The sequence below is a fragment of the Chroicocephalus ridibundus genome, chromosome 9, assembly GCF_963924245.1.
Source record: "Chroicocephalus ridibundus chromosome 9, bChrRid1.1, whole genome shotgun sequence".
In the NCBI taxonomy this organism is placed as follows: domain Eukaryota; kingdom Metazoa; phylum Chordata; class Aves; order Charadriiformes; family Laridae; genus Chroicocephalus; species Chroicocephalus ridibundus.
In genome coordinates, this window is record NC_086292.1 from 48088130 (window position 1) to 48157932 (window position 69803).

A 69803-nucleotide genomic window follows, 5' to 3' on the forward strand; every position below is an offset into this window, starting at 1 on the left:
GTGAGGCCGCTCTGTTCCCGGTGGGGATGTGGGCGAAAGCCTCCTGGGTGCCTGCCATCCCGGCCAGCCACCAGGCAGCCCGTCCGGCGGCCGCGGTGCGTTGTCACGCACACAGGGGGGTTGCCTCCAGCGGGGTCAGGGGCTGATGGTGCGATGCTGCGGCGTGCGTCCAGGCTGCCTGCAAGCGGGACGTGTGAGCCCGCGTTCCGGGCGGGATGTCGGCAGGCCGGGAGCCGTGCTGCCCGCAGGCCAATCCACCGCACACAATTCAGAGCAGTCTGCGCAAACCACAGGCCTCAGGCTATCTCGGAGCCATCTGCAAACCGCATTTATCGCCGACTGGAAAACGCACCAAGGTAACAAATCCCAGGTCCCAACTTGGTGTTCGGTGGTGGGAAACAACCCATGAGTTCCCCTGATGCATGTCCCAGGAGCGGTGGCAAAGGACGGCAACAATTCGAGCCCGGAGGAGCCAAAATGGGCTTCACGGTGGCTACAGCCCGCCCGGGATGGGGACACGGGCCGGGGTGGTGGGGTGAGATCACACTCTCCACATGAAGGGTTTCAAGATGCCGAGGTCTGGGAGCATGGAGTCCAGTGGTTGTGAAATTCTCCATAAAGGAAAATTCTTCAAACTTTTTTTTTTTCTTTCTTTTTTTTTAACTTTGGATTTATCAAAATGCCTTGTTCTGATTTTAGCTTTTTCCATTCTTGAAGACGGTCCAAAGTCCTATCACAGTGTGTTACTGCACAGAATATAACAGTTGCAAGAATGAAATGAAAAGTTGGTTTGAGCTGGAAAATCACGGCCATGTCATTAAAACAAATGAAACGGGACATTCTGATGTTATCAAAACTTTTTTTTTCTCTGGTTCCTTTCAAAATCAGCTTCCAGCAAAACCAGGCTGATTTTATGAGGCATTTGAATTTTTGGCAGAGCCCCTCGCTCTGGCGCAGCAGTTCTGCCGTGGTTTCTCTGGCCGGGCTCACAGGCTCTGTGCCCCCCGTTCCCGGGCGGTGAAATGGGGGGTGCAGTGTGTCCCCCACCCTTCGCTGCCCCTCGGCATCGAGTCAGCGCGGTCCCCGTCTCAACCCTACATTCAAAGCGTTAAAATAATCTACAAACTGAGCTGTTAAAACATTATTTAAACGGCAATTATTACTTTAGTGTTTTAACCTCTGCATCCTTCTCTTTGACCGGCAACATACAAAATCCTAGAGATAACAAAAAAGCAGAAAATTACGAGATTATTCTTCCTTACTGGAAACGCGGAGCGCAGCAGTGCGTGCCTGCAGGCTTGGGCTCTGCTGATGCCTTGGACCGCGCTGGCATCAGCAGAGGGGACGCAATGGCAGCGCTGGCCCCTCTCCCCTCTCTGCCCCCACCCCGGCTGCAGTTTGGCTTTGGGAAGAGGTTGGTGCCGGTGCCCTCTCGGCCACCCACAGCCACCCACCGTCCTCCTGGGCCCACGAGGATTTGGCTTTCTATAGTACCTGGGAGATCCATGTCAGATAAGCCTGGCAGGCTTTCAAAAGCTTCTCTCCAGCTTTTGTGCCAAGACCTATAGGATGCGTTCCAGAGCATGTCCCAGGAATGTTTGTTATTATGACAGACAAAAAAAAAAAAAAAGGAGAGGGGGGAAAAGAGGCAGTGAAAGAGCACATTGCTGTTAATTACTAGAAATCCTTTAATAACCAACATTACTATAAATTACATGTGCATTATGACAAGTACAATTGAGTGCCCTGTTTTTCTTGCCCACGTTAGAGCAGGGAACAATGTCCTCTTGTTGCAGGAGCTGAAGGGGATGGCACTCGGGGCGCAATCAGGGCTTCTCCATCACATACCTGTGCCCGCAGAGAGGGGCGGCCGCCCGGGGCCCCATGAAAGCTTCATTGTTCGTTGTGCCATACTGCGCCCACCATGATTATATAGCCTTGGATACGCAGTAATGTGTTGCTTGCTGAAATAATAACCTATCCTTAGTTTAAACAGCGCTATGTTTAAGATTTATATATATTTAAATGTTGGTAATTGCACACTTGTGACATATTATAATTTGGATGACAGTTTGTAAATACGATAGTGGAAAGAAAAACATCAGCTGCATTTGGGGAGGTAAATCTTGGGGTCGTACAGGACAGGTCAATCAATGTGGATTTCAAACAAGTGTTGGAACCTCTCGGGAGCAGCCTGGGGATGGGCAGGGATCCTGCCTGGGTCCGAGAGTCAGGAAATTCCAATTCCTGCTTCCATGTCTGAAGCTGAATCTTTTTTTGCAGCCCTTCCCTGCCTTTTAACTTGTCTTTAGTCCCTAAAGTGAAGAAAGGCTGATAGCATTTTCCTACCGCAGAGGGATGTTGTCCGACTGCTGTAAATAGCTGTAAACCGTGATACAGGTGTAAAACGTCACTGCTCTGCAGGCCGGTGAGAGCGCTGGGTTTTAGTGTGGCCGTCACGGGACGTTATTTCCACCCAAAGCGAGTCAGTACCTAAATAACATCATCTGGTTTTACTCCCAGTTTGGTTTCTACGTAGGGAGGCAGCCGATCGGGGGGGGGGACAGCGCTGCACCATCAATCCCCAGTGCGTGCTGGTCAGAAAACCCAACGGCAGACGCAGCGGGCCCCTTACAGGATTGATACGATTTTCTTTTACATTGCATTTTTGACAAGGCAAACCACACATTCCCTAAAACCCACCCAAAAAGGGCAGCGAAAAAGGAGCTTTGCCCCTGGTCCTACAGGTCAGTAGGGGCAGAAGTAACCCCAAAGTCAAAAGACCTAATCACGTATTATGATTATGTTGGTGCCAACCTCAGTGGCAAACACGTATCCATTTTAAATGGAGCATTTCGGAATCCCTTAGGTTCAGCTGAGACACGCAAATTGACTTTGCCATAAAAAAATCGAACTGACTTTAACCGAGTGTATTTAAATCGTATTCTTGGGCGTATTAGCGCAGGTTTGGGGAAATGCGGACACAAGTCAGTTATGGCAGGAGCCACTCAAAGATGCCAAGAGAAAAACTATGAACATTCCGGTTGCCAACAATTTGTTGGTTAAAATACTTTTATTGTTTTATTTTGGGGTTTTTTTGTTTTTTTTGTTGTTTTTTTTTCCCCTAGCTGGTCAACTGCTGGCAAATAAATTGCCAAGAATTATTTTTGCTCCTTAGTGAAGCTCCCCAGTGGGTTCACAGGCTGATCTCCCTCCGGCGAAGCTCCTTTACGTTCTGCTCTCCACGGCAGGTTCCCGTGATTCCCACCAAACCGCTGCCCACGCGTGGGGGCAAAGGCCCTGCTCACACGGGGCTGAGCGGAGCCCCCCCGCCCGGGGCCGCCCCCTCCGGAGCGTGTCCCGGCCACGGCCGAGGTGCCCGTGGAATCTCCACGCGGGGAAGCGGGGCCGCCTGAATTCCAGCTGCGGGCTCAGCGAGAAGAATCACCAATTTAGCGGGGTTTATTTATTTTTTTTTTAATTATTTTTTTTGGGGGGAGGGGGGAGGGGGGGGTGTCCCATCCCCACGCGCGGTTCCCCAGTGCCCGCCGCCGTTCCCACCCGGCCCACCCCCGCCGCCGGCGGCGCCCGCCCGCCTCCCCCGCGGGGCCGCGGCCGGGGCACGCCGCCCCCCGCCGGCGGCCGCTCCCCGCCGCACCGGGCCCCCGCGGCGGCGGCGGTGGCGGGCGCAGGGACCCGGGGCGGCGCGGGCCGCGGAATGTCTTTCATTCACGGGCACGCCGCGCCGCGCGGGGCGGGGGGGCGGGGGGGCGGGGGGGCGGTGCGGGCGCGGCGTGCGGACCAATGGGAGTCGGCGTGGACCTCGCGTCACGCGGCGGCGGGCCAATGAGAGCACGCCGGGCCTGAACTTTTGCCACGGCGGACAAGTTGATACATCGCGGGGGTGTGTCCCGCCGCGGCGGCTCCGGCGGGGGGGGAGCGGCCTTAACCCCTGCGCCGCCGCCGCCGCGCCGTGACCTACTTTTCCCCCGGGTGGCCGCGGCGGGGTAGCCCCCACCCCCCGCAGCCCCTTCCCGGTGCCCGCGGGGCAGCCCGCCGCTGGAGGCGCGGGGAGTGGCGGGGGTGGTGGCGGGGGGGGTTCTCCCCGCGTTGTGGCGGGTGGTCGGGGCGAGGGGGGGGTGGCGCGTGTCCCTTTAAGAGTTCGGAAACTTGAGCCGGTGTTTGCGCAACGCCCCGGTGCCGCGCGGAGCCGCCAAAGTGTCTAGACTGGCACATGATGGGCGGCAGCCAATCGCGCCGCCGCTCGCGAGGGGCCCTGCGCGCGCGCCCCGGCCACACAAAAGCCAGCGGAGGGCGGGCGGGCGCGAGCGGGCGCGCAGGCGGTGGCGGCCCCGGCAGCCGCGCGCGCGGGGACCCGCCGGCAGCGCGAGCGGCGGCAGCGGCAGCGCGAGCGGCTGCGCCCGGACCGGTGGCGGCCGCGCCTCTGGGATACGTACAACTCACGTGCTGACACCGGCCTTCGCCCTGGGTTCTGCTGCTGGTTTTGGGCTTTTTTTTCGATATTTTGTTTTTATAATTTTTTGATTTTTTTTTTTTTTTTTTAATTTTTGGCCGAAGGGAATCGACACCTCCGGCGCGCGGACCCGGCGCCACTTCCCCGCCGCCGGGGCGCCCACCCCAGCCCCTCACCACCGCCGCCCCGCTGTACGGTGGATCCCTCCGGGCTGCCCCCCGGCCCCGTCCCGCGCCCCCGCCGGCCGCCCCCGCCGCTCCCCGCCTGGCCCCGCGTTGGCAGCCGATGTAGGGCACGGCGCGGCGCGCCCGAGCCCCAGCGCCGCCACGGGAGCGGCCCCGCACCGCCGCGGGCGTCGGCGCAGCCCCCGCGGCGCCGTCTATGCCCGCGCCGCGCTCCCCTCCCCGCCGCCGCCTCCCCCATGGTGCGGCCCCCGCCGCGGGCCGTCGGCGATTCGCTGGGCAGGGCCGCGGGGAAACGGCACCGCCGCGCCCGGGTGCTGCGGGCAGGCTGCGAGGGCGGCGGGTCTGAGATGAGATAAAGCCGGCGGCGGAGCGAGGAGCCCGGCGGAGGAGGAGGGGGCGCCGGGGGGGCGGGGGGTGGCGGCGGCGGAGAGCGACGCGCGACCCCCGGCCGCCGGCGTGTCGTATGTTCAGGTCCAAACGCTCAGGGCTGGTGCGGCGACTTTGGAGGAGCCGCGTCATTCCGGACAGGGACGGCGGAGATGGGAGCGCCAGGAGCGGCCACGACCCGGCAGCCGGCGGTAGCTTCAAGATCGCGGAGAAAAACCCCTCCTCGGCGGAGATCCGCGCGGTAGCGCGCAGCCTGCTGCGGGAGGCGGAGGAGCGGCGCGGCGGGGCGGCGGGCGAGGCGGCGGCGCCCCGCCGGGACCCCATGGCGGAGCGGCGCGGGGCCCGGCTCCGCGCCCCGCCGCGGCGGGAGGGCGCCGAGGGGGCGAGCCCGCGGCGGGCGCAGGAGAGCGACGGCCGGACGGTGACTTGCTGCCTCTTCAAGGAGCGGGAGCCGGGCGGCCCCCAGCCGGCCCCCCCCGCAGCCGCCGCCGCCGACCCCCCCAGCCCCGACGGCGCGACCGACGGCGGCTCCCCGGAGCGGCGGGGCCGGGAGGCGCGGTCGCGGCTGCTGCTGCTGGAGCAGGAGCTGAAGGCCGTCACCTACTCGCTGCTGAAGCGGCTGAAGGAGCGCTCGCTGGACAGCCTGCTGGAGGCGGTGGAGTCCCGCGGGGGCATGCCCAGCGGCTGCGTGCTGGTTGCCCGCACCGAGGTGCGGCTGGGGGGCCAGGCGGCGCCCCCCCACCTGCTGCTGGGCAAACTCTTCCGCTGGCCCGACCTGCAGCACCCCGCCGAGCTGAAGCCCCTCTGCGAGTGCCAGAGCTTCGGCGTCGCCGACGGACCCACCGTCTGCTGCAACCCCTACCACTTCAGCCGCCTCTGTGGGCCAGGTGAGGAGCGGGGGGGGGCTGTGGGGGGGTGTGTCGGGGTCCGTCCCCCACCGACTTGGGGAGGGGGGGACGGCTGTGGGGCTTCGGGCCCTTTCCTCGGCTTATTTGAACCCTCGCGGGCCGCGGGGATGCCCGGCCGGGATGCGCCCGGCCCGGGGTCCCCCGGGTTCCCACATCCCTCCCCTCGCCGCCCCCCAGCCCAGCCCGGTTCCCCGTTAGTGTTTAAAAAGCCCTTTTATTCCGCCGCCCCCCCCCCCGCCCCCCTTCCCGCGGAGGTCCCCCTGCTATTTAGGTGCAGAAGGGGCGATAATATGCAGTTTGCGTACTGCTGGCGCCAGCCTGGCTCGCTGTTTATCGGAGCGGCCGGGGAGCCGGGCAATTACCGCCGCCGGCTTAAAGCCGCAGGGCCCCGCCGGCGGCCCGGGGGGGCGGAGGGAGGGATGCCCGGAGCCGCGGGGGAACGCCGGGCACGCGTGGGACCGGGGGGAGGGCGGGTGGGCTGGAGCTCATGCATTTCTCGGGGGCTTTTTTTTTTTTTTTTTTTTTTTTTTTACCGTGGGCAAAGGGATCCTGGAGGACGCCAGCCTCCTGCTGCCGGTCCCTTTCTTGGCAAGACTTTTGATATTTTTTTTTTTTTTTTTTTTTTTTTTTAAATTTATTTTGCAATCCGGGATCCTGCCTGGCTTTGCATCGCCTGTTTGAAAGAAACTTCGGTGCTGGGCGTCCTTCCCCCTCCCCGCCTCCCCCGCGGGTCGCTAGAGGCTTTTTGCTTCGGTTTGGAGAAGCGGCTTTTTCCCTCGGCCCGCAGTAGATGTGCGCTTGGAGGAATTGGGCAAAGTTTCCAGGTGGCCTTCCTGCAGCCCTGGCTGTTTGCCAGCGGTGCGTGGCTGCTGTGGGCAGTACTGGAGAGCGGAGCTGTTATCGGGTGGCTCCTTATCGTTTCGATAGCGGGTGTCTGTGCCAGGGCTCCACCTGCTGCGCCGGGGCGCTGGGGACGGTGACGGGAGCCCGGCAAAGGCCCTGATGCCCTTTTCCACAAGTGTCTTCCTGCAGAGACCGCCCGGGCTCCTCTTTGTCCCCCACGTCACTGCGGGGTGACAAACGCCTGAGCGGTGTGGGAGCAGCATCTGGCAGCAGGTCTGGTGTTACCATGGGACCAGCCCACTGGGTGCGCGTCGGGCCTTTACATCCATACCGGGACATTGGCACCGTTATTTTTTTGACTTTGAGGCTGCTTCTGTGAGAAGAGCATCCTGCCGCTGGGCACCTTGCTGGGTTAGGGGAGGTGAGGGACCTTTTCTTGGAAGCAGTGCATGACCACAGGCCATCCCGCAGCCATCACAGGGCAGGTGCTGAGGTTGTTCGTGATGAACTAGCCCAAGCTGGGCTGCAGGTGTTGGGGTGAGCACCTTGCTTTTGCGTCCGTGTGGGATCTGAGGAGCGCACCGTTGTTTTCAGTAGTTTGGGGTCAACGTGATGGCATCGACTTCTCAGGGCAGCTTCTCACTGAAGTCGCCGTCTGCTCAATGCCAGTGCCGTGATGGAGCGTGTCTGGCCTCATGTATCTCAAATTTAGCAAGTTGTAATTCTAGAGGAAAATCACTACCATAATTCAGAAGAAAAACCTTTAACCAATGCAAGAAGGTGATGGAGGACCTTCTTCAGCCTTTTCATGGTCTTGACTCTTACAAGCAGAGCCGGAGCTAGTTAGAGGACCTGATTCAGCAAACGCTTCTGAGGACTTGCTTAACTTTAGGCACATGACTGCTGATGTGTTGCTGCATAAAGCCGAGCGTGTGCTCGGGAGCTTTGCTGAATCGAGGTCGGCATGGGATCATGGAGGCCTCTGCTGCTGCTCTGCTTGTGTGCCGAGGGCTTTGTTGGGATGGACCACAGTTACTTTGGTGGCTTGTTGTCTGAGGCCCAGCCCGGCCCCTGGTGTCAGGCTTCACGTGCCAAGAGGGGAGTGTCTCTTCATCGCCCAACACCCTTTTTCAGTCCTTGTCATGTGTTTGCAGAGCCCTTGTTAAGTCCGTGTGTGTGTTTGAGCGGTGGTTGGAGGGTTGTCTCCCAAGGCAGATGACGAAAGCATCGTTCTTTGGGAGCAGCGTGCCATTTCGTGTGCCTCAGGTTGTGGGTGCCCAGGCAGGGATGCGGGGGGCAGGGGTGTAGGGGAGAACTGCAGCATTTTCGGGAGTAAAGCCCACTTTGAAAGGTCAAGGTGGAACCCCCATTCTTCAAAATTCTGGTCTTGAGTTGCTTCCAAGTGGGTTTTCTTCTATTGGGTGTTTGTAATCTTTGAAAGAGTTCCTTCCCTGACAGAAAGCGCGAGGGTTTCGTTGATAAACCCAACATGGCACTAACCTAAAGTTTTGTTTTTCCAGAGTCTCCACCGCCTCCCTACTCTCGGCTGTCTCCTAATGATGAGCAAAAGCCACTGGGTACGTGTTTTCTCTCTTTTTATCTCCCGGCAGCTCTCTTTCGTGGTGCGGCCCTGGTCGTAGTTCTAAGACATCCCTACATGGCGCGTCAGGCAGAAGGCAACAAGTCAGGATTTTATGGCTGCTCATTATTTCTGAGCAAGCATCAGCTGACAGGTTTTAAGAAGGAAATGGATGTCAGTTTATCATACCAAATTACCGTGGAGATGCATGCATATTTTCCAAAATAATACGAAGCGCTATTTTTAATGAAGGCGTAATGAAAGGTTACCAGACGTCATGTTTTGTCTGCGTGTGTAATCTGCGGGATGACGGAGCGGAGGGGGAGTGGGAGCTCCTGGGTGCCATTTCCATAAAGCCCTGGCTGCGCAGCGCCGCGGAGGAACCGGCTGTTGCCCTTCCTCTGCTGATTGAAATGAGATGTAAACTCTTTGAAACTCAGCACTGTATAATTTCTGAACGGCTTTTCACTTCTCCTGGTGAATTGTAAAAGCTTTTTTTGGAAAAGCTAGCGAAAGCGGCTCGGGTAGGCAGGCTGGGCATGAGGCGACGGCTGCTGGAGGACCTGGCACGATGCAGCCTCGGAGCCTGGTCCTGCGTGGGGCGTGTTGGCTTGGAGATGTTTTACATTGGCATCGCTGCCTCCTGCCCGTCCTTTCTCCATGCCCGCTTCTTGCTCAAGTAAACGGGAAGCAAAGATGCGGGAGGGGGGGAGGAATCCCACGTCCCTCTTGAGTTTCTTGCCGGGATCGGTGCAGGTGGGGCTGTTCTCGCCGGGATGTGGAGCGTGGGATTTCTCCCGTTGTCCCCTAGTCGGTGGCTCTGATTCACAGAGGCGGTAATGACCCAGGCGAGCTGCTTCTGCTCCCCTCGGGAGGAGACAGGCGGGGTTTGCCCGGGCCATAGGAGCGGGACAGCCTGTCCCCCGTCGGGCGCGAGCCGTCCGTGCCAAAGGTGAGTCCCTGCCCTGCCTGGGATTCCCGGGAGCTGCCTGACACGGAGCCGCTGCCCGCAGGGACTGGCGCCCTCAACACAGGCCGTGACCAGAGCGTCTGGCAAAGCAAAATGTGCTGGGCATGGCTTTTGGTTTTGTTGTTTTGTTTGGGGGTTTTTTTGTTAGTTATATATGAAAAAAATAGGAGTTGTCCCTCCCCACGCTGCCCCTTCCGAGTTAATTCCCTTTAGAAACTGCTTGTGCTGCAGGGAGAGATGATAGTGAGTGACACGTGACTTTATTAGAACAACAGCCGGGGATTGAAATTTGCTTCACTGGCTTGTTTGATTGGAAAAATAATAGTTAATCTGTGAGCAAACAGTTGAGCACTTAATTAGAGGGGTGTAAGCAAGGGAGAATAACAAAGACTCTTAACTTGTTAAAACAAAGTTTCCTTTGCTTCAGCAAAGAGGAAGGAAGGAAGGAAGCAAGAATAAACAGCTTCAAGAATTTTAATGGTGATAATTAAGTATAGTAACTATGAATTGTTTAGAGGCTTAATGTAACTTTATCCAGTAAGCACCAAGTTCCTACTTGTTTGATCAGCTTAACTGCAGTTATTTTTGTGGTCGAAGCGATTCAGACTTTGCATTTGCATGGTAGAGGTACAAAGTTAATCGCTGCTTTCTGGCCCGGTGGAGAGTTTCTCTCGGGGAGAGGTGGGCTGGTGACGGGAAGCAGAAGAGCCTCGGGTGCTCACGTAGGGCTTGCAAACGCAGGAGGACTAAAAATGCTTCGTTTTTTCTTCTTTTTTTTTTTTCCTGTTTTTTTTTTTATAGATCTATCAGATTCCACGTTGTCTTACACTGAAACAGAGGCTACGAACTCGCCCAACGTCACGCCCGGAGACTTCTCAGGTTGGCAGATGTTTGCGCCGTCCCCCGACGCGGGGTCCGTGGCTGGGGCAGGGCGGCAGGAGGAGACGGGAGCTTGTGGTGCTGCTCCTGCCTTGTGTTCCTGGTGTGAAAAGAAGGGGAAAAAAAAAAAAACCAAACCCAGAGCGGCTGTCCGAGCTGATTGTTCAGAGGCGTCTGGTGGTGATGAGATGCCGTTTGTGGGATAAGCGTGCTGGGACAAGCGGGGATGTTTGGGAGGTGGCCACAGGCCCACACGTGTCCACCACAGAAGCTGTCTGGACCTCGCTGGAGCGCTGGGGTCGTAGGCTGGCGTGGGGCCGGGCTGTGCACCCTCCCCGCTTGCATGGCAGGAGCGGCGAGGCCGTTCCAAACGATGCTGCTTTGTGGTGGTTCTTGCCGAGTCCGTCCAGCCGGCGTTACCTGCTGGGTCCTGGCCCGGCAGCGCAAACCCTGCTTTCATGAGCAGAGCTCTGAGCTACGCTGCCATTGAAGCTCCCGAACAAAGCTCTGCTTAATTAGGTCCTGATTTTCGCCCTGCCCCACCCTTGCAACCTTTCATTCATTTCATGGTGCTCTGTCAGGCCCCGGGGTGGTTTTGCCTGCCGCAGGCAGAGCGTTGGGGCTTTCATTTGATGGCGTTGGGCTCCGGCTGCGGTGATGGTGTCACGTCTTCCCCCTCTGGTGTCTTATGCCGGGGGCTGACTGCGTGGAGGGGAGGAGGGACCCGTCTACAGGACCTGGTTTAATTTCTGTGTAAGAAATGACCTGGCTAATGGTCTGAGAGCTGAGATGAAGACAGACAAGGCTTCATCCCGGTGAAGCCCCGTGTGCCTCCTTCAGAGGTGGGGCTTTGTGGCGGGGGAGGACTTGGCCACCTTGGTGCCAAGTGGCCGGATTGCTGAGCACGTGGAGGGGGTTTACCGCTCTCTCTGGGGGTGCTGTAAGTCCACGGTGGTGAAGGGCACCCGTGGGGTACTGGTCCGTTAGCCGTGATTTTTCTCTTCTTCTCGGTCTGTGGCCGGTTTGGTGAGACCTGGGGCTTCCTTGGGGCGTTTAAGCCGATCCTGACTCCGCAGCACTTCCAAGAGCGTTTGAACAGCACGGCGTCGCGGTGTCACGGCACGGCAGCGCGTTTTCCTCGGGGTTTTTTTTCCCTTCTCCTTCTCCTTTAAGGTTCTCGCTGTGCCGCGGTGCTGCCGCGTGCCGAATCCAGCGTGCCGGCCCCGCGCGGCTTTTGTTGTGCTGCCAAGTGTCCATAGCAGGGGAACAATTGATAGCCAGGAGTTGGATCGTTCAGGGTTATGCTATAATAAATATGTGTTTGCAATTCCTAACAAACATTCCTCGGGCTGGATACATGTCCGTAAAGCTCCCCATGCCCATGGCTTTTATTGTAACTTGATAATTGCCATTAATTATAGCAGCCAAGTTTGAAAACCAGGGTTCCTAAGGATGTAATGGTTTAGCTTCTCTCGCAGCTGAGCCCTTTATGGGACATCTGGTGGATTTTCTGGAATGGAAGAGAGATTTTTAACTTTTACTTGACCAATATAATGATAACATGTGACCGAGACTGTACTGAAATCAGATACCTCCTCTCCCCCTGTGTAGTTTCCAATGGTGTAACTTTTAATAAGAGTCTGGGGCTGCGTGATTTATTTTTCCCCAGTGCTCATGATTGCTGAAAGAGGATAAGAGCTTCACTGAAGTTAACCCATACTTGTCATCACGGGGAAGTAAAAGGAAGAAAACCCACTTAGACTCTAGTCTATTTGCCATATTTCAGTTTGTTTATTCTCCATTTCAACTTAGTTAATAGGTCTGCTTGAAATGTAGGCCTGTGTAAATGATACACAAAGCACGCGGTCCTCCCTGCCTTTTCTTGTGTGTACCGAAGGAGCTCAATGTGCATTTAACTCCCGTTCCAAAAATAAGTACGTTTTGGATCTAGCATCAAGCCACTACTATTTATTGCTTCAGCTTTGATCATCAAAAAGGCTTTTCCTATGAAAACCACAAAATTCAATTTAGGATAACAAAGAGAACCATTCTTTTGCTGTTACTCCTTTATTTGATGAACTTCTAAACAGGAAGTTTTAGCATGAAGTCGAAAGATTATCTCTGTCATATGTATAAATTTAACAAAAAAACCCCAAGCTACAAAACTTAACCCCTCTTTTTGAAGTAGACCTTTTCATGGCTGTAAAACTGCTCTTAAAAAATAGGAAAAAAGTCTTCAATGAACTAGTAGGCTCGCCAGAAAATTCGGAGTAACAGTCTCTTGGCTGGAAGCACAAGTTGTGACTAGTTGAGTGGATGGGATCTTCTGTGTCACAAGCTGGATCAATGGGTGATGCCCCAGAGCCCTCTTCATCTGAGGTTCGTAGCCTCTGGGTCACGAAATGAAGCTGTCGGTCCCCAGGGTCAGTGTCCAGCCACAGCATTTCCCTCAGGTTGGGGATGCTCCTGATCTCAGTGAGGAGCAGTGACTTGGGAAGGTCTGAGCTGGGGGAAAAAGGCACTTGGAGGTGTTTGATCTCAAAAGTTCCCACCTCCTGAGCTCAAGCAGTGTCACATTCAGGCTTACGGCAGTACGAAGAGGGGCTCCGTCTTTTCCTCATTAGGTTTATTTCTGCAGCCATGCACGCCTGGGGAGCGGAGGCGACGAAAACCTGCTGTTTTGGGAGCTGTATTTGGAGCCAAGGTTGTTTCTCTGGCCGGATCGCGTCCATCCCCCGGGTGCTGGCAGAGCCTTGGCCAGCGTCTGCGTCCGTGTGGCTCCCGCGGCCGGAGCTGGGGAAATACCAGGGAAAGGGCAAAATCCAGCAAGGCAGAAACAAAAGCTCAGCCCCGTGACTCATAATTGGTGGAACGTTTGTAGTAAGGTTTGGTTTTTTTTTTTTCCCCCCCCTCGGACTTGGCTCCTCTACCACATGCCAAGAAGCTGCTGTACCCGTTAGACTTGCCAGGCGTGTAGAGGGCTGCGCCGCCGCCGCGGGAACTGGTTCGGTACGGTGGGGACATGCTGGAGCAGATGGTGTGGGTCACGGGATTTGGGATTCCCTGCCTTCCTCTGAATCCCACAGGGCTATCCCTCACCTTCCCTGGGGAGGACCCTCTCTTAAAGGCCGCGAAATAGCCCCGCTCCTCAGCGCTGCCCTGGCACAGCATGCTGCGCCAGGCTGTCTTTCTGGCTAAAGAAGCTCCCGCGAGTAGTGACCAGAGTTCTTGTTAGTGGCGGCATTAAATTCTAGAGGTCCTAAGGACCACGCAGGAGGAGAAGGGTCGAGCACAGGTAGGAGGACAAAAGGTGGTGTAGCCGCTTGGGAGCCTCCCATAGGTCTCCACGCCGACTTGACCATTGCTCGTGGCCGCTGCGGGTCTGGAGCAGCTTGTCCATCCTCCAGAGAGTGCAGAAATGTTGGGCCATGGGTTTTCTTTGGAGCAATGATAACGAAGGATGAGTCGTTAGCTGTAGAAGCAGGCAGGTGGTGATGGGTGCAGCTCACTGCTGCCCTGCAGCAAAGTCCCCAGCCACCACGTAGCGGTCCCGCGCCGGCTGGGTGTCTCCATTGAAGATGGTTAACAAAGACTCTGCCTGCAACAGTCAGCGCCAAGCCCTTATGATAGCTATTTTTCCTCAAAATGAGCCACTCATCACTAGAGCCTGTCTCATGTGTCCCTACACGCCTGCTCGTTACTCCTCGCTTAATCAGGAGCCATACCAGCGTTTGTGCGGAAAGTTTTATTGTTCATATGGAAATGCCTTTGTGAACCGATGTTGCCCGCGAGGCTCGGCCCTGCGTGCGGCAGGGTTTTCCGGAGGGAAAGGGCTCCCTGCCGAGGGTGGGTGCCCCTGTCCAAGCTGCCTTCCTGTAGTCCCGCGGGTGGAGGACCGCATCCTGCACCCGGTCCTCCTGCCACCGACCGGCTGGTGCCCGGGGTTAGGGGATGCTCGGCGCCGTGCTGAGAAACTCAGATGGAAGAAATGCGGGAGGCTTTGGTGGAGCAGAGAGGACAAGGGAAGTGCTAACAGGGGAGAGGCAAGAGCTGAGAAGCCGCGAGTTGGGGGCAGCAGAGGCTGGTGAGGGGAGGCTGCACCAGGAGCCAAGGGGCTTTGCAGGATGCCAGGGAAGATGCAGCTTTGGACTTCCCAAAAAATACTATTTATTTGTTTAGACTTTTAAATCAAATCGCTTCCCGTGTGCTAAAACTCTTCGAGAGTTTCAGCTCTGTTGAACCCATTTGTGCATCCGAAAGAAGAAGCTGTGAGTGGGTGGTTTGTTGGAGGAGTGGTTTATCCCTCTCTGCGCCCCAGGGCAGTGGGGAGCCGTACCCGAAAGTGGAAGGACGTGGGTGGGTCTGCTCCGAGCGGCTCTGCCAAAGCCTGGGAGGTGACGGGCTCCGTGTAGAGATGAGCTCTGCTCAGCGACCTGTTCTGCGTTATCCCCTCCGAAGCTGGTGGAGGATAATTGTGAATTAACAGAGAGAGGAGAAACAAAGAGAGGCTGAATGGACTGGAGCTCGTTTAAACTCTTTAAGGTTTTTTGTTTTTGTTTTTTTTTCCAAGGCCTGGGAAGGTGGGGAAGTTGCCTGTGGGGCTGGGGGTGTTGGATGTGGGGAGCAGGGTCCCCATACCCCTGAAAGGGAGGAAGAAGGCGGGAGTGTGTCCGTCCATCCCGGCTGATGACTCAGCCCACAGCTCCAAAGCAAGAGCCGGAGGGTTTTTTTTCTGCTTCCAGCAATATTTAGGATGAACTTAAGGAAGCATATTTTAAAACCCACTGAATGGAGAAAGTGAACGTCTCTCTTCCTCTCCCCCCAGAAATAACAGACTGCAAGGATTTATGCTAACAAGGAAATTTATGAAGATCCTGTGTGTTAGGAGTAGGAAAAAAAAAAAAAAGAGCCTATAAATATGTAAGGCGGATATGTGTGGAAACTGGGCAAACATTGCCCTTTCCAGATTGGAGGAGAGATTGTGAAATTACCTGTTAATAGGAGAAAAAAAATAAAAAAAAGACACTTTTCTCATTAATAGGGCAGCAATTCCTTCTGGGGGTGAAATGTTGGTTTTGCAGCTTTTTGATGGTTGCCTCCGGCTTCGGTGTGTCTCGGTGGCGGGCGCCCATGGCAGCCCCGGGCACAGGTGACAGCTCAGGGGCTGCAGGACGGGTCGGACCCAGCTGCACCCCGGAGCCTTTTCATCCTTTCTTCCCCTTGTCCTATTGCAGAAACATAAATGCACTTAAAAAAAAAAAATAAAGCAAAGCAGAGCATATCTGTGCATCCAGTTTAATCACAGACAGATGTTTATTTGGGCCAGTAATGGTTTTGGTTTCCTTTTTCTTTCATATTTAACTTCAAGTTCGCTGGCGTGTCTTACCCTGCGCAGTCTATAACAATCAGGGTTTGGCTAAAAACTTTTCTTGTCGGAGGAGTGAGCCTGTTGCCAAGAGCTACTTCTTTGATGCAAAAAAATACATCCTGGAGGTGCTTTGTCAGATGTTTTTATATTAAACATTTTTCCTCCATAGTTTGAGTTTGCCAACGGGAAATAAAGTGCATCTATTTTCCGATGCGCTTCGGAGAGGAATTCTTTGCTCGGTGTGAAGGTCTTCCCCGTGTGACCGTGGATGGCCGTGGATGTTGGAATCCCCAGTGGAGAGCGGGACCGTGCTCCGGCATCCTTCCGGATGGCTGGGAGAACTTCAGAACAATAACCTGCCTCTGCTTTGGGTTTGCTCATGTGCAGCTTCTGGCCCTGCCTGGGGTTGACATCAAAGGCAGCTTTGCAAACTGCAGGGTGAGTCACGGAATTAAGCCCTGAAAGGGAAGGTGGAGAAACGCTCGGAGACGGCATCCCTGGGCTTTCAGCGCATGTCCCTTTCAGAGAGAGGCAGGTGTGCTATTTTATTCTACAACAAACATCTTTTTTGGGTTGATGATAAATCCACCGGAGCCTGGAGGTTTACAGAAGACCTGCAGTTTGTGGGTTGTTTTGTTTTTTGGGGTTTTTTTGCATTACATCTGTGCCTCTCACAGTTGGTGCCTCAGGTGGCAGCTCCTGGAGTTCAAACACTTTTTTTTTTTTTTTTTTTTTTTTTCCTTCGGGGCAGAAGGGGAAGGGAAGCGATCGTTGACCCTGCAGCTGTCGGGCTCCTTGCGGTGTCCAAAGCCCGTTGATGGCAGTGCATCATCCATGAGCGACGTAACCCAGCGGAGAGTACTCCTCTTGGGTCGTTAACGTGCAGCTGAAGGTGTTGCCCAGAGCACTGAGACTGAGCAAACGCACCCTTATTTACCAATTGAAGAGAAGGTGCCTTAGATCAAGGCTGGGGAAGACGTTCCTGCACGTGGTTGTTTCTCCATGAAAACCCAGTGGGGCAACTCACGTTAGGCCACCAAACCAAACACTAGTGTTGAGGTCCACAGAAGCTTGCTCTTGTAGAGCTTGTGGATGATGACGCTTCGTGTTGCCACCTGTACCCAGCGTCCCATCTGGAGAAGCAGGAGAGGTGTCAGTGACCCCATCCGTGCAGAGTACAGGCCTCCGGAAGGAGGATGAAATTTCGGTGGTGGCCGTGCAGCTGTAGAAGGGTTTCTAAAGCAAGCAACACCTGTTCATAAAAATATCCTACAGGTTATGAGCTTGCAATACAAGCCTTTTGGTCTCGAAATTAATTCGGAGCTGAGCCAGGTTAGTAACGTGTGGAGGGGAAGTTAATTTTGTGAAGGGTGAGGGACCACTGGGGACGTTCGCTGGAGATGGGAAAAGAGATGGTTTGTGCTGAAGGTCTCCCAAGGAGGGAAATAAAGATTGTTCTGGGGCTTTGCATCTCGCGCAGCAAGAGAGCATCACCAACAACCTACAAAAGCACTGTCTTCCAGGAGGGAAGGTATTCTTCTGGGCTGGGAGATGGAGAAATGTCTCTTCGTTATTAGCCATACAAATGCTTTGCAAGAGCAAGGCCGTTCTCCAGCGCATTGCCAAGGGGCGAGGACACGGCATCCTACATTCAGCTGGGGCTACTGCATCCCAGGGACCTGCCTGCCCCGAGGAGCATCTTCAGTTGAGACAGCCCCGGTGATGGTCTTCACCTGAACTGATGGAACAGTGGTGGACTTCCCTTCTTCCCCTGTGTTCTTCCCTGCAAGGAGCCAGGGAGTCGGTGATTTTTCCCAGCGTAGATGGGGCAGCTGTTGCAGAGCTGTGAATCGAGCCAAAATCTCCCCCGCTGCCATCCATTGCTTGCATCGCTTCACGTGCAAGACCATCTTTCCTCTTTGATTATTGTAATGGCTGCTCTAACCCTCCAGCACAGACAACACTTCGGAAAAATGTGGACAATCAATCAGAGCTAGTCCAGAAGAAGAAGGAGGGGGGAGAAAAGCAAAACTAGCTGCCAGAGCCTTAGGATCGTTTGTGTGGAGTCACACGCGCTGCCTGGCCCACAAGGGGTGGAAGAAGGTTGGTCTTATTGATACCTGGCCCCGTGCCTAATGCAGGGATTAAAGCTGCTTTGCAGATGATACCTCGGTGTGTGTGCGTGCAGCTCCCCGGCTCTGGAGGAGGATTTTCTGTGGTGGAGCCGGGCAGGATGATGCCCTGCCATGACCGTGCCACCGGCGATATTTGGGGAGACCATTTCGTTGTAGGCAGTGCGCTGAATTTCTCGGTACGTTTCTGCAGAGAAGGAGAGAGAGTTGCTCTTTCTCTCCCTCCCTTTACCTGGAACTGGGATGGCTTTTCGCAGTTAGCCGGGATGTTTTCAGCCTAGAAGTTCTTGGAGTAAGTACAACACCCAGATAAAATATGTTTTTTGTCTGTGGTTCATTGAGTAGTTATGATGTTTGGCCTTGAATCACAGAATAATCACATCCCTCACTTCTCCAAGCACCTAAGCATCACACTTAAAAAAAGAAACATCAGGAAGTAAGCAAGTTACTTAAAAGTAAATTAGTTTAATCTTTGTAGCCAAAACATTACATTCTTGCACCCTATTAGGAGTTGGATATGGCTTTCTAGGTAGTAAAAGTTCTTTTGATGTAACTCTGGTTGTGTCTTTTGAACGCTGCGTATCTGATGGTACATCTTTGTTTGAACTTTGCGTTTTCTCTCTGCCTGTGTTTTGCTTTTTAAATGGATTTGCTGAATACTGGACATAGTGTATTTATGACCTTTGAAAATGGTGAATGTTTTGAAGGAGGAATTTTGGCTTCTTACAGGGACCTGTAGAGAGAGGCTTGTATTCACAGTTACAGTAATAGATTTTTATTTTTTTTTGTGGCACTTTGATGAGTGAGAGGTGTTTATAGACTTGATTCATAACTGACTTACTAAGGTTTTCCACGGAAATAACTTATTAAATCTGTGGCGCTCAGCGAAACGATTGAAGTCTGTAGATTTGCTATTCATCAAAGGCACCTCCTTTCCTGGACTCCAGTACCTAACTCAGCATTTTACCTCTGGAGGATGCTCAGACCTGAAAGGGGTGGGCAGTGTGGGAGCTGGAGATGTGTTTTACTGAGAAAGAAAAAAAGAAAAAATACCCCAAGACAAACTGGAAAGGAGGAGGTGGGGGGAGGAAAAACCTTCAGGAAAAACATCCCCCGTCGTTCGGAGCTGCTGATGGTTAAACCTGGTTTTCTGGAACACTGCTTATTTGTGTGGATTTTACTTTGCTGCTCGACAGCCGAAAAGTACATCCCTTTACTGCTGCTGGCCGGGCTGCTGCAGGCTTTGAAGTGCCTCGAGCCCCTGGAACCGCAGGTTCAATTTACTGGCAGAGGAGACTCGGCTCTTTGTCCTTCCAAAGTGCTTGGGATCGGGGGGATTAGGCACGCTGCTGCTGTGATTCCCAGCCCCGCCGAGCGCTGCCGCGTGTCCTGCCGTGCCGTGGGCTCCGGGAGGGAGGAGAGGATTGTGCTGCCTCCCCATCCTGCACGGGAATCGAGGAGTTCAGGGGCGGAAAGCAAAGCCAGCGCAGCGGGCAGCGAGGATGAGGAGGGACGTCAGCTCGTCGAGGTCCCACCTTGCTCACAGGGTATCGGATTTGGGTGGCGCTTGTCCCGGCAGCGGGCTGTACTTGCTCTCCCTCCTGTTTGAGGCCTTTCCCTTGGTTTGTTCCCCCTGAAACTGGGTGGTTTGCCTGGAAAAAAGCATTGCTACGGGGTCTGAGCGCTCGGAGAGGGGATGTTGATGAGAAGTTGTGCAATGCCCCGCCAGCACTGGGGTCTGGGCTTTGGATGCTGAGAACTGTTGAATTCCTATTTGTTTTGTGGGTTGGGGTTTTTTTTTGTGGTTTTTTTTTGTTTTGTTTTGTTTTTTTTTCGTAAGAACAAAAACATTTCACATGGAAATGCCTGTCTTGGCTGACCTCTTCCAGAGCTGCTAAACGCTGACTTCTAACGGCCTTTGCAGCTCCTGGGGCTGGAGCAGGGATTAAATGGTCTCCAGCGTTGAAGCACTGGAGCATGTTGCTGCCCTGCTGCCCCCTTCCCGGAGGTGCTTTTCCTTTGGTGAGAAGCTGAGCATCCCCTTTGGTTCATCACCTCTGGCTTTGGTTATGGGAAAATACCAGCAGCATCAGAGGATATAAATGCAATTAAAAACAAAGTCTGGTTCCTGCCCAAGCATCTCCTTAATCGGCCTTTTTTCAGCCGTTTCAAGGCAAGCAGCTCGTACCGGTGGTGGCTGTTTGCTTCCCCGGTGGCACCCTGTGGTTGTTTCGGTGCCCCCATTGCCAGGGCACGGGGGTTCAGCCCGTGTTGGGGTTCAGGGTTGTGTCTTGTTTTGGGTGGCAGCACCGGGATGCTGAGCTGCATCCGTCTGGCGGCATCATCCAGCATGGTGCCCATGGCATGTGGTGCCGCCTTCCAACACTGCCTCGCAGGGGTGAAGGTGCCATGCTCTAGTGCCCCCGCGTCGGGATCGTAGAACGTGTTGGGTTGGAAAAGGGACCTTTAAAGGTCATCTAGTCCAACCCCCCCAGCAGGGAGCAGGGACATCTTCAACTAGAGCAGGTTGTTCAGAGCCTCATCCAGCCTGGCCTTGAATGTCTCCAGGGATGGGGCCTCCACCACCTGCCTGGGCAACCTGGGCCAGTGTCTCACCACCCTCAGTGTAAAGAACTTCCTCCTAATGGCTAATCTGAACCTGCCCTGCTCTAGTTTAAACCATTGCCCCTCGTCCGATCGCTACGTGCCCTTGCAAACAGCCCCTCCCCAGCTTTCTTGTCGGCCCCACGGGGATGCAGACCTGCATTCCCTCACACAACAAAACCGGTTCCCACCCTCTCCATGGGGATGCAAACTTTGGCTGAGAACAGAGGGGCTGAGATGCTTCTCTGTGCACTGGGCATTGCAGGTTATGACAGCCCCGGTACGAAACCTGCCAAAAAGTCAAATTCACAACAGTGCAAGAGAGAGGGGTCAACAGAGGATTTGTATTTTCCTTCGCAGCAGCTGTCTGTTCCTGGGGGAGCAGGGGGCCTTTCCTGGTGGTGCCGGGGCCCCTTGCAGTGGAGCCTGCGTGGTCCTGCCCTGCAGCATCCCACAGCCCTCCCCATATTGCTCCAAGGCTGGTTCCCAGAGCAAACCTTGGACCAAAGCCCTCCTTCCCTCCCGGAATGGCAATTCATGCAAGTGGCCTCGTGTCACATTTGCTCTCCCAGCTGGACACCGATGCTCAGCTGGACCCGTTGCAGTTTGGCCACGTCCCCGCCTGGGCTTTGAAGAGCTGTGCTGGTTGCTGCCCTCCCCTTCCTCTGCCTGCACTCGGATTTTATGGGTTTGGAGATGTTCCTCCTCCTCAGCGCTCTTTAGCGGCTGAGGAGGATCAGGCTGTCCTTTCCTCGTGTTGGCTGGGTTTTAGAGGCTGGAGGAGGAGTTGGAGGCTTCATCCTGCTGCAGGAGCATCTCTTGGTGCAAGGAGGACCAGGTCAGGGATACCTGAGCAGGATTTCTCACAGCGGCACTGCGGAAGGGTTTGAGACACAACTGTGTCGGTTTTATCTATATATTCCATTAGCAGGAGTGAAACGTGCCAGCAGAAAGGCTATTTTTCAGCTCTTGCCATTTATTACGGTCTCATTTGCTAAGATTTTTCCTTTCGAGGAACCAAAGAATGTTAAAGACTTTTAAAAAAAAATGCCAGCTGCTTTACGCTTTCACACGTAGTGATGCAAACTGCCGTTGTCTATTTAATAAAGAAAACAAATGCATTGACTGAAGGGTTTGGAAAAAAAAAGCCCCGTAGATACCTACACAGAAGTGTAGCACTTGGGTGTCTGGTTGGTGGGCGATGGTAGTGCTGCGTTGTCTTTAGATTTATTCCACGTGTTTCCGGGGGATCCCAGAGCTGTTCAGAGCATATCGCTTTTCTTTCCTTTATTTCCTTTTTTTTTTCTTTTTTTCCTTCTTCTGGTTGTTATAAAGCATGCCTATTCTAGGGGCAGGCGCCTGGCGCGGCACTCAGACAACGCTACGTTTGTGAGATCCTGCGCCGGCAAAATGCAAGTTTGTCCACTTGGAAGAATGAGGCAGTTGGTTCGTCTTCCCCCCTGGAAAGGCTGTGGGGTGTCAGAGCATCCCTGCCTGCCCTGTCCCGCACCGGTAGCAGGGATACACGCAGTCACTGCGTCCTGAACTTTTAAGTGCTGAACTTATAAAAATCCCAGTGGCTTTTATATTTGTTGCTCTTAGAGCCCTACAGTGAGCTGTACACGAAAATGAGATATATGGTGGGTTTTTTTTCCCAATCTTCTTCTTTAGATTAAGAGAAGCCACGGCATAACCTGACTTTTTGCAAAAAGGGAAGCATGAAATTACCCTGAGTAGCCCCTCACCCTTGTGCCCAGTGCTGCCGGTTTCTTTAGGGTCCAGCACTTGAAAAATGGAAAACAAATATGTAGGGAAAGGTCTTTATACTAATTAAGTCCAAGCAATAAGCAAAGCATGTGGGAAGTGCCGTGCTAAAGCGTTAAAGACATCTTGAAATATCACGGAGATGTAAGTGATGCCGGGGGAGGCGATGCTGTGGGGACTGGTTCCCGTAGCATCCTCCTCCTCGGCTTGACTTGGCTGATGGTGCTCCCGGCTCCTCTCCAGGAGCCCGTCTCGGTGCTGAGCGGGTTTGTGTTGCGTTCTACGGTCTGTTCTGGGTTTTTTGATGGAGTAAAACTGTTGTGGCCCTTACGGTGTTCGCAGGGAGTGTCGCTTTGGCTGTCTTTGCCCATCCAAAAAGAGGAGCTCTCGTCTATGCAGGCGACGAGCAAAGATCAGCGGGCGAAGCTGTGCCGAGTCCCGCTGCTAATAGTTGCTGGTAATTATAAAAAGCTCAGGCTCCAAGATTAGATCTGGTTGGGTTTGTCTAGTGCAACAGCTTGGTGCATCCAGCTGTGGAGAGAGAGAGCAGATGTGGAAGCGGGGAGTTTAATGTCTCGGACCCAAACTGTCCCTATAAAATGTGTGTCTCCAGCTGCCATTGAAGTCTCAAGCTATTTCTGCCACGGGGCTGACAGTGCTAAAACCGAATGAATCCATGAGGTTTTGATTTTGGCCTGTTCAAAACCAGAGGACTCTTTCTAACGAGACTTTATGAAACTCTGAAAACAAGACGCCGTAGTTTTGAGGGGAACATGTTTGCCTGTGCCGGGGTGCAGAAGCGTGGTGGGAAGGCCAGGACTTGTTTTTACCCCAGTGTCTCAGGAATTGCTTTCTGAGATGTGCAGAAAAACCCCAACCGAACAAAAAAACCCAACAAAACTTTATGAATCAACCGGGAAGCCAGTAAAAATTAGTAGTAACAAGCTCATTTCAATAGAAATGGGTTCGCTGCTCTGCCGGCTGCCAACCATTTATGAGACTGGCTCGGTGCCGGCGAGCAGGGTCCAGCACGCTGCATCCTTCCACCCTCCTGCTGCTGGAAATAATTTGTTACTTAAAAAAAATAAATAACACTATTGTGGAGCTTATTTTATGGTTGGGGCCTGAGTTGGGCAAGGGTGACGGCTCTAGCTAGCTCCAGAGTTTGCAAAACCTGGTCGGGGGCTTTCTGCTCTATCTGGTGTGGGCTTCTGTTGGGTTTCCGTGGTGCAGGTGAGGACGCTGGTGGATGAGTGTTGCATTCGCGGCACATTCAATCTGCTCCCCAGATCCCAGTGCAAGGGGAAGAGAGCTGGGTTGGGGTGGCCATGCTGGTGTAGGGGTGTTGCAGGGAGCGTTGGGTGCCGTTGGGTGCCACGTGTTGAGTAGCTCAGCGGCACCTGGCAAAAGCCTTACCTGGGGCTTCGATATTGGTACTGCAGATGTGTCTGCTCGTGTCATGTTTTTTGACCTTTTTGTTCGTTTTTCCTCCGGGGAGTCTAGGGAAACGCCACGTGCAAGGCAGTGAATGGGTCGGTCTGTCCAAGTTATAGCTATAACTAACTCGTTGACCTGCTGCAGCCTGTAACGGTCCATGGCAATTGATTAACATGGTATGAATGAGCCCATCAGATCCCTGTGGTGGGACGGCCATTGTGCATCAGTGTCTGCCAGCGTGGAGCTGTGGCCTCTGGGGAGGTGGCATTTCCTCCAAGTCAACATGAAGGGGTTCAAGCAGCCCCTGGGGACAGCAAGCCACAGGGCTGCCCTGGTTCTGGGTCCCCATTGCAGGAGGGGACCAGCCCGGCTTTTACTCCATCACTTGGTCCCCATGCTCCTGGTTCAGCCAAAGCCGTCAGTGTTCTGTGGTGTGAGCTCTTGTCCTTGTGGGATGGGACGACAAGGGGCGGGTAAGAGGAGACTCTCGGGCTATTTTGTGTCCTTCGATGAGCTGGCGATATGCCGTGTGCTTCGCTTCTGAGCCTTTGTCTACGATGGGGACATCCCCACCCCATCAAAACCCAAAGATGTTTCCCAGTGAGCCAGGTGATGGCTTGTTTGGAGGACCAGCCCCCCCAGAACAAGCCCTTTTCTGATTTGGCACGTCTTTAAATATTAAATAGAGCAGGAGGTTGGCTTTTTCCATTTGCAGTGGGTTTATTTTGATGCTTGCGCAGAGGGGAGGTCTGAGCTGGAAGCTCAGACGTCGGCAAAGCCTGTGTCCACCCTGGGAGGCACGCAGGCGTCCGTCCGAAGCAGTGCCGCGTGTCGGGGATGCCCGTTGGTCTGCAGGCAGCCGTGTCCTGCGATGGCCATCCCGTCCCATCGGGGTGAGCGCGGAGGGGGACAGCCGTTGGTACGTTGCATCTGTCTTCTCTTAGCACAGCTGGTTTATACCCAGCCTGGAAAGATTGACGGCCATCTCCTGGAAAAAGAGAGCAAGCCAGTTTCTGGGATGCCACGGGATGCTCTGCTAGAGCCTCTCGCATGTGACTGTGGAAACTTCCACCCCAGAGGAGGGCAAGGAAATTCCTTTGCGAGTACAAAGTAAGGTAAAGATCCTATGTACGTGGCGAGTTGCTCTTCCCCCCATTGTTGAGCTATTTTAATGAAAGGGAAATGTCAGCACAAGTAGTTTAAAAAAAAAAAAAAGTCATTGTACATCACTAGTTTTAGAATAGGAGCGCTCTGGACAGCTTCTTTGCTGCTGAAACAAGAAAATTAGAGTAGTTTTTTATTTTCAGGTAATTATGGCCACATATTTTGAAATATCACTGGTCTTTTCCATGTTGAATCATCAATATGGACCTTTAGTGCTGGATTGAATTCAGCTGTGCTTGAAAGGGTCCATCACTTGAGACTTCTAGCATTAAAGATCTTTGCAAATTAGTTTTTCTCTTGCCATGCTGAATTTGTTTGTGTAGAAAACCTCAGTGGATTTGGTATGTGCCTGTCTTTGAACGGCTTTGCTTCAAAGGCTCCTTGCACTTGGTGTTTTATATACTGAGCCCTGCTCTCTGTGAAGCTCCTCTGCTTCGTGGGGAAGAGTCAGCTCATGACTTGGTTAAAACCTGCATGAAGGACAAGCTGAGTGTAGCTTTTCAAAGCCATCAAGGAAACTGGATGCCCGGGGCTTGTTCCTGATAGGAAACTAGCGCCGGAGCTCCGTCAGGGACTTGGGTGTGCGGGTGTACGATGTCCTGTAACGCACATGTGAGGATGTACTTCAGCCTTCCCACGCGCTGCCCGCGTGGAGGCGGGCAGGTGGGTGTATAGATGTAGATGCGGCGGGGGGATATAGCTGGCTTTTTAATTATCCTAAATAAGGCTTGCATGCAGAACTGGGGCAGGTTGGCCACTGGGCCAGCGAGGTGTTTGGGGCTGGGAAGATGAGCCCCTCGCCTATGAGGACAGGCTGGGAGAGTTGGGGTGTTCAGCCTGGAGAAGAGAAGGCTCCAGGGAGACCCTACAGCAGCTCCCCAGTATCTGAAGGGGGTCTACAAGAAAGCTGGAGAGAGACTTTTTACAAGGGACTGTAGTGATAAGAGGAGGGGAAGCGGCTTCAAACTGGAAGAGGGTAGATTTAGATTAGATATTAAGGAAAAAAAAATTCACTGTGAGGGCGGTGAGCGCCTGGCCCAGGTTGCCCAGAGAAGCTGTGGCTGCCCCATCCCTGGAGGGGTTCAAGGCCAGGTTGGACAGGGCTTGGAGCAGCCTGGGCTGGTGGGAAGTGTCCCTGCCCAGGGCAGGGGGGTGGAACTGGATGATCTTTAAGGTCCCTTCCAACCCAAACCATTCTATGATTTTGGTGCCAGGCAGTTTGGAGGGGTCACTGGTAGCTTGCTTTGCTGTGGTGTTTGCCATTGCTGCCGGGCTCACCTGCTCCCAGGGCTCCGGGTGGTTGCAGTCACCTTGGATTTGGACTCTGTGACTGATACGGTCCTGAACGTGGTTCCCTCCCTGCCCCTTCTGCTTGCACTGGCAGCGGACAAAAGGAGCCCGCGGGTGACCTGCGTGGCGTTTGGAGATGGAGGGGTAGTTGGTCCCAGAAAATTCAACTGAGATCTTTGCAGTCAGAAGCCAGCCGCAAGAGATGCGGTCGGACCACAGCTATTGAAAAAAAGGTAAACAGGAAAAATAATGGTGCAGAGTTTCCTGATTCTTGGCTCAAAATCTATTTTTTGCAAAAGTAATTTAATCTCAAAAGCAAAAAAATGTGAAGAACCTATCTAATGTTGCGACGCTTTACGTGTTTGGATCAGATCTGTCACCAAACAGGTTTTGCTCACGCTGGGCAGGAAGCCCTTTCCTGACCAGCCTGACGGACGCATGTGCATCCCAGTGTGCTGCAAATTTCAATTGTTCGTTCAAATAAGTAAGTATCAGGAAAAAAGAAAAATGGTGCTAATGGAAGGGCTGTCACCTCCCAAAGTCTTGGGCTGCTGGAGAGAGTTGCTTTCAGAGCCCAACACAAAACCAGTGAAGGTTTAAGTGAGCGCAGAGCGCGTTGTCCACGTTAAATGCAGAGGCTTTGTTCCGGGTGATGCTTTTGGGCTGCCTTATCTCACGAGTGGGAAAGGGCTGCCCTGGCTGGCTGTACGCGATACGATCACTTGGGGTTTATATGAGGACAGACTAACCAACACCAGAACATTCCTGAGAGCCGGAAGATAATCCCCGATCAGCCGTGGCTCGAATCGCTGCCGCTCCACCCCTGCCTTGCGGAAAATGTTCGTTTCTCTCCGCTTCCCCCCCACCTTTTCTCCCTCTCATTGAGGTTTGTACACAATATTATTTTAATCCTGATACTCTCGCCCCTCCTTTTCCCTCTCCCCTTCCCTGCAGGCTCTCTTCCCCGACGCGGGCTGCCGGAGGTGTGCAAGGAGGAGCAGCTGGCTGGCAAAGCCAGTTTCCCCTCGGAGGCAGGAGAAAGCTGCGCGCAGGGGCCGGGTGAGGGCGAAGCACCCGAGGGGGCGCGCTCGGCCCCCGGCTCTCCCGCAGCCTCCAAAATGCTGGTTCTCCTGGCTCTGTCCTCTTGGAGAAACACACAGTGTTTTTACGCCTGGGGTTTCGGGCTGGCTTCGGAGGTGTCCCATGTCGGAGCATCGCGCGGGTGCCCGTGCGGGTGGTGTGGAGGAAGGATCGGGATGTGGGATGTGCTGCATGGTTTTCCAGCTCACTGCCACGGCTCGGCCGCCTCCAGCCATCGCAGCGCAAGCTTGCTTTGATTAGAGGTTCGTTAAGGCGTGGTGCTTATTTGTTTCTCAAACTCTTCTGCGGGTCAGGCTGGCTTGGTGCAGGTCCCTGGGTTTGAGTGCTTGTGGCGTGGTGAGCATGGGAAGCCTCCGCTGGGATTTTGAGCCGTGTTTTCCACCCTGTTCAAACACCCAAGAAGGTCTTGGGCATTCAGAGGATGCTTCCAAGGCAGGCAGGCAAGGATTTAACCACAAATGAAATTGATTAAAGCATAAACAACTCACATCTATCTGCTTCGTTACGTACCAAAAGGCTAAGTACCGTGTCCATCCTTCAGTGCCCCAGAACGGTGTGGGCAGCACAAAGTGGAAAACTGGGGGTTGTAGCTAAAACATCCATCAGGATTAATGGCTTGGCTTGGGCTCCTCACCTAGGCAGGGCTCTGCCAGCTCCGGTCAAGCCCTTTGGATGGCAAAAGGAGCGGCAAACAGAAGCCGGCTTTTCCCTGCAGAATCGAGCATCCAGATGCCGGCGCGGCGCCGTGTCCTGCCAAACGGGGTGCTTGGGTACCAACCGCCCCCCCTGCCCCGAGCCGCCGGGGTGAACAGGATCGGCCCCGGCTGGAGGAGGGGTCAGGCAGCGCTTGGTGAGAAAACAAATGGCTGCGGTTGGGTCTGATGAAAAAACCGAAATGCAGTAGAGGAGGGTGAGTGCCGTTACCTGTGGTGGTTTATTTATTGCCTTACCAGAGGAAAAGAGACTTTTTTCAGCTCCTGGGTGAGTGTGTTGACCTGAAGGAAAAAGCACAGGCTTATCTTGGTGCTCTTATGACTTACTTCTATAAAGTTGCATTTAATGCTTGTGTCGTGTGGATAAGCTGAAATATTGTGTAAGGCATATAACATGCAGGCAGCAGAAATGGTTTTCCAAAGTGCTGTACCTTAACTGAGGGTACGGGGATGGGACTGCATCTCCTCAGCGTGACGCTCCGTTACCGCGGCTGGGAGGGCTGCAGAGCTGTATGCAACCGGAGGCTTCTCTGGTCTCCAGACTGGCTTGAATCGGTGCTGCGAAGGCAGCAGCGAGGATTACACGCACGGCCAGACTTGACGTATCAGGTCACCCTCACACCTTGAATTATTTTCCTCTGGTGCAATGAAGCAGACTGTGTGCGATGCACGGAGAAATTCCCAACATTTCAACATTTGATAGCTTCAGAAACATGACTTTTCTGGCTAGCCCGACCTGGTAACTCTCTGCAAAGGGGGTGATGAGAAAAATGCTTGCCTATGTGTGCCGGGATGCCCGCGTCCCCCTTGGAGTGCTCTGGCCGTCGCTCCCTTCCCGAGGTACCGTCCAGCCCGGCAGCATTCCTGCAGCGAGGGGGGAAAAGTAAGGGCTGGGTTTTTGGAAATAAGGTGATTCGAGTACTCCCAGAGCGGTGCCTCTCTGTTTTGAGTAAGGTTCTGGGTGTTTATTTGAGGGAAGAGCAGCTCAGCCAAACATCTTGCTTTTCAACTTGACTGCGCGGCAGCCGGAAAGATGCCTGCAGCTACGTTTGTGTTCAGCCTGCGACGGCTGCCGTCGGGAGTGCTCGTATCTGGGCACGGACGGGATTCGCAGCGAGGGTTTAGGGAAGGGGCTCCCATCCTGTTGCGGTTTCTGCTGCGCGAAAAGCTGCGATTGCCGCGTCTTTGCGCTGGTGAAGTGCTGGCTGTCGGAGCACACGTCCATCGAGGTGCCCAGCGTCGGGTGGGGAGCTGGGTGTCTTTGTAGGGCCCTGAAGATCCCACCTCTTCCTGAAGAAGGGTGTTTGAGCCCTGAGTTTTGGGGCAAAGTAAAAGGCAGTGGGAACTGCCAAGTTCAAGGGGGGAGATCTTGGTTTTGGGTCAAAACCGCTGTGTTTTTTCTCCCCCTTGTTTCGATCCCAAACGCAGCCCTGCCAGAAACTTGGCTCAGCTTCACCGACAGACTTGGGAATGAATTTGTGTTTTGGGGTTTGTAAGGAAACCTGAAACCAGGTGAGTTTGGCCGGGGGAAGGCGAGGGGGGCTGTGCATCGCTCCCCCCGTCCTCTGCCACGTCTCCGTGCTGTGAAGAGCAGCGGAACGAGGATGTGCATAAGGGAGGGTGCAAGCAGGACTTATTTTTGTAGGTGTCTTTCTTAGCAACAGGACTAAAAAAGAACGTATGCTCTTGCCTTTTGTGTTGCACGCGAGAGGAAACCCGTTTTCTGCTGACGCAGGGACCGTTCCGTGGCTGGGATGGGTCTCTTCAGCTGCAGCCTGGGTTTGGCGGTCACAGGGTCCTTCAAGCCGCAAGAGAAGTTAGCGGCAGCTCTTAGTTTTAAAAATTGATTCTGAGATAGGGGATGCATGAATTGTGTGAGTTGTAACTTTGCCATCTCCTGGATACCACAGCGGTGTGCTTTCTCAGCCTCTGGTTCCTGCAAATGGTCCATTTTATCTTACATCATTTAATCTCTGATTTTTGCAAAGCTGGAACATGCAGACTGTAGCTGTAAAAGACCCATCATGAGATCTCATTTACCTTCTTCAAGGCATAGGAATGTGCTTTGCCTTTAGCAACACTGAAAAATACTGAGAACATCCTTCCGTTGCGTAGGTATAGCCAAATGCCACCAGTTACACATCAATTCTGTGTTAGCAGGTAGAAGGATCCACTGATGTGTTGATATTCACAGCCCATTTCCAGCTCAGTTTCATATCCAGAGTGATCTAGGAGGATGACAGATTACCCATAAGATTTGAATTCTCTTAGTGAGCTGTTGCTTTTGTGCGTAATTAAAGAGCTGGTAACATTTTGGGCCATTTTGGTGCTGGCTGGGTAGCAGTCTTCACACTTAATCTTAGATTAATACAGATGTCCACGTCTGAGCTGTTCTTCCACAGATTTAACTGCAGTCATCAGGGAGAAAGAGCCACTTAGAGGGCACAGCTCATCTTCTCTCTAAGGAAGAGGCCTCAAATAGGTCAGGTGAGTTGTGCCCCAAAAGTTTGCATCGTTCACTGCTGGGGAATGCAGCCGGGAAGGTCTGGGTTTGCTCGCGTGGACCCGGGATGCTGTGATTTATCTTGTGTCAGCCGAGCCAGCGGAGAGGATGTTGCGAGGCATGTGAAAATTTAAAAGAATACCTATTTTTAAAAGAGGGAAATATACCGTGTTGACCACTGAAATGAACAGCGAAGTTCTCCGCGACTTCAACCAGCGCTGGACTATCTCCATTGTTCAATAGCGGTTGGGAGCATGATGTCATGGGCAGAAAATAGCGCCTGTTGTTATCAGAGTAAAAGTTTAATTTCTTGTAATCTTTTCCTGGGCTGCCGCCCCTTCCAGCCTTCCCCGCGGGAACCTGCAAGCAGATCTCCAGCCCCTTCCTGATTGTTTTTCCAGCTCCATTACACAACGCGCGTTTGTTTGGTTTTGCAAATTGGTCATGAGCAGTGTCAATAGCTGGAGACACACAGAAAAGGGAATGGACTTTATTTGGGTTTTAGGGCCTTCTAAATGAATAGTGCCAAAATAAATACGGAGTTTTACACTGGGACGCGCTAACTAAACAGCCCTGCGAGGTCGTGGGGAGACGTTCAGTGGAGTACAGCAGGGATGAAACCATCAGGGTACCCTGAGCGTTGAGCGGGAGTCGGGATTCATGAAGACTAATGTCCCCTTGGGTCTGGGCTGTTGTTTTTTTTCTTTAATGATGGATTTACAGGGAAGTAAGAATGTAAGAGCTGGTAACAGCATGCTGGGTGACTTAGTCCGGTTGCCTTCTGTCTTTAGAAAGTGCATTATATTTATCAAACTCTGCCTTAATAGAAGTTATTCCTCTGCTACTGCTGCGTTGTCCTGCAAGAAGAAACTTTTTGGTGTTTCTACTCTGAATTTGACTCATGGCAAGTTTATCCCTATTTATTCTGGATCTCTCCATCGTTACTCATTCCTTTAAGCATTGAGGCATAGGCTGGGCGAGGGCAGGTTAGAACTTTGCTGCATCGCGGAGCTTGAGGGTGGTGCTTCGTGGTTGCACGAGTTGTATCTTCTCAACAAACTCAAGGGCTTCAGACGGGCACCTCGGTGAATGAGACATCCATCCCAGGTCTGCGTGCGCAGAGCACGGCTCCATAGTCACGTCAGCGTTTTAAAGCTTTCCTGGCGTCTCGCATCACAGTGGCAGCAAAGCATTAGTTTCTTTGCCATCACCGTCGTCAGCGAGTATTAAAATGACCTTGGTGAGATGCTATTGCTGGGAAGCAGGGGATGGCCAAAATATCTGTGGCTGGACCCTTCCATTGGATACGATTGCATCGGTAGAAGAAAGAGTCGCAGTCAAATTTTAAGCTTATTGGAGCTGTTTCATGGCGCTGACGGCAGAGCCATGCTCCGTGTTGGGATGAGTAAGGCTGACGTCATCACTGATGGCAGACTGGAACGGCCCAAGTGTTTCTAAAAAAGACAATTTGAACGCCCAGGCCAGTTTCTGCTCTGAGTTACAGCTGTCTAAATACAACCACGGTGAAGTCCCTTGAGTTACTTTGAATTTCTGGTCAGTATTTGGAGCAGAACCTGGCTGTCCCCACGTGCAGTGTGGAAGAATTTATTTGTAAGAAAAAGAGGAAAATATGGTGGTGGTTGGAGAATAAGCGTGGGCCACAGCGTAAGAGTGGGGCTACCCGGCTCGTGGTGAATTTTTACTGTCCTGTAAGAACTTTCCCTGTAGAAAACAGGGAAATATTGCCTCAAATAGCCGCGGTCGCTTGCTGAGGGCACTGGGTTATGACAATAAATAGAAGTGAACAGCGCTTCTAGAAATGCGAGGAATGTGAAAATGTTTAAATGATTTAGTACGAGAAAACTTTATTTAAACAGTTGATCGAAGAGCATGCTTTCATCTTTAAAGCGTCGGTGTTTGAACTCCCGTCCAAGTTTTTTCCGGACTTTCTTTGCACTTCATCATATACAACAGAAAGCTGTGCTTTGCAAAGTGAATAAACTTCCAGTTCCTTGTTTCCATTTGTTGTCGTTGCCTCAAACGCACTTAAATTACAGTGAAGAAGCTGTCCGTGAAAAAAAAGAAAGACGCTAAACCTGTTACTTCGTGCATTAGATAGGAAGATCTGCATTTATCGAAGAATTCGAGCCGGGAAACACCGTGTCCAAGCAAATCTCATAAAGCTGCATGGCTTTCCATATGGGAACCACCCTGAATACAGATGTCTCAGTCAGCGCAACATCTTTTTTTTAATAATGCGAGGGAATATTCACCTCCGAGAAGTGCGTCTCTGCGAACGGCACCCACGAGAGCGGCTGCGGTGGATGGTTGGCGCTGGCTCGGTTGCGGTGATCTCTGCCGGTGAGGGATGCAGAAGTCGGCTGTAACGTGTTAGGCTTTGTTTCAAACCTGCCACGTGGCATTAGGAACAACAACAACAAAAAAGTCGTTTAGTACTTGAAGTGGATGAGTATCAGTGGATGATTTTGGACTCAGGTAATTTTTGCCCGTATGACATTAAATCTGGTGCTGCATTTCAAAGAGAAAAATCCCAGGACTTCTATCCATAATGGTGTCCACTACACAGCAACTGTAAATAGATTTTTTTTTTAAAACCAGCGTCACTGAAGTTACACTCAGCTGCAGTAACTTGTTGCTGCACGTAACTGGGCTCTGTTTTGGGGTGAATGAAGGGGATCAGCTTAGTAATTATTTCCGTAGGATTGTGACCTTAGGGCCCCTTGGGTCCAGCATTAGCATTGGAAATGTCCCTGTTTGTGTTCTTAAAACCGTCTAAGCGTGCGCCGCTGCGATGGCCTGCCGTGCTCTGGTGGGGAGATTTATGCTTCCTAAGTACATTGTAAAAATTTTATAAAGTAGCTTAAATATTTACACAATAAGCATTGAAGGAAACAGTTACGTCTCTGAAGGAGCTGCTGATCCTTCGGGTCCATCAGAACATGGACATGGGGGTTTTTTTAACTGTCTGACCTCCAGGAATTTCTTTTTTTCACCTAGCTGTTTTTAAGCAGACAAACAAATGGAAACTCGTACACAGGAACCTATAAATAATGTTAATGACCTGGCTTGTATCCTCAAAAGCCAGGAAATTTAGGAACGTGACGGCAAGCTGGCCCCTAGCTCACCGAAGGGTGGAAAGTGTAGCTGGGAGGAGGTGGTGGCAAGGACAGCGTGAGTCCTGGGGGTGACGCCTGTGTGTCCCCAGGCAGGGAGGGGTGATGGGCACAGCCACCCGGCCCCGGCAGGAGGCACCTTGATGGAGGTGCAGCAACTGCACGTGCCAGGTCTCATCTCTTGTGCAGGGTTTGATTTATGATTTTCAGCCTTGAGAGCTCCTGTCGTGAGGTTTGGGTCGTGCCGACATCATGGTTTGTTGGTGGCTGTGTTGACGCTGCTGCTCTTCCTCATGCCCAGGACATGGGCAGATGCCGCACAGTGTTTTTTTGGGGAGGCATGAGCACCTCCAGCACTTCCACCCTGCCCTTCCGATTACTCTCGTTACCCATTCCTGCACCCCTGCGGCGTCTGCTGGGTGCTGAGATGACCTGCACCATGTGGCTGAACGTGACTTGGGGTGAGCTTTGGTGGCAGGCAGGGGTTCGCCTGCTCTGCCTTGCACTTGCCCCAGGACAGTCGCCTTTCTTTCACTCCCGAATTCAGTTTGCAATGCTGCAGCGATGCTGTACCTCTGGCATGCCTCCGAGGTGCCCCGTGCAGCTTTTATTGCTTGCTTCATATGGCATGAGGATGTGAGACTGCCTGATTTGGTCCAGCGGAGGCCACGAAGATGCTGGGAGGGCTGGAGCCCCTCTGCTGTGGGGACAGGCTGGGGGAGTTGGGGATGTTCAGCCTGGAGAAGAGAAGGCTCCGGGGAGACCTTCCAGCCCCTTCCAGTCCCTAAAGGGACTCCAGGAAAGCTGGGGAGGGACTCTGGAGCAGGGAGCGTAATGATAGGACTAAGGGTTTCAAACTGAAGGAGGGGAGATGTAGATTGGATATTAGGAAGAAATTCTTTACTGTGGGGGTGGTGAGCCCCTGGCCCAGGTTGCCCAGAGAAGCTGTGGCTGCCCCAACCCTGGAGGGGTTCAAGGCCAGGTTGGACGGGGCTTGGAGCAGCCTGGGCTGGTGGGAGGTGTCCCTGCCCAGGGCAGGGGGGTGGAACTAGATGATCTTTAAGGTCCCTTCCAACCCAAACCAGTCTATGATTCTATGATTTTCAGCCTGGGCAGCTGCTCAGTCCCACCGTAAGGGAGCGCAGCCGCTGGTGGCGATGAGTCGGGCAGCCTTTGCCTTCACGGACACGTTAAGGAAGATGCAAGGGTCTGGCCAGGGGTCCTTCTCTTGGTCGGCATCGAGGAGAGTGGTGGCTGTCACCTCTCATTTCGAGCCGGCACGGGATGGATGTCCCCTTGGATGGCAGCAGGTGAAGACCTGGCTGAGCTGGCTCGCCGGGGGGGTGGGCGCCCGCCTGCTCTCCTCCCCGCCAGCACCCGCTGCCCCTTTCTGCGGTCTTCCTGAGATGCACGGAGTTTGGGGGGGTTTGTTTTTTGGTTTTGGTTTATTTTTTTCCTCCCGCTCGCACGGCAAACGGATGTTTAGATCAGAAAGGAAATTGGATCGCTGTTTTCTCGGCTCCGCGTGCAGCAAACAGCCCTTCAAAATAACTCGGGTGTCGTAAGTGCCAGGAAAAATAGCGAAGCCAAAACGTTGTAAGCAAATAATCGGTCTTCCTGTTAAAGGTCTCGTCTTCAGCTCTGAGTTTGCATATCAGACTGGTTGGTTTTAGGTTTTGCTTTGAGGTTTTGCAATTATTTTCAAAGCAAGCAGATTCAGTGTGTGCTGGACGAGAGATTTTACTGATCCCAGAGTGCTGCTTCCAGGTGATTTCCCTGGGACAGCTGAGCTTTTGGGTCGGAAAATGTAATTACTGTAATTCAGGAGCTAATATTTGGATCCTAGTGCTGGGTGTTACCCTGGAGGGTGGTGACCCTGGAGGATGGTGCCCTCCGGGGTGTCCCCGCAGCAGGAGCCCCCCCAGCCGGGCAACGCCTGTCCCCGCTCCCTGCGGGAATGGCCCCTGCTGAGGCTTTTGGCCGGCGCGGTGGGAAGAGCAGAGCCATCCTGCACAGCCCGGTGCGGCCGCCTGAGTCACCCCTGGGCAGGAAAGGCGCTCGGCAGGTTTGGAAAACTGGCTGGAAGGTCAGGCGATGCCCTGCCTGCTCCCTGCCCGCTCCCTGCCCACCCTAGGCGATGCCGTGGGGGCCACACCGCCGGGCTGACGCTGTGGGGGCTGGGGGTGGTGTCACACCCCGAGTTTATGGACATGGTGCCGTGACCGCCCTAAAACACCATTCCCAAAGGAATCCCCAAAAGCAGGTCCCTGCGGATGAGCACCGCCATCCCGCTGGGTAGCGGGACACACGTCCCGTCCCTTCAGGGACTTGGTTGGGATACCCAAGCGAGGAGCCCAATTGCTGCCACCCCACCCTCCCCACGGCACCCCAACCCCACCAGGACCGCGCTGCCCGTGCGGATGGGGCCGGTGCCACCAGCCCTTCCCCAGTCGCCGACCCCTCGTCTCGTGCAGGGGGGGAGTGGGATGCCTTTAAAATGTAGAAAGTGATGATGAAGTGTCGCCCGGACTGAGCTGTTTCCCAGCCCTGCGGCCATCCCAGCTTTCAGCTGCTCAGCCTCCAGGAAGATGGCTCGCTGGATGCTGGCTCAGGCTACAGACCCACGGGGGTGTACGCAGGGTTCCGAGGCTCCCACAGACATTGTCACCCATCACCCCCCCACCGCCACGCCGGTGTCTGGTTGCTCCCACGGTGAAAAACTGTGGATTTTGCAGGTTTGGTGGGTTCGATACAGAGGATGCGGGGCCGGGAACGGGTCCCACTCCCTCCTCATCTCCCCAGGGAAGGGCTCGTTAGCGTTAATGACTGCAGACACTGTGGTGTGCTGAGGTGGGAAATGGGGGGAACAGGTACTTTTTTTTTTTTTAGACTTCGTTTTTATTTTTTCGTTTGGAAATGCAGCCTCTTGCAGTCATGCTGTCACAGTTAAAATAAGGTTTAAATTACAGGGCTGGCTGTGGCTTTTTCCCTTTCTTTCAGAATTTTTGCCAACTTGCAATTTACTTAATGAAATCCTGCTATTTCGTTTAACGGGGATATTTTTTGCAGATGTTGATTTAACCCAGCTTTATAAAATATGTGAACTGTGCAGTTTCTTTCCTATTTTTAACAATTTAAGGATTCTAGTGCAGGAACTTGACAGAGTTTATCACGTTGATAGCATTGGTTGGTCCGTACCGTCCAAATACTGGGGTTGAACGCTGAGGCTTCCACATCATCTGCGGCCCCATCAGAAATAGTCAGAAATGTTGCAGTAATGAGCAAAAGTTGCCCAAAGTGGGAACCCTTGTTGCTCGTTGGAGCTTTGTGAATGTATTTCTGCAAAATCTCTGATCGTGGTTTTACACTCAGTTATTCCTCAGGTTTTGTACAGGGGGGTTCTTTGCATCCATGTGGATATTTCATATATACGGCCTGTAGGAGGATGGGGAAGAGAAATGAGTCTCTCTCAGGCTGCTGACAGGCTGCCTTTTTAATGAATAATACCAGGCGTATTTCCCCCCCAATATGCCATACTTTATTTTTTAAAACTGATTTCCCTTGAGGAGAGGGGAAGAATTTGATACTTCTCTTCTAGGACTCGGCTGTGTTGAGGGTGTGCAATCTTGAACTCGTTAGCCGTAACGAAGCGTTCACATGCTCCGTTAATCTCCCTGTCCTTGATGTACAAAGAGCCCGACCTGCTCTCCTTCCCCTTTTCCTCTCGATGGGAACATCGTTTACTTTGGTACTTCATTTGCAGAGTTTATAACTGCAGCCTGTGCATTCCCCGGAACGTCTTGTGGAGGAGTTGCAGCCACGAACCCTGCATAGACCGGTCCTGAAAAGGTTATTTTTAGCTTTATATTTCAGCTGCCCTCCAAGAAAGATGAGAGCTTGTCCAAGAGAGGTGGGAGGGTTTTTAAGCTGAACGAAGACCCTTCTTGAGCTCCTCCGCTCATAACACCCACCAGTTATTTTAGCTGGGTTGTATTGAATGAGCGTTACTGGAAATCAGGAGACCCGGAGCTAATCCTGGCAGCGTCTCTGCCGTGCGTCTCTGGCCGCGTCCGTGCTATAATTCATTAATCCGTTTCTCTGAACATCCCAAGTGAAGCTGGAGTATCGGGGTGTCTGGGATTCATACTAGTGCAGCAGGACAGGATGTATCCCATGGAGTTCTGCGTGCATTATTCCCCTCCCTACTTTTTAAAAGAAACTGTGGTTTTCAGAAATGAAAACAAGTCCCTTCTTGGCCAGGGAGGGTAATTAGCATGAGTCACCTCCACTCTCCGTGGGCAAATACAGGGTTAGGAATTCTGTCATCTGGGAGAGGACTGTGAAGATGCTTTCAGGGACTTTTGGCGGCCACCCGTCGCTGCCTTGCTGGCTGCAGTGATGCTTGCGAATGTTGTGGATTTCATGCATATACCTCGGTTTTCATCCCCCATCCCCTGCTTATCCCTTGCAGAAATTTTCTTGCTGTTTATCTGCACTTTAATAGATTTACCAGTGCCCTTGCAGGGAGTATAAAACCAAGACAAAGGTATGTTTGGTCTTTGGGGCTGATCTTATTCCAGGCTAGCAGAAATGCATGCCCCGTGCCGCACCTGCTCCTCTGGGTTGCTGATTTGTGGATTTTACAGAAAAAGGGCCAGGAGACCCCTCCCGGTGCATCTGCCGTGGCACACAAATGGCGTGAGGGTTGTTATCCATCATGTTCGTGGTGGTGCAGGTCCTCCTGCAAAGCAGAAACATCCAGCGTGGCATCCTCACTGCTTCGACCGTGAATGTGAGGGACCGACTATGGGGCTTACATCCTGAGATGCTTAAGTCATTGTTTAGTCTTTGCTCTAAGTGGGAGTAAGAGCCCATGGATGCTGGCCACGAGCAGTTGTCAGTGGAGCGAGCTGCTTGCTTGGAGTAAGGGCTGGAATAGACCCAGAAAATGTTTACACATAAATACATGAACTAGCTATCGGAAAATCTGGCGTGTGTGGGTGCACACGCAGGCACGCATCCCTCTGCACGTTCCTCCCAGCCTGGCTGCGGCCGTGCCGACGTGCGTGTGTGTGCAAGCAGGAGGGCAGGAGTCGTCTCCATGCTCCCTTCCCGTGCCGCAGGACCCAAGACCTGCCTCTGCCTCGCTGGGCGCTTCCCACCATGGACTCCATCCCCATTGCTTTTAATTCTTCTCCAACAGGTACGAGCCCCACGACCTCTCACAGAATCCCAGAGTGGTTGGGGTTGGAAGGGACCTCTGGAGATCACCCAGTCCCACCCCCTGCCAGAGCAGGGTCACCCACAGCAGGTGGCACAGGAACGCCTCCAGGCGGGGTTGGGATGTCTCCAGAGACGGAGACTCCCCCACCTCTCTGGGCAGCCTGTGCCAGGGCTCTGCCACCCTCACAGCAAAGAAGTTCCTCCTCGTGTTTAGGTGGAACTTCCCATGGTCAAGTTTGTGCCCGTTACCCCTTGTCCTGTCACCGGGCACCACTGAGAAGAGCCTGGCCCCATCCTCCTGACACCCACCCTTCAAGTATTGATAAGCGTTGATAAGATCCCCCCTCAGTCGTCTTTCTTCCAGACTAAAAAGAGCCAAATCCCTCAGACTTTCTTCGTAAGAGAGATGTTCAGTCCCCTCAGCATCTTGGTAGCCCTTACAGGTTTATCCTTTCAGTGTGACCGAATTGGCGTGCGCACCGGAGGGATTGTTTCCTTGCAAAGGCCACGCTGGCGGCCCAGAATCCTTTAATTCCCTGTAAAACTTCGGGAAATCCGCCACGAGCGAGGACTCGAAGCAGGTGGCAGGCAGCGTGGCACACGGTGGCAGCCCCAGAGCCACGGCTCCCCATCTTGCGGCGCTTGCTCAGACAGCGAGTCTCGGGGAGAGCTCCATCAGGAGAAGGATCTTGGGCTCTGGCTGGCCAGAACAAAGCCTCAATTTCCATTTCACTCTCCGCTTCCCATATATGCGAGGGCACTGATACCATGCTGGGAAAAAAAGCACCTTTTTTAAGGACGCTGGGGAGAATTTAAGGATTAGAGGAGATGCAGGGATGGAGGCCCCATCTCTGGAGATGTTCAAGGCCAGGCTTGATGAGGGTCTGAGCAATCTGACCTAGTTAAAGATGTCCCTGCTTACTGTGGGGGGTTGGACTAGATGGCCTTTAAAGGTCCCTTCCGACCCAAAACACGTTATGATTCTGTCAGGCGAGGGGAGGGATCAGCCAGAGCCCTTTTGCGGAGCAGAGGATGGGTTGGGATGGGGGACCCACAGCCGGTCCGGGTACCAGTTGGGGTTTGGGATGAAAACCCAATATTTTTGTTCTCCCAGAGGTCCCAGGCTGGGATCTCGTGGCTGCCCAGGGATGAACTCTGCACCCAGCCAGCCAGGGAGGAGCAGAGCGGCTCATTCCCAGCCCGTATGGAGAAAAACACTTGATGGACTCCCGCTCGTGGCCCCCGGGGAGCCTCCCCAGCCCAGCACTCCTCTGTCACAGCTTGTTTTCCAGGTCGGTGATAGTTTCCTAAAATTTTTGCAGTCCTTGATATTTGCAGTGGTGTTGGCATCGAGCCGACAGACACCTGCCCAGTGCCTCGCTCTTCTCTCGAGGGTGCTGCCTGGGGCTGCGCGGCGTCCTTGCTTCAGAGGAATCAGGGTGGCCTTGGGTTTTTTCAGCCCGCTCGCCGCTTCTCACGTCACCTACCTCCGCTCTGAAACCCCGTGGCTGGTTCTCAGGCGTAAATCCGATAGAGGCCAGCTTCGTCCTCGCTCCGAAGGGAGCGGATCAGGCTGGAGCGCGATTGCAGGCTCTCAAAGTATATCCGATGGTGACGTTTAACTCGGTTGTGCTTTGATTTTCCTCCCAGGGAAGCATCTCCGCTCATTTTCTGGTTAGTAAAAATAGAAGAGTGTGGCAGAGCTGCTGCAGTCCCAGCCTGCTTCATTCCCCATGTCCTGTGCAAGCTTTTACACCCGAAGTTTCCAGCTTTGCTGGCGGCTTTTGGGGAGGAGGCTTTGCATGGCCGGCCTGGGACATCTGAAGGAGGCCTCGTGTAGGGGACCCGCTGAGCGTTCGCCTTGTGGGAATGGCAAATTTGGTTTGTTACCGGAGGGAGCTGAGGTGTAATTTGGGGTTGGGGCAGTGGCCAAGAGCGGTGTGAGCAGGTGATGGTGTGCTGCCTGGCTGAGGGGCCTTTGCGGGACAGCCCTCTTTCTTTGGAGGAGCTCAATGCTCAATGCCCTCATGTTCTCTATACCACCAGAGGGGGAAAAAGGCTTTTTTTTTTTTTTTTTTTTCCTTTTCTTTTCTCCAGAGCAGGTGTCAGTGTCATGTCCTGTGCTGGGTTAGTGGTCCTGCTGCCGCCGGGGATGCTGTGATGCTCTCAGGAAGCGCGGCAGCAGGGAGTGGGGTGGCTTGAGCATCGTCAGGGGCATCTCTGCAGCCGCCTCGGTGACTTTCTCACCAAGCTGGCTTCCCAAAACAGCTCTATCACCTCAGCGTCCTCTCCACCCTGGAGGAAACCCCATCATTTAATGCCGGTGTGGAGCAGGCGGGGCTTTGGTTCGGTTACAGCCCAAGCCTCTGGACCATCTCCCTCCGGTGAGGTGATTCCCAGGCTCCGTTGGGAGCCAAGTCCGGCACCCGACATGCTCTGCCCGAGAGGCACGGTGGAGGCGGAAAGTGGTGTTATTCCTGTTTCTCTTCAGAGGGACCTACTAATTAGTTTCTGCTTTTAAACTGCTTTGAAGTGCTCAGCCGAAACTCCTCTATGAGTGAAAACTATTATTATTTATTTATGCCATTTTCCGTAGTCTTTCCTCCACCGTGGGATGCTCCCATTTGCCACAGCTCTGGTCCTCGAGCAGGTTATTTCCCTCCCCGAGACCATCAGTCCGGGTTTCGGAGAGCACCCAAAATTGCTCCGCAAAGCCGAAATAGCTTCGAAAGGGAGAAGGAGAGCTCAGGAGGTCCTGTGGGATTTGGCCGGCCCAACTTCCCCCCACCGGCCCAGCCCAAGTCGGATGCGGTCGGTGTAGCCGGGATTGCAGCAGGCGGCCCCCGGATTAATTAATAGGGAGGGCTGGCGCGGCGCCAGGCGGGAGCGGCGCAGGGAAGGGAGCGTTGGACGTTGTGGCAGCTACGGCTATAAGGGAAATCTGCCATCGAGTGATTTATGGGGTGATTTCTCCCGGATTCTCGGTGTTTTTCAGGCTCTGGGGAAAAAAAAATAATAAAAAAGGATTGCATACATGGTTGGTTGGAGGAGCTGAAAACGTGTGAGTTCTGAACCTAAAGGTGAAAAAAGGTGGTTTTCCCCCCTCCCATTTTTGGTCCCAGCATCCCCCACCCTCGCAGTCCTGCCTTGCAAAGGAAAGAAAACAACCCCAGCTAGATGATGCTTGGAAGATTTTCAGCAAACCTCCTGATTCTAGAGAAAATCAGTCAGTGGAGACCTTCCCCCCACCTTATCCCTCGTGTCTTTCACCAGCTCGTTTCTCTCCCCATTTTTTCGGCTGGTTGGGACGCAGGGTGGGGGCACCCACGGCCGGCGTGCTACAGATGCTCACGGAGGTGCTGAGCATGACCACGGGATTTTGCCGGGCTTTGACTTAACCCAGGGCTGATTTCCAACAGTGGAGAAGTCTCAGCCAAATTCTGGTTGATGACATGGTGCTTTCATAATTGGCAGCCAACGTAGGTGATTACGTTTTGGGCTCCTTTTGAAGATGTATTTACATTGTTGTGTTAACTTTTACGTGCCAGGTATAAAGCGGTTACGTGCACAGCCCAGGAGCTTGAAAGCGATGAATGTGCCTGCGAAAGCTGTGAACGAGGGAAGCTGAGATTACATGGGGACTGTTCGACTCCAAAAAAAAAAAAAAGAAAAAAATTCACTTAAATCTCTGAAAACATTGGCCTTTAGAAGTAACGCATAAAAATGTCAGTGAAAAATACCTGAGTTGGGCTTTTCCAGTTTTTTTTTTACTTTCTAGGACTTTTCACCCTTGGCTGAAAAGACCTTTGTAAACCATGCAGGGGAGCTGGGAAAAAACCCTGCTGAAATACCTTAAACTTATGTTCCAGACTGCGTATTTAATGGCCAGAGAAGGTACATTAAAAACAAACTCCTCAAATTTAGCTGGAAAATAAGCTAACTGATGATGGCTTACAAATTTCCGGGCAGAACTAAACATGGCATGTGTTTTTCTTTGAAGGATATAAAAAAAAATAGCATGAGCTGATGATTTTGCAGAGTGGTTTCTTTTATGCGGAGAAAATTGTTTTCATCCTAATCTTGGCATTGGCTCCTGTCCTGTGTTGTTTTTGTTTCCTGGGCTGCCATGGAAATGTCCCCCTTTCCCCCCAGGCCTCTCCATGCGCCTCTTCACCGGCTCTGTTGCCCGTCAGAACCTTTTTTTAACTAATTTAATTAATTAACCCAGTGCAAGTGTTCTTCTGAGTTAATAATCTACTGGGTTAACGAATTAAATCAGCTCATGGAAGGAGGCTGGGGAGCACCAGCGCTCTGCTCCAAGGTAAAGGCTGGAGGAGGAGGAGGAGGAGGAGGAGGAGGAGGAGGAAGGTGTCTCCTCCATGGTGGGTATGGTGCCAGCGAGGGCTCTTTTCAGCTGTCTGCGGTGCTTTCTTTGGTGTTGGCTTTTGCTGGATGAGGGAGCTAAACTGGTCTCTGTGGCCGCACAGCAGCCACGTCCAACATGAGGAACGTGCCAGGAACTGCGTTGGGGTTGGAGGAATTGGGACCCTTTTGCGCCACAACGATGGTGACACTGGATTAATCGTAATATGAAATCACAGTTATTTTATTATTGAAGCGTGAGCTGGGCTGAATCTTCCTGTCTCTCTCAGCAGAGCAAACCAGCAGCCTGGAGAGAGTTTGATGCTCTGCAGCGTGGGGAAGGTCTGCGCTGCTGTCCCTGTGGCTGACCTCCGTCATCAGCTGGGGAGCTGGTGGCAGCTTTTCGGGGCCTCTGTGAATCGGGGAGCAAGTTTGTCTTGGTCAAAGCTGGTAAATAAAAGGATCCTCAGTTGATTCTGGGCCTTAAGGAAAAGGTCCCGGAAGGGCCTAGGGCTCCCCAGCCTCCTGCTTGCACCCAGCTGCCATCTCCTTGCGCAAGCCCCTTGTCCTGCCGTAACACGCAGCTTCTCACTTCATTGGAGAAACCAAGAAGTGATTAGAAAAACGGACTAAACTGTCCTTGTCCTTATTGGGATTTTCACAAACCTTTGCTGGGGAACAGCATGGAGAACCTCCTGCTGCCTCTGTTCGTCTGTTGTCCCCAGGGCCACCAAGGGACAGCAGCCCAGGTCCTGCCCAGCCTCCTGTGTTCATTTGCTGGTGGGCTTGGGATGTTGCCCTACGTATACATGGGGGAGCCAACATTGGAGTGCTGCCATGGGCTGACAAAGTGGCTGCCGGCCAAGATGTGGCTCACCAACGTCTGCATGTCCCCCAAGGGTGGGAAGGTGCCTTCAAAGTCCCACCCCACCGCTCCCAATGAGGGTGGATGGACAGATGGTGGCCGATTTGTGGCACTGTGTCCCCAGGGCATCTGCATGGGGGAGCCCTGTGCTGGTGGCAACACTCAGCTTCTCCCCACCCCAACAGGCAGAGTCTCCTGCCGGGGGTTGTTTCATTGCGGGGGCTCCTGGGAGGCCGCAGTGATGCATTCCAGCTGAAACTTGTAAGGCAGAGGTATTTTAAGTATATTGGCTTAACGAAAATGGTTGAGAGCTTTGCTGGGGCAGATTGACAATTAATTTTTTTCTTTTTTTGTAGGGCCATAAAAATTCCATTTCTGCTGTGGAAAGTTTTAACCCCTTCCTTACCCTGGAGCTTGTCTCGAAGGGTATTAATGGGGGATTATTGTAAATGATGGCTTTCCAGTGAACTGTTAAAAGCTCTTTGGGAAATGTGCTTGTTCTTTGCGCCAGGCTTTTTATCTGGACCTTGTTCACAGCGACCCGTGTGTGGCTGTGACCATCCTGCGTCCGTGCTGCTGCGTGGTGGATAGTGTGTCTGTGCTACGGCAGAGGGGAGAAGAAAACTTGAGAACATCTGTAATAGCCAAAGAAAACTGAAGAAAGGCCTTGGCCATTGAGAAAAGATGTGACTGAGCTCTGTGGCCAGAGGAGCATTAGGCTGCCCGAGATGCAGGGGTACAGACGGTGGGGGGACATGAAAATGGTGGGTGGGCTGAGTTGTGGAGGCACTTCTGAATATCCCACTCCATGGCTTCAGGTGCCCAGGCGTGCGTTCGAGTCCCTGTCATGTTTGGAGCATGCAGTGATTTATTTATTTTTTCTTAACACGCGTGGCCATCCCCGCAGGCGCTTCTTAAATGTGTTCCGCACGCCCATGAGCGTGGGGTGGGGTGAGGTGGGGCAGGGGGGGCTGCCATCACCCCTTCCTCACGGGGAGCGCAGCTTGGGAAAACAAGGCGGCGTGACTTGTGACTGTTTTCATCACGAGTCCGTGCAAAAATGGGATTATTCCTCAAAGCGCTGCAGCAAACTTCCCTTCTCACCCCCCTTTCCTTACACGACAAGATCTTACTTGCAGCCGTACATTGGGGGGGCCGTTTGACCTGCTGAGAAGAGGTTTGGTGGCTTTGGAAGAGCCGAAGTATGAATCAGAGATATTTTAATTGGGTGTTTTGTGATCTGCCCATGTTTTCCATCCTGCTTTTAAGTGCAACATCAAGCAGTGGGACTGTGCAGCATTTTGTTTTGGAAAAAAAGAAAGCATCTTTCTTTTCTCTTTTAATGCGCTGCTTTGAACTTTACTGGCATAAAGCACTGTCAAATCACAAATAATCTAAAACCTCAAGTTATTTTCTTTACCTCCACGCTCTGCAGGGAGCAAAAGCAGCAGCGCTGCGAACGCCGCGAGGATTTACAGTATTTGCTCTCTGCATTTATTTATTCCCGTACTCGGATTCCTTCTGCCTGAGCCACGCAAGACACTCTTCCCGTTAAGTTCTGGTTTTGATTCTCCCGTCTTGCTTCCTATCTTGCTTTTTTATCTTAAGTCGTTTGAAATTTCCTTTTGGATGTGTCTGCTGCGAGGCATCGCTGCAGAGGATGGATGGCGGAGGAAGCGGCGACTGGGAGGAAGGAGTAAACAAGAGCCAGAGTTTCAGCCCCGTCCATCTGATCGATAAAGGTGGCTTTGATGGAAGAGATAGCCCTGACGCCAGCCTAAATGTAGCTCTTAGAAGTTGTAGCTGCCTACAATGATAGTTGTTAAAAACACGGCGTATACCATCGAGGGAGGCACTGCAGGACTAAAATATTTTTCTTTCTTCAAAAAGAAAGCTAACAAGCCTGCCTCTGTTCCAGCGGAAAGGGGGGGAAAAATTGGAAAAAAAAAAAAAAAAAAAAGAAAAAAAAAAGTGGATTTTCTTGTCTGTGCATAAAGGGCAGCGTGGAAAAAGAGGAGGAAAAAATGGAATATTTATTTAAAAGGCAGAGGACATGCTTTTCTGCCGGCCGCCCCTGCTGTCTGCTGAGTGGTAGTGGCTAATAGCTGGAGGCGAAACTAATACTTGGCAGGGGATGAGACACAGCCCAGGCCCCCTTGTATTTCGGGGCTTGCTAAAGTGCTTGCTTTATGTCAGGGCTGCGAGATGAGTTCATCTTCTCAGGATTTGGTTGAGCGCACTGGGAGATAAAAGAAGGCAAAGGAACCCAGGGCGGCACGGGGAGGGGGGCAGCCGGCCAGGGGGGCGATGGCCGGGGCTGGGGGGGAAGGGAGACCCTGCCAAAAGCTTTCCCGAGGCGGAGGCTTTTCAGATGAGCCTTTTAACCCTCTCCTTTCGGGGTGGTTTATTTGCCTGCGGGCCATGGGCAGGTTGGTTTGGCAGCTGGTGTGTGGCTTTTAAAGCCTTTCTTCACCCCCCTGGCGAAAGCGGGTGATGGAAGAGTGGGACGGAAAGGAAGCTTTTGGGTGCTTGATGTGCAGTTACCTAGAAGTCACGTCCTCACCCGTTTGAAGGAGCACAGGACATCTCCGGGAGTGCTCCGAGGTGACAGAGCTGTCACTGCTGGGCAGGAGCTGTGACAGGGTGTCAAGAGATGGGAAGCACATTGCCAGGGGGGTTTTGCCCGCCCCCCCCCCCCCCCCCCCCAGAAGCCTGCTTGGATGGATGGACTGAAGCTCATGCCATAAATTGCATGGAAATTATTTTAATAAGGCTGTTTTAGATGCTTCAAAGCAGCCGGTGTGGAAAAAACCTTCCCCTGTTTTCAGTATGTGCATAGATCGGTGTCTTTACCAAAATACTTGCTGGTTCCTGGAAAGCAGAGATGGCACCAGGGATGGTGACGCCTACAGCGGGACATTCTTGTAGAATAGACACTGGTTTCCTCCTGCTTTGCTTTCCCCCACTAGGTATGTTAATTTGCAATAAACCACGGGAACCACCTATTTAAACGTTTATTGCTGACTGTTCCCCTCATTAATTCAACTGATGGGGAAGCTTCAGAGTTTTGAAGTTATCCCATTCTTAGTCTGGAAGGGAAATTCAGGGGCTGAGTGGCAGTTTCTAAAAAACATAATAACAAAAGCAACTTACCTAATGGGCAGGCAGGGCTTTGTAGAGGTTGGGAGGTTAAACAGACGCAGAGCTCAGTAATTGCTACCAGCCTCCGTGCCCTGCAGATGAAAAGCTCCGGGCTTGTCTGTAGCCCCCCACGGCATCGCTCGGGTGGGACCGCAGCAAAATTTGAACATTTGAGAAGAGTTTTGGGAAGGCACTGGGGGCATCTCAACTGTACTGGGGGCATCTCAACTGTACGATGTCCCAGGGGAAGGATGACTGTGGAAACTGGATGCTGTGGCAGATGCACCTGCGGATGAAGCTCAGTTGCTCAGTACGTCGTCTTTCTGCTGTTGTGTCATTTATGAACTACATCTTGTTTCACCTCTTAAAATCTGAAACTGTTTGCCAGAGTGCATTTTAAAGAGCCAAATGCACTGACCTTCTGCGTGGTGGTAGACCAAGGGATTGTTATCAGAGAAGGTCAAAAGATTTTCATCCATGCGCAAGCTCTTGATTTCAGGAGTTTGTAGAGATGTAGCTAAGGGTGGTCTTGCTCTAACGTTCAATTATTCTGACTATTTGGGTCAGATTTGTGTTAATGTCATAAACTTGGTTAACATCATTTTTGCAACTGCTGAAATACTGCAAAGAGGTTCTGAAACTTTTTATCACCCATTTCATCAAAGTTTCTGTTCTTGGTGGGGATCTCAGTGCATCATTTCGGCACTAGGCAGCTGGCAGGGTTTCTAACCCGGAATTACATTTGAATCTTTTCTTCCTCCCCTAAAACTTCACGTTCGCGTGGCTGGTGCTTTGCAAGGCATCACGAGATACTTCAGTTGTCATGATGTGCTCGGGCACAACATATACATCATGCACTTGCTGATGAAGTCATTACCCTTTTGGAGCAAGTTGGGTTGTTCGTTTGACTCCTGGTGATCTGGACGCAGGAGGTGGTCATTTGAGCTGGCAAAGGAAATACAGCTATTAGCCAAAGAGTAAGAATGGGGAAAACCCTTTGGTTTTGCTGATTCTTGTCGTTAGCAGAGTGCAGCATCAGGATGAGCTTATTACAGAGTGACTGAGTGGTTTCTGTGGAGGATGGTTCAGAAGCATGGATACACAAAGACCCATCGATGACACTGGGACTCAAGAGCTGTGGCCGGGGGTCAGGACCTGGTCCTTGGGGGGAAAAAACCCAGGTTGCCTCGTCCAGCTCCAGGATGCTGCCGTTGCTCTGACCAAGGGTCTTCACCCGTTTCCCTGCGTGCAGAGCCACTAACTCTGAACTTGAGGGGCACGTCTCGCCCAGTTGTGTTCAGCAGGGCTTTTCCCATGCCTTCAGGAGGCCTGGGACATCACGGCCAGTAGTAGGGGGCACAAAGCTGTCGGCTCGCAGGGAAACGGTGTTTCTTTTCAAAGTGGGGTTGAAGTGTCTGATTTCTGCGGGGATTTCTTCCCATTTCTGTACGAAATCTGCATCAAGCTGAAAAGGGGCTGTTGTCAGTTGTGCTGGGTCTTAAAAATTATTTAAGGAGATGATGGGGGAGAAAGGGGCCAATCTGGCATTTTCAGGGCGGTTTAGACCTGCGACGGGCGAAGGAGTCAGAGCGAGATGATGAGCATTGCCCACGGCAAAGGGCATCCCGCTGCCTCCCGGCTTGCCCAGTTGCCCCCCTTCCCTCCTCTCCCTCCCCTTAAATTTTTATAGTTGCAACTCAAGTTAAACTCTAACAAAGCTGCTTAATTCAAAGATCGTTAATGGGGAGGAGAGACCGTTCCCCTCCGGGGTAATTTGAGCCTGAAAAGAAACGGGGCTGTAGGGCTGCGCTTGAAATCCGGTGCGTCAATAGGGTCTCTGAGGCAAAATAATGGCATCACCCCGCGTGCGAGTTAATCGGACATGATGGCATGAAGGCAGAGGGGTCAGCAGGCCGCGGGCGCGTGATATATTGTCAGGGAGCTTAATGCCAGGTATGGAACAGGGCTGGCTCGAAGCAGAGCTCCTTGCTTGAAATCCCAGTGTGGTTTTCTGGTGTGGTAGGAGCAGGAATGATGTTCAGCAGGAGGTTAATTCGCCCTCTTCGGGGCTCTTGTAGGTCTGAGAGTCCCCATCTTCCTTTTGGAGGCATGATAAATTAAACAGATTTCTGGTAGTCTGCGTCCGTCCTGTCTTCCTTGAATGTAATTCCTAGAAAGAAGAGATGTTTCTCATTGTTCTGGAGAGAGTTCCAATGGCTTTATTAGGAGGACATGTATAGTTCATAGCAACTACTCCCGCTTGGCATGAAATGCCTCCTCAGATTTCACGTTTCCCCGTGGGAACATCGGCATCGCTGTCAAAGAATATTACATAGCAGAGATAACTGTCAGGTCAGTCATCCAAGCACTTCATGGACGTCTCCTGTGCTTCAGCTCGACACAAGTTGGCCTTTGAAAATGGGGGGACCCGCCAAGCGCAGGGGTGGCTGACTTGCAGTGTCATATTATCCATGCCGGCTCTTGGTGGTGGAAATGCTCATATTTTGAGTATACAGGGTCCTGGCTGCTGGACACAGGATTGAACATTAAATTAGAGGGAGACAGAGGCGTTGAGCTCCATGGGAGCTGGTGGGTGGCCTGTTGGGTCACTAGCCTTTGCTCGAGCCTTCTGTCGTGGTGGCATTTGACGTAACAGTGTGGGCTTTGTATTGAGCAGAAGCTTTGGGTTGAAGGCAGGCTTTGGGTTGAGCACAAGTTTTGGGTTGAGCACAAGTTGAGTTTCCCACATGAGCAGAGCTGATGGGTGGAGAGAGCCATTTGCTTGCCCTCCGTACCTGTCTTTTCCCAGGAGGTCACAGCAAATCCTGACTTTTCCTCTGCTTTCCCCTGCAGATGCCAGTACGTCGCCTGATGCCGTGAAGAGGAGCCATTGGTGCAACGTGGCCTATTGGGAGCACCGGACGCGCGTCGGCCGCCTCTACACAGTGTACGAACAGTCTGTCAGTATATTTTATGACCTACCTCAAGGAAACGGCTTCTGCCTCGGTCAGCTAAACCTGGAAAACAGGAGCGAGACTGTGAGAAGGACTCGAAGTAAAATCGGCTACGGGATTTTACTTAGCAAAGAACCGGACGGTGTGTGGGCTTACAACCGCAGCGAGCATCCCATCTTCGTAAACTCCCCGACACTGGACATCCCCAACTGTAGGACTTTGATCGTGCGCAAGGTGATGCCGGGCTATTCCATCAAGGTGTTTGACTACGAGAAGTCCTGCCTCTTGCAGCACATGGCTGATCTGGATTATGCGGACGGGCCCTACGACCCGAACAGCGTGCGGATTAGCTTTGCCAAAGGCTGGGGGCCATGTTACTCGAGACAGTTTATCACGTCGTGTCCTTGTTGGCTGGAGATTTTACTCAGTAACAATCGATAACGGTCAGCCTCTGACAAAAGGAAAAAGAAAAAAAAAAGACACAGACTATTCCCAAATATCATCTACCTAGATTTAATATAAAGTTTTATATATTATATGAAAATATATATTATACTTGTAATTATGGAGTCATTTTTACAATGTAATTATTTATGTATGGTGCAATGTGTATATGGACAAAAACCAGAAAATGCACTTTGGCTTATATAATTCTTTCAATACAGATTTTTTTAAAAAAGAAAAATTATACAGCAAAAATAGGAGAAAGCCCTAATTTTGATGTATGGTTTTTTGAAATATTATTAATACCCAGACAAAAAGCTAATACCAGTCACTCATTGATAATAAAGTATTCGCATTGTAGGGGGGGGGTTTAATTGTCTTTTATTCCCCCCCCCACCCCCCCGACCCCGAGTGAAGTCTGCAGCAGTGTCTGCTCAGGCAGTGTGCAGTCAGGGGGGGTTTCCAGAGGGGCAACCACTGTCTCCCATCTCAGGCAGGGCCCTCAGAAAAACAGTATATGAGTTGCGGGAAGGCTGCAGTTGTCTCCAAGAGGGGGGTAAATGAGGACAATTTGAGAGCTGGGGAGCGCGTGGAGAAGGAGTGAGGAAAATCCTGTAGCTGTTCTTGCTCGGGGCTCTGTGATCTCTCTGATAACACAAAACACGATGCGGGCATCATGAAGATGAGCGTGCACGTTCACATTTCTGCAGACTGGTGGGTACCAGCGCAAAGTGATGCATATTAGTGCTGGTGGGAAGTGCCACCACAGCCCTAAAAGCTGCCCAGTAGGACCAGTTTGCATTATCAGCCTTGCGCGGGGATTGTACCTCTGAGTCCGGTACCTCCCAGATGGGTTTGGTAGTTGTGAAACAAATGGGGGTTTTGGACGACTCACGGTTGGGTGGATCCTCAGTTGGAGACACCGTGGCCTGAATTGCGGGAACCTCTCCGGTAACTTCAAGGCGGAGGCGAGCTGGGTGAGCCGTGTGCCATTTGCCCTGTAGCTCTCCCAGTCTGTCCTCCAGGCAATAAACTGACACAGAATTGTTTGGGAAAAATGTATTTGCTCTGAGGAGCAGTTGCAGCCAGAAGTCCTGGTCAATGAACTTGTCTCAGCTGATTTACTCTCTCTGGAAATCCTGGATGAAGTCAGGCACTTTGCTGACTTCCACACGAGCTTCGCTGCTGTCAGCGCTGTAGCACCCATGCGCTTGCACGGGCAGGTTGGACGTCGGCTGGCTTCGCTTGGTCAGTGAAGTGATTTATGGCCAGTGACTAGCCTTGCCAGGTCTTAGGGTTGTGTTACAAATCCCTGTACATTTGGTTTTCAAAAATCCCCAGTCTCTGGAGTCCGGTGACTGCAGAAGCACGTCAGCTTTCAATGTTACAGAGGATGCTTTTGTAGCCTTCGTATTTGCGGAGAAAAACATGCAGTGAGACCTCCTCAATGGCTCAAAACTGGGGAGAGAGGGTAAAACAAGACATGAAGTTCCCATTAAAAAGCCCGCCAGGGTCCTGTCCGTTTTGACAACTGGACTTGGTGTTTCTACAGCAGCCGGGAGCGAGGATGGGGAAGGTGAGGCCCACGTCCCTCCAGGGAAGCGCGCAGACCTGGGGTGGACGTCGGGGAGAGGCACGAGCAGGGAGCGTCGGATTGACATTTCCGCAGTCATTTTTCAAATTATAACCATACTTGATGCTTAATTGGGACCACATTGGCTGAGTTCATGCAGCATCGCTATTAATACTTGACATAATTAATTTTTGCTTTTGTTACAGCCGTTGTTATCAGAGAACAGTGTCAAAACATGTCGCTGTCGTTTAAAGCCAGCTTTCAAGAGCTTTGCAGGGTTTTTTATCCCCTTCGGCTTAGGTCTGGTGTGTCCTGCCATACCACCTACCTCACTCACTGCATCACTTTCACGCAGTCGGTCAAGAGGCCATATTTATGTTTTGGGGTTTTTTTTTAAAGACATTTTTGTTAATACTGTTCTCATTTTCACTGGGACGAAGCAGCCAAAAGACGAGTTGCTTCTCCCTGCTTCCTTTTCTTCCCTTTTCTCTTCTCTTTCTTGGCGTTTCCCACCATCACCCACAAGGTTTTGCATTCACATCCTGAGCTGGCTGCGGCCTTCCTCCCCGTCCTCCTCCTCCTCGCCTGCATGCAGAGATGCTGCAGTGCCGTCATTTTTCCACTTTCTAGCGGCTTCTTCCATATTTTGGACAAAAGAGCTCCAAGGGTGGAGATTGTTGTTTGCTTTTACACCATCCACAAGAGACCCCATCCCGTTGCCCACAGAAGCCATTGTTCACGTGCCGTTGATTTTCCCCAATTTAACTCTTTGCATTTGCAGCGCGTCCGGGCTGGTCGGGCGCCTTTCGGCTCCGTTCCGGGTTTGCATCAGTGAAAGGATTTTTGTGGGCTGAAAACTGAACGTTAACTTTGGGATTTCCCTTGTGCAATCCACTTGATTGTGCTTAATTTTCCCTATTTTTCCTTTTTTTTTTTTTCATTACTCACGAGCTTCCCCTGGAATAAATCTGGAGTTTTATTTCAGTTGACAGCAGGGCTTTAAAGGGAATAAAAAAGGGTTTTATGGTGAGGCAATGAAATAAGTCATCAAGTATTCTTCTCTGACCCATTTCTCCCCTTTAATACTTCAATCATTCAAACCTCGGACCATTTCGAGAAGCTTTAGGACTTCCAAGCTATGGAACTCCACGCTGGACCCTGGTAAAGCTCAGCTGAAGCCTTCCCTGTCCAACCCCCCGCACGAGGTTTGAACCTGGGGGCTGTTCGGTGACGCTAAGTTGGCGCTTGGAGCAGCCTTGGGGGTGGCTGTGGGTGGAGGGTGCTTTACATGGGGGAAAGAGGGGTCCTTTCCCTGCCGGGGTTTGCAGGAGCAGCTGGGCATCGTTCTGCTAACGACCCAATGGGTCTCTCATGTGCCCACAGCTGCCGGTGTTTGCTCATCTGCCTCAGCCCCTATAAAAACAGGATGGCCACAACCCTCTGGGATTCTCCAAATGCGGCTCCTCCTTTCTGGAATGGTTGTGGTCTTCTGGCATTTTGAGGTAAGTGGTGCTTTCTTTATTTGTGTTCCTTTAAGGTGTCTATGGGGTTACATCATTTTAAGGGCAGAAATGAAAGCAGTCCCTCGGTGGGAGGGTGCTGGGGTGATTCTACCTGGGTTGTGCTTGGACTGAGCTGATGCTGCTCTGGGCGCCCTGTTACTGGGGTACAGCAGGGCTTTGTGTGACTGCTTTTGAGCTGGAGCTGGTTTAGCTTTGTCCTGGGAAGGTTATTGGATCATCCATGTTCGCATGTTATAACTGAGTGCTGTTTTGGGGGCAGGTGTTGGGCCGTACAGCAGGGAAGTGTGGGGTTTTTTTATTTTTACCTGTAGTAGTGCTGGGACACTCCCTGTGCTGCTACAGGGGGCCAAACCCTGAGCTGCAGGAGCCGGGTGTGCCACCGCTCAGTAGTGTGGCAGGATCCCTGTAGCAGCCCCCTAGCCCTGGGTGGTCAGCGGAGGCACGAGGACAGCAAATACCTGAGCAAAAAGGCCTTTCTACTGGTGCAAAAGGGCTTCAGTAACGCCCTGACCTTGGAGTTTGCTCCAGCTCATCAGTTATTTGTGCAGAGAGGTCGTGGTTTCATTGTGGGACGGGGGCGTTGCATGGGTTTGGTGCCCTTAAGTGGGTGAGTCTCACCCCTCCAAGGCAGTGACTCCTCAGGTGGAGCTTCTGCAGACCACAGCCCTCAAATTTCCCTGTCAACGAGGAGTAAGATCTTGATCCTGCAGAAGAGCCTGAGATGAATGGTCTGACTCATTCTGGGCGCTTTATGCATCATTTGCGGAGGTGGTGGGACACAGTGATGTTCTAAGGTGTTACTTAGGCAGCGAGACTTGCTGGACACCCTTATCTGTTAGTGCTAAAGCATTGACAGATGAGCATCGACACCGTGAGCTGGTTCCTCGTCGTGTTATGGGTACAACCAGGAGGTTGAAGGCTGCGGTGTCTGTTTCTGGCTTCCCTGTGCTAAATACACCCAAAGTCTACTCAAGTGGAAGTCCTGAATTTGTAACTCTCCTACTACTGGACCTGAGTCCTTACGGGCTTTGATGTGTGGAGTGTGTTTATTTGGCAAGATCCTCTTAATTTGAGAAATGCTGTGCTTTAAAACTGTCTGTGCAATAGGCTATGAAGCAACCAGTTGCTGCTGGTAGGTCCCGGAGGCAGCCGCTCTTCCTATGAGAACACGTTCATCGTCCCTGTCCTTGACACTCGTTGCTATTATGACTGAGAAATACCTTTTACTACCCAGAATGGAAAATAAATTAATGCTAAAAGCGAGCCACGTTCCTTTCTTGTCTAACAGTGGCTGAGATCCCCCGGTGGCACAGGTTTTGACACAGTTCTGCAGAGTCTGTTGGTCTCTAGACTGTAATCCTTCTCAGGATTTTATCTCAGCAATAAAAGTGTGTGGGACTTGTTCAATGCACAACTAAAAGCTGAATATTGCCCCCCCACGTGCATGCTGGCAAGGAAAAGGGGGGGGGGGGAAATAAATCACTCTTGTGCAGAGGAAGGAGCTGGAGGTGTGCCTCGGGGCGTGATGCTGCTTGACTTCATGGTCTTTGTAAATAATGGAACATCTCCAGCTCTTCTATCTCCAGCTCTTCTGTTTGGGATGCGAATTATCACTTTTAACAGGGCAGCAGAGTTGCTGAAGTGCTCGTACGCGTACCTGTGCTACCCAAAACTTCAACGGGTCCTGTAGGCTTGGAGTTTCTGCCTGCCCCAGTGTTGTGGCTGCGTCTGTCTTCAAGCCAGTGGGTGGGATTCAAGTGGAGGAAGAGCTTTAGCAGCTGCCCAAGACACCGTGTGGTCCTGGGTCAGAGGATGAAGCAGCCGCGTGCAGGGAGCCGCCACTCTCCCGGTGCTTCCGAAGGGTGTGAAATGAGCCACAGGAGCCAGAGTGGGGTTTTTCTTTCTGAGAAATGGAGGACCAACAACCAACTGTCTCATTCAGGTCAATGGCCCTGCGGAGGGAGCCAGCTGCGGGGATGGGGCTGCGGACTCCGCAAAGCTGGTGCTGTGAACTTGGGGGTTGCCCTGGCTGGTTTATAAACTCAGTTTTCTGAGAAACTGGGTGCGGGGTGGCTGCGGAGCTGCGCCGGGGGGCGAAAGAGATCCTGGTGCCTTCACTCCATTGTGTCCCGTGTCCGAGCTGTTCGGGAGCAGGAGCTGCCTTGTGGGTGAGCATGGGTCTGCTCTGACAGGTGGCCAGCAGCTTTCCTAGAAAGCAAAAATCAAGATTCGCCTCCCTTTCCCCTCGCTTGAGGTGGACTGGCTTGCTGAATCTGGCGAGCCCCCGGGAAGGGAGGCGTGCTGGGGGTGACGTGGCATTGCAACGGGGCCTGCAGGGTCACCTGGTGCTGGGTGGCACCCCAGGACTGGTCCCTGCAGCCGCTGCCCCAGCGCCGGCACCCCGAGGCAGGGTCCGGGAGTCGAAGGCGCAGTGGTTAACTGCGGAGCATCCAGAGTTATTTCCTGTAAATAATTTCTTTTGCTTTCCTCAAAGGTCTTATTTTCCGTTCGGAGCGTGATGAAGCATTGCTTGCTGCTTTGTGGATAATCCTCTCTATATTCCTGATTTATGTATGTCCTGGTGTGATGCACAAAGTAGCATCTGTACTATACGCACTGTGGGAACAACCCAAAATTGCTCTGAAACTCGACTGGCTTACAATTATATTGGATTCTATTAAATTAAAATACATAGCACATATATTACACAATAAACCACAGCTATTTCATGGATCAAATTAAGTTTTATTTGGGCAAATTACAACCTTTCTTACAGTTGGGCCTTTGTGAAACCATTCCTTTTTAATAAAAGCAGGCATTTTTGGCAAATGCTCTTAAAGTGTGCATTCCCAATAATTGCATATACTGTTCTTTCTGGGATATATGCGGCTAATTATCTTCTCCTAGTTAGGATAGGCTCAAATGAGCAGTGTCTTCCCTTTCCTCCTCCCCCACGCCTCCCTTCTGCTGGAATTTCTTATTGCTTTCCATTTTTATTAGCTTGGCTATGGAAGTCGGCAGAAAAAAAAAAATCTTCTCCTCGTTAAAAGCAGGAGTGCCTTTCCCGGAATTTCTTGGGGAAATGTGACTCTCGCAGCTGCCCTCCAGCCCCGGCTTGGGGGGATGCGACATTTGGGGGATAAAGATAAAACAAACCTCTGAGAAGCGAGATGAAACCCGGTGTGTGCATGAGGGAGGTGTAAAATCCATCCCGTTTGTGGAGGCTCCTTGCTCAATAAAGTGCTTTGTTTCTGCTACAGCCTTTTCCTGCCCAAGGACAGCGAGGGGCGTGTGAGATGGCATGCCAGGCCCTGCGAAAGGGCTCTGGGGATTGCTCGTCCTCACCCAAGTTCTGCTAAAATCAAATAAATGGTCCGAAAACTGTGAGGAGGGGCAGACAGGGTGGCTCACTCCCACATTTCCTTAGGAAGCTCCATTAAAAAAAATAAACACCGTCAACTGCGCTCTAGTTTTGAGAAGTGCTGCTCCGCTGTTTTTCCTGCCTCTTGCTTTCTGTTTGCTGTTGGGACAGGCTTCAAGCTACCAGTATTTGCTGGGAATAGCTTTTCCCACAGTATTTTCAGCCTGGACCAGGAAACGGAGGAAATGTCTTAAGTGCAGCCTTCCTCGGGTAACATCAGCGTGGCTTCTAGACCAGCGAGACGGAGATAAACAGCAGAGCAGCACCGAGCTCCCCCATTCCTGAACGCAAGGAAATGCGAATTTTAGGCTTGTATTTCTTTACCCAGCAGCACCTCTGGGGGTGGGAAGGGTGCTCAGCCCCTTTGCTGGGCGGGAGAGAGAGGATGGAACTGTCGCTGTAGAAGTCCTAGCACATTACGTAAAACTTCAAAGCTTTTTGTCAGTTTTCCAAATCCTTCTGTGCGCTATTGTCAGAAGATCAAGAAATATTTTTTCTTTTTTTTTTTTTTTAGCCTCCCAAATCACATCTGGATGCTGTTTACGGGATTGTGTTGAGCATGATTGCATCTCCGGGAGGGGGTTAGCACTGGCAGTGGCCACTGGTCTTGGGGCTGCCAGACTGTCTGCTGCCAGGGCCCATGGACCGGTGGCGTCTCCCACTCCCGGCCCGTGGTCCCAACAAAGGCTCCTTGGAGCTAATGGTTTCCCTGTTGCTTTACAAGCGCTGCCAAGTGTTTGCTCAGAGGTTCCTCGTCGGCATGTTGGTGCTTCCCAGCTCCTTCCCTCCACAGCTCCCTGGTTGTGATGGCCCCGTGGGTGCAGGCAACCTCGGCACCCTCCACCTGCCAGTCTGAGCTGGGCGACAAGCCGCTGGCCCTGTGGCAAATGCGATGGGACTGTCTGGGTCCTCCACAGTTCCTGTAGAGGGAGGACATCAACCTGTGACACAGGGGAAAGAGGAAATGGGATTATTCTGACCATATAAAATACCCCCAGAAATGTCTTTATTGATTTGGTTGGGGTTTTTTTTCAAAGAATAAATTGAGACCATCTCTGACCCGTTGCCTGCCTGTCTGTATGGCCAGAATGGGGTTGCCCGTTGCCACTGCTATGTAATATGTGATTGGGGTGCAGGAGTTGTTGGTACTTGCTCAGTCCCCGATGCCTCTGCACCAGGGACCTGCTGTGGGCTGGGAACTAAACGAAATGGCCGCAAAACACTTTCAATGTCCTGCCTGTGTGACCGCAGTGTTGGAGGACAGCAGGGGCTGTGTCACTCAGTTGTGGCGGCAGGAGGTCACAGCCTGGCTCTGTTCCTCCAGCCTGGCATCACAGGGAAGAGCATGTGCAATGAGGGAAAACATGGATGGGAGAGAAAGGGAGGAGTCCCCAAAGCATCCATTGTGTCCTGGCTGTGTGTTTCGGAAGGAGAAGATTCTGTGCCTTGTCCCTGGCTGTCTCTTTCATCCAACACCCATGCCTTCTGTCACCTTCCAACTTGGGTTGTATGTTTTAAGCTGGACGATGCTCTCTATCTCAGCACTGGTGTGAGTCAGGTCGTGGTGCCGTGCAGTGGGATGGCATCTGGGACGTGGCAGGCGGGAGGAATGGCTCTGGGGAGCTAGCTGAAACCCTGGCTGCAGTTAAACACCACCATCTGAAGGGCTTTGTGTGGAGCATGCGCTGTGCCTCCTCCTGTGGCAGCAGGGATATCTGACACGCTGCTGTGTTCGCTTTTGGGACGCAAAATTGAAACCACAACCCATTTCTGGGGAAGATACACAATGAGTGTGAAGTGCCTTCTCCCGAAGGATGCTGGGGGGGGAAGGGTGAGAAGAAAACCCTCACTAGTCTCTGGAAACTGCTTTCCTTCCTCTTCTCCTTCCAAAACAGCATAATTAACAGAAATAAGCTTCATAATGCTGTTAATTTTGAAGGTCTTGTATGCCAAGCTTGAGCACGCAGAGCTCGACTGAGCAAGCGCTGAGCACTGGGAATGGTTAATTATTGCCCAAACGGTGTCTGAGTTAGTCTGAAAGCATTGAAGAATTATGAAACTGTAACGAGGGAGGCCCGTTCTTGGCAAACGCTTACGTGATTCAAATGCTGGGGAATTCAACATGTTTTTCTCTTTCTTCTGAGGACTTTGTAAGTCAGCCGATGGCCCAGATTGCACGGTGGGGATTGAGTGGGACCATCAGTCCAGGGGAGCTGATGCTGTAGCAGCTTCTGCAGTTCTCTGTCACAGCAGCTGTTTAAAAATAGCTTTGGCGAGTCAATAATTAACCCATTGTTACTTCTTAAAAATCCCAGGCGTGTAAATTTCTGGATACAATGGTTTGGTGCTGGATCTGTAGAAGTTCTCTCTGCGATGTGTTTGGCACTGCTGCAGCTGGGACCTTGCGGTGGCCCTTCTCTCTGCTCACCTGCAGAGGTCTTTCTGTAATGTTTGGGCTCACGTATGTACAGTTTTCACAGGGAGTGGGTATTCTTTCCTACGGAGAGCTCTTTGGCCTTGAAGGACCAAGAAAAAAGTTAACACATTAAAGGTTTTGGCCGAATCTCCTTAGTTTTTCTGCTGAGAATCTGAATTCTGCAGAATCTTTCTTTCTCTCGTCTTCAGACCATGTGTGGGCCATGTTTGGTATCTTCTGGATCTTAATCTGTTTGTCTGCCTGGGAAAACAGAAGTCATGGTGCCTTGAGAGCTTCTACTTTCTCCATCCCTCTGGACACCATGGTCTGTGCATGAATGGTTGGGGTTCAGCCTCTTTCAAGCAGGGTTTTGGTCCAAAATCTTATGGCAAGGTGGCAGAGGGTGAACAGTCATATCAATGGAAAGTAGTCTCTAAAGGTGATGTGTTTTGAAGAGTTTAATTTGAACAGTCCCTGTTTTGGACTGCTGTGATCTTTTAGTCTTGAGCTCAGTTCACTTTCTCCCAATTTAAATCTTTGATGTATCATAAATAGATAAAGCTGGAAACTGAAGCATATGACGGTTTAGAAATCATTTGGTGACCCATGTCCTGATGCTTCTCTTCAAGCTGACCTATGTATCCCAGGGACCCCCAGTTGCTCATGGGGCTCCCCCAGTCCTGACTGTGCTGTGAAGCAGAGGAGGCTTCCTGCACAGTGACACTCTCTGGGAGTTGAACCCTTGGCATGGGAGACCTTTAAAAAGCTTTCTTCCTCCTACAGATGTTTTTCCTCAGTTCTACTGAAACAAGCTAAGCGTGTGGGAATGCCTTCAGTGATCTGATCTTGGGGGTTCAATGCCTTTCTTTCTAAAATGTCCCTGATGCTTCTTTCCCTGGGCTCATCTGGTTTTTAGCTGCTTCACTTGCAGCTTTTCAAGGAACAGTTGGGTATAGATGGTCAGTAAAGCTGTTCTGCTTTGCTCCCAATATCTCTCACCAGGAAAGTCCCCGCTGAGTTGTCTTCCTGCTGCTTGCAGAACTGCACGAGATTCCCCTCTGGTCACTGCTTCTGGTATTTCATAAGGGCTAATCCTCCTTCTCCTCCAGTTAGTTGTGTGTCTGCAGAGTAATCCCCTGCAGGACCTACGGTCTGCTCCGGAAAGTGGCTGGAAGGAACCTTTGACGTTGCTGATCTAAAGTACTTCTGAAAACTCTGCTGCTTCCTCGTGGGTCTGTGTAGTCCCAGTGACAGACTGCTTGGGTGCCCGCTTGGAGCCTCTTGGACGAGCCAAGGAGCAGTTTCCTTGGAAAAACACAACTTTGACATCTGGAGTCTGCCTCCGTGGGTTATGATACTTGGCAAGGGGAAGCAGAAAGGGCTTCAGCTGCCTGAGATGTTGTCTTAGTTCATTGGTAAGGCTCTCCTTCTCATACAAAGTCTATGAACTGATGTAAGACGAAGGCGTGGGTTACAGCAGCAGACAAATCCACTTGCATCTTCTGGGATCCGGTGGTGTTGGGAGCAGAATGTCTGGCTGGGGTGGAGCTTGCTGTGTCACCTGTGACTAGGCTCTGCTGTGTGCATGGTGATGAGCGAATGAGCCAGGTCAGCAAGCTGTTGGCACCACCGCACTCAGATCGTCTGGAAGGCTTTGTGTATGAAGTGGAGGATGAACGCTCAAAGACGCGTCCACACTACTTCTGCAGAGAAGGGATACCCAGAATGCTCTCGTGAACCAAGAACTCCTTTGTCTTGTAGCACTGGATTTCTTGTCTGTTCTTCCTGCTTTAAAAATCATGAAGAAACTAGGTCAGAACCTGAATAGTTCGAAGAATGCACTGTTTTGTGGTTTTCACTTCCAGCTTGGTCTAGAAGGCTGCAGTCTTGCAAATTGTTTCAGTTCCATCAGATCAGTATTTTCTGATCAAAATTTTTTTTTGCCCAGCTGTGAAGCACAATTTTTTTTTTAAGAAGTCCTGGGCACTTTCTTGTAGTTCAACTGATCGTTGTTTGTGTTCTCTGCTTTTTGCTGTTTCTTCCCCTTTTGTCTCTGGGGAAAGATCTGTGGGTTCTGGGCATAGTTGCTGCTTCTAGTTTCTCCTGTCTTGCATGTAACCGAGATAGCAAAATGGAGGTTCCACTTCCAGTGGGCTCCGTGTTTAATGAAATGACTGTATTTACTTCTGTTATGGGCAGCCAGTGCTTGCTAACTTTGCTTTGGAAATAACAGTTTATAACTTTATGCTGTGGCCTGCTGCTTGCACCCCGGTCCTTTGCTTGGTGCAAGCCACTGCCGGAGCTCTGCTCTGCTCTTTTGGGGCCGGAGAGCATCTTCGTCTGCACCTGGGGTTTGGGGACTGAGGTGTCGCATCCTCACATGGGTTCCCTCTCCCTGCACTCACCCACAGCACTTCTACGGGCACAAAGTACCAAGGTGCTGCTGGTGTTCTGCGCACAAACCTCCAGCAGCTCCTGTAGGGAGAACTCTGCAGGAGTGCAGCTCTCCATCCATAGGAAAATGATGGGAGACCTTATTCTTCCTTTCTGCTTCCCAGTTTCATCAATCCCTGAAACATCGCCCAGCTGGGTCAGACCTGCGCCGGTTCAGTAGGCACTCCTTAAATAAGCAGGACTTATGCTGCTGTTGGTATAAATAACCTATTAAACTGCAGTATGTGTGTAACTTGGGCAGGAAGCTTCTCAACAACTGCGGTGACTTCAAGTGTGTGGTGTTCTGCTGGGAACTGACCTCAATATTGCTTTTCTTTTTTTAAAAAAAGAAAAAAAAAAACCAAAACAAAACAACATGATAGCCATGCCCTTGAGTTCTTGCATTAGTCAATATCTCATGAAAATGCACGTGTGAGCTGGTGTCAAGCCAGATAAAAGGGGGCTGTGCAATGAATTTGGAGTTGGCCAAGATGGTTGTACCTTTTTACTCTGAAACTAGGCAAGCTGAAATGAAATGTGGAGAAGGTTTTTTGACATCAGCTTAACATTCATAAACTTTGGTTTATTAAAGGTAAAAAAGAAAAAAAAAAAAAAAAAAGCCGTGAGGTAGTTCTTTAATGCGATGTTGTGAAACATCTTTCCTTCAAGACAAGCGATGGTGTGTGCAGGGGGAGGTGGGAGGTTGGAGCTGCTCCTTGAGTAAGGCTTGGGCAATCCTCCCTCTCTCACCAACCTATGCTCCCCCCATTAAAAAAAACCCTGTCTGTGTGTTTGAGCTGATTCAGTACAATGCGCCAGAGAAAGGGAAACGAATTTAAGGCTTATAAAGCCTCTGAACATCACCTCTTGGAGCAGCGGTCCTTGAGTCAACAGAAAACATCTGCAAAACAATCCTGCGATCCTCCATGTGGGCAGGAAAATGGTATCGGGAAATGTAGCAGATGAACTTTCAAAGCTCAGCCTACTTCTTACATGGTTGTGAATGAAAACTGCTGGAGCGATGTTGAACAAGATGTTCCCGTGTTTTAAAAACACCTCTGGCACTGTTGGTTTGAGACGAGCTGGGAAAGGTTCTGCTCCTTCCTTTTCTAGGCCTGCTGTTGGTAACGTACCTGTCGGGTGGATCAAGGAGGGGGGGATTAGAGGCTGATATCTAAAGCTCTGTATGACGCTGCAAGACATCGTGGGTACACAAGTTCACTGCACCACCGGCCCCGTGGCCAGGTGTGGGCTTGGGCTGCAGTTTGGGTAGACTTGGCTTGTTACTGATCCGCTCCTGCTTTGCTGTGCAGCCTCATGCTGCGCCATCCCGACTCATGCCCAGGCTGGGCTGGTGTCCTCAGGCACAGTGGGGGTGACACCACCAAACCCGGGAAGCACCAGAGGTGGACCCCGAGCTCACCATGGAGTTGCACCGGTGTTGAGGGGCTGGGTGAACCCCAGGGGCTGTGATCCCGCTGTCCCTTTGTGGCGTTGCTCTACCACCATGGAGGAGGTTTCTGAGCACTGGGAAGTTCCTCTGGGAAGGCTGATGGTGCTGACCCCCCTCCCTGCCTGGCTCCAACATCCATCCCCATTGAGCAACATGGATCCAAGGTCGGCATCCCCCTTCAGGGCTCTGGCTGGATGCTCCCACTCCAAAGAGGTCACTTGTGCTGCAAGCAGAAAAATAGTGCAGCAAAGCAGAATTGCTGCTTGAGTTACTTTTTTCATTAAAAAGGGAGGGAGAAACATCAAAATCACCCCCCTGCCCCCACAAATCCTACCCTTGTCTCTGAGTATTAAAAACATCCTGGAGCTGAGACCATGCTTATGCTCCTCAGCGCGGAAGGAGGATTTCTGCCAAGACACTGACCCCTTGTGGATTTTGCAAATGTCTTTGCATCTCTCTTTCCCTTCGAAAGGCAAAAAAAAAAAAAAAAATCCCCTTTTCAGACCTTTGCTTGGTCCCTTGCAATCCAGAGCTATCAGAAGATTTATTATTAAACGGAGGCTCCGGGGTGATTTATGAAATTACAGCTGAGCCGTATTGTGCGCTGGTTACAAATTGCAAAGATATTCCATGGGACGTAAGCTCCAACGAGCACGGGATATATTACACTACGGGGAAAAGGGGAGCTTAAAACCAGCTGGCCGACTGTAACAACTACAGCCACTTCTCTTTGATGAGAAGATGATATACATCTGGGTTTAATACAAAACATGATGGACTGACACCGGGTTTCGGAATATCTTATACAAACTGGATAATTTTTACTTGTTTTTTTCCAGAGCTGTTGCACCACTTTATTTCAAAGTTATATTCCTTTTTCCTGTTGTTTCTTCACGTGTTAGCGACTCCTTGTTCAACTTTTATAAAGTGCTGGGGATTGTTTCTCACGGCTTTCCAGAAGAAGGGTTTCTCCTCACTCTTCGGGTGCGCACAGCGAGTGCTGGGGCTTGAAAAAGGCGATGCTGCAGCACCATGTGTGGAATCACTGAGCTAAATTGGCTACCTATAAATATACCCCAGATGTTAATAGGAAAAAGGAAACTGGAACACATTATCGGGAAGGATGTGTCTTCTCGAGAGTAAAGCCCTCTCATGGAGACCCCTCCTCTAGCTGTTAATGACTGCGCTTCTCCAGGAGAAGTCATCTGTGAGCTCTGTTGTGGTGGGTGCACTCTGGGGGGTGTGATATATATATATAAAGGATATATAAAATATATATATATTAAGGACACCTCTTACAACCTTCTCATCAGTAGGAACTCCTGGAGAGCCAGATGCGATGGGTTGTAAAGATGTATTGTTGCTCTGAAGATGAACCTGGTGAAGCTACACTGGTTGGTTGACGGCATCTGGTCTAAAACCTTCCATGACCTAGAAAGGCAGGTACTGGCCGGGTCTTGGTAGCCCATGAGTGGGAGGAATTGGTGAATTTACAAGATTTCTTTTGGGCACTTTGATCCGAGAGAACAGCAAGGTTTCCGCATAAGCAGTCTCATATTTTGGCTTGTTAGTAAGTCCATGGCATTCTTGCTTATCTCTCTTGATTGGGTAACAAACATTTAGCACTGATTTTGTTCGCTGGCCTGGTTGAGTGTAGCACTTAGATCTGACTTCTGTTGTGAGTATTTAATGGCAAGTCTAGAATTTCTTACGTTTTTGGTTTAAACTTGCTGTTATGAATAGCTAATCCTGACATCCCTATTTTCCAGTCAATAGTCCTCAAAGTCTGAATGCAACTAAATTCACTTCAGTCTTCCCAAAACTTTACAGGCTGTGTCTGTGGTTCCTGGCCGCAGCACTCCTGGAAAGCACCTATAAATATCTACTCTGAGTAGAAATCTTGTTTTCTAGTAGTTGATGGCAGAAGTACTTGCATTCCCCCCTGCCCCAACCAACCGCTAGCCCCACAGTTTTGGGAGGGAGCAGGTTGTGTCCTTCCTGCTCCACCTCAGCCTCTTGCGTCTCTAGGAGCTGTGCCTTGGGTAGATGCATCCTCCCAAGCTGATCATCTCACCCGTGAGCTCAAATGGACAAAATTTTGGGGAGTTGTCCCCACCGGGAGCTGCCAGCAATAGTTGTGCTCTGTCTCATTTGTGGGCCAGCCTTTGGGTGGCAACATCATTATACCTCTGTGGGACTGGTACACTCCAGCGTGCTCCCAGCGCTGGCTTCAGGCCAGGGCGCTCCAGCTAACACAAGATCCTGTTTCAGTAATTTTTTTTAGGACTCTTTGGGCCAAAGCGTGCTTTGATGTCTGGCAGTTTGGCCCCTGGCACACCCCGTGGTCTGGCCTAGGAGAAGTGCTGGGAGGACAAAGCATAAACTATAAGTTTCTGCAACACTGAGGAATCCTGGCTGAGCCTCCCCGTTCTAGCAGGGTTACGAAATACCGACATGGCTTTCTCTGAGATACTAATTAGCGATGGACAAACCAGAGGGAAGAAAATAAGAAATCCCTTTGCACTCTTTCTGGGGTTAAAGAAAGTTCAGTTGACTTTCTTCCTCCCCACACCCCCCTCCATTATTTTTCCCTTCAGTGCAGGCTCTTCTCATCCAGGTTCCAGCAGGGTTGGGATGTGGAGCTGCTGAAGCACTGGGGGAGGCTGTAGCTGTCGCTGCAGGATTTCCAAACCAGGCTGAAACAAGCCAGTAACCTAAATCTGAGAGTGCCTGTGTGACTTGGAGCAATCCTGATGTTGCAGTGCTCCTGGCTCTCCCAACAGAATAAACTGATGTGTCGTGTATCCAGCAAAGAGCTGGATGTTGTTCAGGCTTGCAGATCGTCTTTAATTCCCCCTTTTACAGGTGGGTATGGTGTTTGGAGGGGTAGGGGTTGGGTAGGGGTAGGGTTGTGCTTGGTTGGCCCTGTGGGATTGCCGTGCTCACCCAGGGCGCAGTGTCCGGCCGATGCCGCCATAGGCTGGAGGCAGCCGCACCTGGGACACCTGTCCCAGCTTTACCGCTGCTCTTGCCAAAGTGGTGGACTTGGTAGCGTTGGTGGACTTTGTAGTGTTAGATTAATGGTTGGACTCCATCTTGAGAGTCTTTTTCAACCTAAATGATTCTATAAATCCTTCTGTAGCCTAATGAATGCTTACAAATCCTTTCTGCGCTGTTGACGTTCCCTCTTTGCAGCTCACTGAATGTAGAAAGCGAGCTTTCTAAATAAATAAAAAATAAAAAGCAGCGCGAGTAAATTAACACGCATCAGTGCATGTGTCTCTGGCTGCACTCTGCTCATCTAATTTTCCACAGGAGCCTTTTTCTGCAGACCTCCCTGCCACAACGTGCTCTCGCAGTGCCGGCTCAGACCCCGCGTAGATTAAAACCATGCGATCACAATGGGTTTGTCTCTGGCTAATGAAGCTCTGCATCTAGAGCAAAATTCTTCTAATGCATTAGGAAATAGTTATCATTTTTCTTTGGCCCTGCATTTGATAAGCAATTGCCTTTGGCCAAACGCAATGCCAAGATTTTACTGCTTGTTACAGAGCTAAATATGTGACATTGCAACACATGTAATTGGGATAATTTAACACCCCATTAACAGAGCGTAGGAATGGCCTCTTCTCTTACCGTTGCTTGGGCCCACTTTTTATAAACCTTGCAGTCTTTTGGGAGAGCTTTTTTTAGTGGAAAAATGGACATGTGCCTCATTGAAGACACTCATTTTGAAACACTGAGCAGAAGCTTTTTCGCAGCATGGATGGGGAGAGCTGCTGATTTGTGATAGGAAACCTGGAGTCACCCGTGTCCCGGTTTGGTAAACTTGGAACCAATGGGTTACGGTCCATAATCCTATTTCTGGTTTCGGTCAAGCCACTTCTTTTCAAGGGACTGTAAAATGAAGATGATACTTTGAATTTTATGATCCCTATGTGGTTCCTGTGACCTCTGTGTCACAAGGCAGGAGATATCTGGAGGTGACTCTTGCTCGGGGAGGGGGAGGTCAATGATGGGAGTGTCACCACCTCCTGTCCTGTGACCTTCAGTGGAGACGTGTGTGCAGAGAGGTGGAGAAGCCTAAAAACAGGTCTTCTGAACTATCTTTAGAAAGGCTCTTTCAGGGCAATTCCAGATCTTATTAGAAGCAGGAAAGACTGGATGTCGCAAGGAATCCCAGTCTGAAGAAGCTGTATTTCTGGTTGAGCATTGCTTTTGAGCTCTGGGTAATGGGGTTGGATGTATTTGCATCAGAATACCTGGTTTCCTGATCCTGTGCGGCATCTCCAAGCCTTTTGATGTTCACGAGCATATGCATGCTCAGAGATGGACTTCTGTATGTGGTATTGCACTGAGGAGTTGGCAGCAACAGCCAAATCCAGGAGCTAGTAATTAAACCTGTTAATCTCCCTGTTGCGATTGTAGCGGGTTTGGGTGAAATCTTGATGAATTTTAGCATGAGAGCGTCCCTCCTTTTGGCTTAACATAGGCTGGTTGGTAGGTTCCTTTATGGGGTAAGGCAGAAGAGGTTAGTTTGGGTCCAGGCTGGCCCTTGTCACTCCTTCATGCTTAGTGGAGCTTCAGGACACTGGGGAGCATTGACATGGCCAGCAATCCTTTTTTAGCGCGCGCTCTCTCTCTCCCTTCTCCATGTCTTGGATAAGGAGCAGCTCTGGCTTTAGGGCAGTGACTGGTACTAGTCAGCCTGTCCCTGCTCATGCATTTTCCAGAAAGTCACCTATTTTGTTGCTGAAACCCTGATTTAACTAAATTAGCATCCAACTACCAAGCAGGGCCTGACGACAGGGTAGTGCCTGGTGTTCCACGAGAGCCAAGCCAAAGACACAAACAGCAAACCAGTGGCCCAGAGGTCCTGCTTTCCTGCCGGCAATGTTTGACTAATTGAAGGGACAGTTTAATTTTAGCCTTTCTGGTGGTGCTGTTCCTTTCCTAATTAGATCCAGCCCGATAGAAAAGAAGAAAAATTCCCTTGAAACCTGCTGATGGGTTTTGCTCATTCAGCAAAGCAGCAACAAGGACTGGTTTTAGTCTCCAAGTCGGAATGGGCTGTTTCTGATTAGCAGGGGGAGGGCTGGTGGGTCGTCTGCCGGCAAGCACTGCTCTGCCCGAGCCATCTTTAACTAGAGCAGCAAGACCCAGCGAGCTCCTCTATAGCTCTGTGGTGTGAAATGACCTGATTCGCCATGATCCTGCTCATGTTTTCAGCAACACGTAGATAAAAGGCAGCGCAGATGACTTTAAAATTCACGGGTGTTGCTCTTTTAACTCGCATCTCCCTCACTAGGCTCCTTCCTCTATAAAACAGGGGTGAGCCTGTCCCTGCAACTGGGAAAAGCCTGTTGAAATGAGTTGGGTTGACTTTGTTACGGCTCCAGTGAAAACTTCTAGACACTTATTCAGAAGTCATTGCACTTGCAAAACTGGTCTGAAGCGCTAATCCAAGCAAGCATGGTTTTGCTGTTTCGATGCCGTCGGGCTGCTCTCGTGACATGGCCCCAGTTTGCGCCGCGCTCGGTGGGGTGGCATCCCATGGCTCTAGACCTTCCCTTCTGAGGTGTGGTGACTGTACTGTAAACGCCAGCTGGGAGCTGAAACCAGGTTTCCCTGGTCTATGCCACAGAACAAACAGTGCAGGCTAAAAAAAAATAATAATAAAAAAAATATATAAATTTCTTTGGCACAGATCAGTCTAGTTCTATTTGCATTTGAGAAAGTCTTCTTCCCCTCCCCCTCAAACAGCAGTGGTGCAGGTTACTTCCTCCACCCCACGGAAACATTTTTTCTGAATAATCCTGCCTGTTCGGTGGTTTTTTTTTTTCCTTAAATATTTTCTGATCCCCAGTGGAAAATGTATAACTACCCAGCATTTAGAAATCTTGGATTTTTCAGGGCAAAAGGTAGAGAAAAGCAAGTTATAAAGATCGAAACCCCTTGTTCAGTGCTGCTGCTTTGGAGGGAGCTCCCACCCTGCAGGACCATGCTGGACTTACACGTGTGTGACCCGTTCCTCCTCGAGGGTTTTGCTTTTGTGTCCGCCGCTGGTGCGTTGAAGTCTGGAGCGTTCTGGTGTCCTGGGTGATACTGGCGCCCAAGTGGCATTAGTGAACCTTCCCCCTAATTGATCTACTCGCTCCTTGGGGTTGATAGAAGGAAATGTTTGGGGGTTTGCTTTGTGGGATTTCCTACGATGCCCACAGCGCTGCCTTCCTTGCCCCTTGTATTGTGGGTGCCAGGACATGGGCAATGCTGCTGTGGGTGTTTGCACCGGCTCCCGAAGCATCCCACCCTTGTGAGGAGCCCGACCCTGCCTCCAGCAAAGCCCCGGCGGGTTTTGCTGCAGTCGGTAGCGCCTGTCAGACAGGTCCCGTACCCTTGAGTAGCTAATGACAAGGCGCAACGTTGCGGTCTGGCCATAAACAGGCTTAAAATGAGCTGAGCTAATTCAGTCCAAGGTGTGAGAGCGATCCACAGGCACAGTGAGTATCGCCAGCTCCTCGCTTGCTCCTCGGGGCACCGTCCCACTCATTAAGGGGAGG

The 69803-nt window shown here is 51.7% G+C and overlaps 1 protein-coding gene across 1 annotated transcript; it reads left to right on the forward strand.

Moving 5' to 3' along the window:
- Positions 1-4409: 4409 nt before the first annotated feature.
- Positions 4410-50652, forward strand: SMAD6 (SMAD family member 6). Its single transcript, XM_063347062.1, has 4 exons — positions 4410-5933; positions 8318-8374; positions 10148-10225; positions 49880-50652. Exons 1-4 carry the CDS (start codon positions 5123-5125, stop codon positions 50419-50421), a joined length of 1488 nt encoding a protein of 495 aa, XP_063203132.1. The 5' UTR covers positions 4410-5122; the 3' UTR covers positions 50422-50652.
- The last annotated feature ends 19151 nt before the right edge of the window (positions 50653-69803 follow it).

Excerpts from the sequence above, each read along its gene's own strand:
- SMAD6 (XM_063347062.1), top strand. The coding sequence starts at position 5,123 with ATGTTCAGGTCCAAACGCTCAGGGCTGGTGCGGCGACTTTGGAGGAGC. Across the intron at positions 5,934-8,317 it reads CAGCCGCCTCTGTGGGCCAG|AGTCTCCACCGCCTCCCTAC; the intron begins GTGAGGAGCGGG and ends TTGTTTTTCCAG. Across the intron at positions 8,375-10,147 it reads TGATGAGCAAAAGCCACTGG|ATCTATCAGATTCCACGTTG; the intron begins GTACGTGTTTTC and ends TTTTTTTTATAG.